This window comes from Phalangium opilio, unplaced genomic scaffold (assembly GCF_054372755.1).
Source record: "Phalangium opilio isolate 3A_F unplaced genomic scaffold, DU_Popi_V2 ptg000038l_1, whole genome shotgun sequence".
Taxonomy (NCBI): Eukaryota; Metazoa; Arthropoda; class Arachnida; order Opiliones; family Phalangiidae; genus Phalangium; species Phalangium opilio.
This window is the reverse complement of record NW_028324161.1, coordinates 3,390,187-3,462,275: the sequence shown is the minus strand read 5'-3', so window position 1 is coordinate 3,462,275 and position 72,089 is coordinate 3,390,187. Positions and strand designations below refer to the sequence as shown.

The 72,089-nt window shown below is 36.4% G+C and overlaps 3 protein-coding genes and 1 long non-coding RNA gene across 4 annotated transcripts; 3 read left to right on the top strand and 1 right to left on the bottom strand.

The window, feature by feature from the left end:
* The first annotated feature begins 15,437 nt into the window (after positions 1 to 15,437).
* On the top strand, positions 15,438 to 15,865 carry LOC149682694 (uncharacterized). Its single transcript, XR_016365513.1, has 3 exons — positions 15,438 to 15,512; positions 15,655 to 15,699; positions 15,783 to 15,865. It is a non-coding gene; the product is annotated as an uncharacterized LOC149682694 (long non-coding RNA).
* A 19,964-nt stretch (positions 15,866 to 35,829) lies between these two features.
* On the top strand, positions 35,830 to 39,044 carry LOC149682693 (uncharacterized). The gene is made up of 3 exons (XM_089834357.1): positions 35,830 to 37,886; positions 38,412 to 38,955; positions 39,003 to 39,044. Exons 1-3 carry the CDS (start codon positions 35,830 to 35,832, stop codon positions 39,042 to 39,044), a joined length of 2,643 nt encoding a protein of 880 aa, XP_089690483.1.
* Positions 39,045 to 53,399: 14,355 nt separating this feature from the next.
* LOC149682692 (uncharacterized) lies at positions 53,400 to 55,724 on the bottom strand. Its single transcript, XM_089834356.1, has one exon. The coding sequence runs from the start codon at positions 55,722 to 55,724 to the stop codon at positions 53,400 to 53,402; it is 2,325 nt and encodes a 774-aa protein (XP_089690482.1).
* A 2,644-nt stretch (positions 55,725 to 58,368) lies between these two features.
* LOC149682691 (uncharacterized) lies at positions 58,369 to 62,155 on the top strand. The gene is made up of 8 exons (XM_089834355.1): positions 58,369 to 59,335; positions 59,396 to 59,541; positions 59,800 to 59,994; positions 60,081 to 60,162; positions 60,312 to 61,121; positions 61,165 to 61,398; positions 61,566 to 61,737; positions 61,935 to 62,155. The coding sequence occupies exons 1-8, from the start codon at positions 59,159 to 59,161 to the stop codon at positions 62,153 to 62,155; spliced, it is 2,037 nt and encodes a 678-aa protein (XP_089690481.1). The 5' UTR covers positions 58,369 to 59,158.
* Positions 62,156 to 72,089: the final 9,934 nt, after the last annotated feature.

Below are 72,089 nucleotides of genomic sequence, written 5' to 3'. Positions count from 1 at the left end.
GTTAGGTTTGGTTTGGTTTGGTTTGGTCAGGTTTGGTTAGGTTAGGTTTGGTTAGGTTTGGTTAGGTTTGGTTAGGTTAGGTTTGGTTTGGTTTGGTCAGGTTTGGTCAGGTTTGGTTAGGTTTGGTTAGGTTAGGATAGGATAGGTTAGGTTAGGTTTGGTTAGGTTAGGTTAGGTTTGGTTAGGTTACTTCTATTCGAACCTTACAGGAGGGATTTCTACAATTATAGTAACTATAGTTTTATCCTTTTTCTTATTCAATTGAAACTAGTAGCCATAATTAATGTAAAGAAAGCCGCCTTTATTAGCAATTCTCTCCATTATCAATCACTCTTAAAATTAAATGTTGCATTTCAAACATCAATATATATATATATATATACAACGAAAACTGTAGGGTAAAAAAATCCTTAAAAAAAGTGAAAACGTTTGCTTTTTATATCTTGATATATATTTTCCCAAAACCGCACATTTGGGCTGTTTTCGGTTGAAGGGGAAACGCGTTCGGTCGAATGGGACACAAGGGTACCAGCCCGCGTGCACTTCACGCTACTTAAAATTTAATTCTCAATGGAAAAGGGCAGGGATGACCCGCGGGTCAGGTCACGCACCTGTCCTACCGTTCTCTTATTCTTGAAATCCTAAGAAATTCTAAAATCCCCGAATAACAATAACAACCCCTCTTTTGAAAGTGCTTTCTATTGACCAAGCCCTGACCCCAATGTAACCTGTAAAAAATACTAGTATATGATAAAAACACTTGTTGACGAGCCTCGCTCAATGATTGGAGGACCCGAAAGATTTTTAGCGATAATGATTGGTGCGCCTGAAGTCGCCATAAAGTTATAAAAGCCTGGCACTCACAAAAAGAAGGCAGAGTTGCCTACCGGACCCTACGCTGGGGGTCAGCCTGACTGACTCTCGAAACTCCTGAAGTAAAACTTCGTCCGCGCGTTTCAACCGATTTCACAAATATTTAGTACAATGGTTTCCTTAAACTTATAGACGGGCTGAATGGTATTTTGGGTTCAATTTGTTGCCATCTTTTTAAATGGCGGCCAAAAACTTAAAAACCCTTCTTTACGGAATAATGTCCGCGTGAAAAGTAATAAAAATATCCCGACAGGCTGACGGACTGTGCCGAGTGCCTTCGCTCCTAGGGGGCTACAGAAATATTAGTCATCAGTAAAATCTGCACGCCGCGGGTAACGGCTAGTCTATATAAATACAAATTTTGGCCTATTCTTTATCTCACGTTGTTACATAAGAAAACTTTTTAGACTACTTTTTTATGTACACAACAGTATATTTATCAATATTGGTTAAGCTTAAGATTATTCATAGTCCTCTTCTTGAGGTTGAGCCTCAAAATCTCTATGTTCATTTGAACAAGATACTCCCTTGCAGTGCCTACAAACAGACTGGACCAGTTTTACGGCATTCACATTTCAAGTCACAGACTTCCTTGCATTTATCTGCAGAAGCTCATCTGGAGCAGGTTGTAGAGTGGTAACGATTGGTTTGAGTTCAGATCCTACCTGCCTCCAACCCCATTCTCTAGCATTTAGGCTGCTTCCAAGCCACGTTTCAACTTGGTGATAAACTCTATTTGAGTGCTGCTTTGCTGCCGCACTTGTTGGTGGAAGAAAAACTAATTCAAAAGCTCAATTCCATAATCTTCATTTAAAGTATACACATGGTTATGTCAACTTTGTTTCACACGCTTTAACTCAACCTTAGCCGTATTGACAAGTGTGGGCGAGCAATGGTATATATTACAACATTAAGTTTTATGATGGTACAAAGGTTGTTTTACTCTCTCTCGTACTATACATTAGAGCTCCGGTCAGAAAAGAAACAAAATTTGTCAATAATAGGAACTATATACTTAATTTTGGAAATGTATTCTGAAAATAGAAACCATAAATGCTTTAAACCCCCATTTTTATATGAGACTAATCTTCAGGGTCAGATTCTGAACTTCCGGTTAGTTGTAGGGCACATTATCTTACGAGATGAATTATGTGTTTGAAGCTAATCTACAATTGAAGCCTAATTACGTATTAATCAGTTTAGTAGAACCAGAGTTATTAAACGTTTTCTGGATTTTGTCCGCCATTTTCCAATATGGCAGAAATTCCACCAATGGGAGAGTGTGGGAGACCACTTCATGTTAAAGAGCGCCCAAAATTGTATAAGACCTTAATATTTCAGCTTTGTTTCAATTTGTTGCGGGTTAAAACCTATTTTACTTGTACTATTTAACAAATTATGAAATCTATTGCCTTAAACATCCAATCGGTCACATAATTTCTAGTAAATAACTGAAGTTATATGCTTTTGCATTATAAACATGATATAAAATTATATTTAACTCAAAGTGTGTCAAACATTTCAGTTGTAAAATTTCCCCGCTAGATGGTTGGTCTACGTTGCGATTGGTAAAATTTTGCCAAAAGCCTGACTAAAACCAACGGGAGAGCATTCGGAACGTTCGCCCTAGAAAATTTCCGTAGAAAGTTTATCTCGCTTTAGAGACGTCATAGTGTTCCACTATTTCGGGGAGAAGAACCTGAGAAGAGACTTATACTATTTTTAAACTCGTCTGTATATATATATATATATATTTAACCAAAGTATGTAATTTAACTAAAATATATAATAATGAAAACAATAATTATAGTGAACACTATTTTACACTCAAATCTTAATATAAAATATATATAAATATAAATATATAATCAGGATTAATAAAATATTAACATAAATATTAATAATGTTAATATTTATATTCATCCGGATAAAATATTCCTATATTTATATATAAATACATGTATTATGATTTAAGTGTGAAATAGTTCACTATAATTATTGTTTGCGTTATTATATATTTTATTTAAATTATATACTTTGGTTAAACTAGATATAATTTAAATATTGTAGTGATATATATTTCAGTAGAGGTATTATTAGGAATCAAGGTATTGTCAGAATTCTAGGAGAGCGGTAGCTCTCTTAGATAAGACTTCATACTGACTTTAATGTATGGAATGATGGTATTATAATACTACTATTATGTATAACATGCGTAATTTTCTAAATATAAATTATGATTTTTCTGAAAATAGAAGAAACGTTATTTTGAGATCTGTAAATTTTAATTTTTAAAAAACTTTTTGGTTTACAATTTTTAGATTATAACTTTCTACATCTGAGATTTTAATTAAGTTTTCAAAAGTTTTTCGTTTACAAATTTTTAAGTTACAATTTTTTTCATCTTTTTCTCTTTCTTTCTGTCCTGAGACTGGATTTTTTCCTTTCATTTATGAAATTCATTCTTATAATTGTTCTCATTTTAATAAAGGCAAAGACAAGTTCTTTTGAGTAGTTGAATTTTTGTGGTAAAATTAAATTTGTCACAGCATTAACAATTCCCTCTTCTTTTCGAAGCCTCATTATACCCATTTCATTCGATTCGTGGTATTTTAAAAATTCAGATTCAAAAAATCGAACATCGTTTAAAAAACTATTTGATGGTTTGGTAATTCCACCATAGCTTAATTGCGCCACCCATGTTGGTTTGGCATAGCAGTGTTCTAGTTCTAAATTATTTTTGCATGTCAGATCTAAGTTTAGGAATGCCTTATCAAATTTATTGGCCACCCAACCTGCCAATATTCTAGTCCATTTTCTTCACATTCTGTGAGGGTTTTGTTTGTGTCTATGTTTAAAGTTGCCTGCGTTTTTATCACCCTCTTGTTATAATCTTTCTTTGAGGAACTGTAGGTTGTTTTCCGTATCATCATTTCTGGCCTAAACTCAATAGCACTGTCATCATTTATTTCAAAAACGTTGTCTATAAATTCACTAATTTCTATGTCATCAGGAGTAATTTCTGACTTTCTAAAAATGTTTGTTACAAAATATTCATCTTGCGAATTGTCTATTGTATTTGTATTTGTCTGAATTATGCCAGGGTTTTTACCTAAAATTATCATTCGAATTCTATAGAGAGCATTAAGAGGTGTTGGATGATCATCCAAGCCACCTCGTGTACGTAGCTGTGAAAAGAAATTCTCAAGACAGTCCTGATTTAGGCGATGCGTCAATATGTATTTAATGCCGTATTTTTCGTTTAGCTGATGATATAGATTTATGACTGAATTAATACTAATTATGATGGCTTTCTAAAAAACTTGCATTGTGGTTTTCTTTAAAGGTAACGCCTGCTTGAAAATTTCAGACATCTTTATTAAAGCTTGAGTTTGTTCATCTAAGTGCGTTCCAAATCCGCTTTTTGAAATTATGTCATCATCTTTCACGTAGCTGTTCATGATGTCGAACCACTGATTGACAGTTTCTATAAAGTCGGCCGTATTTTCTCCTAAATCACCCAATTTCATTCTTTTTATTGCCGAGGCCACAGTATGCGACATCAGTTCCGCAGCCATTCTCACATTTTGGCGTTGAGTTCCTTGACATTCCTAGTGGAGTTTCGTTATTTTGTGGCACCTCCTTAATTCACTTTGATCTTGCTTAAAAAATGACAACACAGGTTCTTTGGTAATCAGCTTTCCATTGTAGTTAAATCCGTTGTCGAGAAACCAGTTTCGAATTAATTTCAATAGGTGTGGGGCATCAGCTAAACAAAAAATCTCCTCTAGAAGGTTTACAGGATTTGGAAATGAGTTTTGGTTAACAGAAATACCCAGCTCTCTCCACAGTCCTTGATTTCCCGCACCCATGTCATTTACGCAGGACACCACAGTGAATCCAGCAGAATTTAGTTCCGTGATCGCCTGGTATAAAAGTGACGCAGTCATTTTTTCATCGAATCCAAGATAAATTGGCTGTTTCCAACTTGCAAATAATCCTCAGGCCATTATCACTTGTAGCTGACTATGTTCGCCCATGATCTGGTCATGTTTTACGTCGTATTCCAATAGTGATCTAACTTTTACTTCATCAAATGTCAATACTACTAATTTCTCTATGATTGGCATGTGCGTTCCATTTGCTTTCATTATTTTTAGAACATCATTTAGTAATCCTGGCCTGAAATCTAGCTCAGAAGCAAAGTGCCTAAGTGTTGCTATATGAGGCAAAGGAATATTGCGTTGCTCACGAAGGTATATGTAGGCTCGTTTGCTGAGGTACCGTAATGCAAAGGCCCTTGCAATATCTTCATCATCCCACTTCACTTTTTTGGAGCCTTTTAACATTTTAATATGGCTTTTAGTAAAAACATTTTGTAAAATTTCTTCCTGTTTGAAGTTGTTTTCCGAGAGCAACTTATTCTCTTTTTTCAGCCTTTTTAAGTCTTTCCTCAATAAACGTAATTCAATACCTTGAATTGAGTTATTGCACCATAATGAGCGTATTTTTTGGTCCTTCTTGGTTATCTGTTCATCAGCATCTTAGTTTTCGCGATACTTGCTTTTCGCGCTAAGAGAAGTTTCTTATTTTTGGCCAAAACCTCCTTAAAATTGCACTGACATGGACTCCTTGTAGAATTTCGGGTAGGATTGCACTTTATCTAACTAACTCAACTAACAGCGGTTACTGATTAATTAGACCACGGGGAGTTCGGAAAAAATAGTGAAAAAATTCTAAACCCGCCGCAAGTTGGTCAAAAAATTTTTGGAAAATTTTAAAATTGCATGTACTTACCGCTATAGACTAAAAGGATTATGCACTCAATCTTTGATAATATGCCGGGGGGCGGAGGGCAACTATAATACCTTCAAGGACTCGCGACGGAAGTATAGCTATGGAATTTTTAAGACCTACTGAATTTATCAAAACCGTTCATTTTGTTACTGGGATCGAAAAGTAATCTGAGAAACTTCCAAAATATTGCGAAATGAAAAATTTGGAAATGCCAAAAATAAGGAAAAGGAGAATATAGGCGAGAAATGGCGAAAATTACATTAGCGATATTTTAGTTTCTAAAACAAGCATTAACTTTTGGAAAGTATTTAAAAGTAAATCAATATTTTGGGAAAAAGGCACTAATTGGTTTTAAGTAACTAGGCCTATTCGCAAACAGAAATTTTGGAAAAGGTGGTAAATTAGCTAATAAGTAACCAAACCGAACCCTAACTAATAATATTTGAAAAGGTGGATATTAATTGAGAAAAAAATTAGGAATAGGGCGCATTATATTTGAGTTATAAATGTAGTAATCATCAAAGCTTTGGAAAAGGCGGATTTTGTTGAGAAATATCTCAGAAAAGGTTGCATTCTATTTGGGTTGTAAAAGAAGTAATCATCAAGTTTTTGGAACAGGCTTAAAATAATTTGGGAAGCAAATGAACGCAAAGTCAAAATTATGGAAAATTACGCGAATTATTTGGAAATAAATGGTAATATTTGTAAAAGGCGTCATATTTTACAGCAATATTTTGGAAAAGGCGTCATATTTTACAGCAATATTTTGGAAAGGCGTCATATTTTACAGCAGTATTTTGGAAAAGGCGTCATATTTTACAGCAATATTTTGGAAAAGGCGTCAAATTTTACAGCAATATTTTGGAAAAGGCGTCAAATTATACAGCAATATTTTGGAAAAGGCGTCATATTTTACAGCAATATTTTGGGAAAGGCGTCAAATTTTACAGCAATATTTTGGAAAAGGCGTCAAATTTTACAGCAATATCATAAAAAAACTCTCCATGAGAAATGAAGTGTGGCCTCCTCCAAGTGGTGTTTCTCGGGTAATACATTACGGCATAGCCATACATATACTTGGAATTTCTAATTGTATTTAGTTCTTCTCTGGTAATCTGAAACCCTTTACAAAATATCGCTGTTTTTGTTTAGATATTTCAAAAAGAATAAGACGCCTTTTGCAAAATTTTGCTGTAAAATATGACTCCTTTTCCAAATTTTTGCTGTAAAATATGACTCCTTTTCCAAATTTTTTCTATAAATATGACTCCTTTTCCAAAATTTTGCTGTAAAATATGACGCCTTTTCCAAAATTTTGCTGTAAAGTAGAACTCCTTTTCCACAATATTGCTGTAAAGTAGAACTCCTTTTCCAAATATTGCTGTAAAATTTGACGCCTTTTCCAAAATATTGCTGTAAAATATGACGCCTTTTCCAAAATATTGCTATAAAATCTGACGCCTTTTCCCATATATTGCTCTAAAATCGGGCACTTTTTCCAAAATATTATTGATGTAAAATATGACGCCTTTTCCAAAATATTATTGATGTAAAATATGACGCCTTTTCCAAAATATTATTGATGTAAAATATGACGCCTTTTCCAAAATATTATTGATGTAAAATATGACGCCTTTTCCAAAGTATTGCTGTAAAATATGACGCCTTTTAGAGACCTGCACGGGCCGAGTTTTTCAGGCCCGACCCGGCCCGGCCCGTTAATTTCCAAAATTTTAAAAGCCCAACCCAGCCCGGCCCGTTAATTTCCAAAATTTTAAAAGCCCAACCCGGCCCGGCCCGTTAATTTCCAAAATTTTAAAAGCCCGACCCGGCCCGGCCCGTTAATTTCCAAAATTTTAAAAGCCCGACCCGGCCCGGCCCGATACAGTTTTCAAAAGTGGAAAGCCCGGCTCGGCCCGTGCAGGACTCTGACGCCTTTTCCAAAATATTGCTGTAAAATATGACTCCTTTTCGAAATATTACCATTTATTTCCAAATAATTCGCGTAGTTTTCCATAATTTTGCCTTTACATTCATTTGCTTCCCAAATTATTTGAAGCCTGTTCCAAAATTTTGATGCTTACTTCATTTACAACTCAAATAAAATTAGACCTATTCCTAATTTTTTTCTCAATTAAAATCCACCTTTTCAAATATTATTAGCATAAATCTCACAATTTTTGTAGATTTTGCTTTTCTTAGTAAGATCTAGAATACGCGATAACACTATTTTCGTCGCGAGTCCATTTGGTAAGATCGAGCTCGGCTGCAGACGACGGAGTTAGGTTTTTCTCGACTTCTCGGGCCTCGGGGGTTACGGTAAGTACATGCAATTTTAAAATTTTCAAAAATTTTTTTGACCAACTTGCGGCGGGTTTAGAATTTTTTTCACTATTTTTTCCGAACTCTCCGTGGTCTAATTAGTCAGTAACCGCTGTTAGTTGAGTTAGTTAGATAAAGTGCAATCCTACCCGATTGGAGAATGCCAAGTTGGCCAGAATTGTAAAGAAAACGAATCGATATAAACTGTTCAAGGGTGCAGCCATTCGACAAATGAGCAGGGCCGGAAATAAGCACAGGACACGGGACATTGTCCAATAAAATTTAAAAATGTCCCATAAATTTTTTTAAAAACGAAGGGGGTCACTGGGCATTTTGACCAATAAATTTTCCGAAGTTATGATAGCTTGACTATGAAGATGCGACACCTTTTTTGCACATGCCAGTGGACAATGTCCAATAAATTTTCTAGTCAAATAGGGGGTCACTGGACACATGTCCTATAAGAATTTTTTCTTATTTCCGGCCCTGCAAATGAGACCTGTGGAGCTACTGTTGTTCAAAGAAGGAAAAGAGATTGTTTGTCAATAACCGAACAGTGCATTTGCAATCCAGGTTACTGCCGTTACAATAGAAACTGTATCCTCGACAGCGACTTTAAAAATTAAAAAATAAACTAAATATGTAATTATAGTTTATTTTTAAAATAAATGTTTAGCGGGTGAAAAATATAATTATTCATTTGGTGTTTCCCATTTTTGAAGGGGTTTTCTTCTGACGTCGGCAAGCTAAAATATTCTCTAAATTTTTAACTCTCCAATTAGTGACGATGACTTAACTGAGAGGTATTACACTGGAGGTGTCTGTGTGTGCCTTTCACCGCGTTCGGAAGTGTCAAATTGGCTTCTAACAAGAACACCATTTTTTCTTTCTTCTATTCCACTTAGACACCAATTTACAACAATGTCATCTACCGCATTATCATCGTACGCGGCGATCGGCTAGAGTTTCAAGAAACGTCTACCTCCACCCTGGTCGCGACTCGGAAAGGTAATAGCTTGGTTTCGCAAATTGTTCACCATGCACAAAGTGGAACATCTGCAAACTTCTCACACTACGTACACTACGTTTATAGCTATTATATATCGATTAGAGAATAGCACGTAAAACTGAATTCTAAAGAAAAACGAATACTTGGTTAGGAACGCAATATGTATTCAGTAGAGGCTTCTTGTTTTTATTTTACACCTTGGTTCAGTCAGGTCGGGCGCTTACGTTTTAGTCTCAAGAATGAAGGGTGTGTTTCTTGTATGGCCAATATAGTTTAAACCTAGGTCAAGGTTTTGAGAATTAGATATTCGCCCACATTTGGCTCGGTTTGAAATATTTGCGGTTTTTCTACAATAGATGAATTTTTAAATATTTAAGGACTGTACTTGTGCGTGGGAATGTTTCATTTTGCAAGAATTGTTTATAGCTAAGAAAATTCAAAATCGATACAACGTGAGAAAACTGTTCATAAGGCCTGAAAAATATCGTTTCAATTCAGTGACGCTATTCACCCAGAGTGCATAACATGCTTTCTTTAGATGAAGCATTTTTGTATAAGTCGGTCGCGTTTTAAACTCATAGTTTATCTCATTTGCACTGCATTTTGTTTACATCAACTTATTAGTTATTGTGTTGTGTATTTTGGGTTTCCCACGACTGTTGATGCGGAAGTCTTGGTAAAAAAGCCAAATAGTCTTCCCGGCATTACGCTCTGCTTCAATAAAGAGTACGTATTGAATATACATTAAATACAAACGCGCAATATAGTACTTTGCATCGTTTCAATTCATAATTGTATCAAGAAAACGTATACTGTATACGGGATCTAGTCTAGTGCATCAAAATCACAAAATACTAAACCGTGAAACTAGTTAATCTTCTCCGGATTTTACCCTTTCCCAAAAACAGGGAAAATGGACCCTATTCTATAAAAATCTCCATGATTAAGACGAAGATCCAAATCTAAAATTTAGGTTCCATTTGCAGAGGGCGCTTCAAACCTCATAATCTAGCCCCATTCTGAATCGACATTTGAATCTCCCGTCAAACCATTACTCACCTATAGCTCGTTATTTTCTATTCATTATCTACAAATTAGTGGATTATAATTCTAGTTCTTGTTTATGGGCTATTCTTTTGCGGCGGGTTACATACAAGTAAAATGTTTTTATGCGTTGAATTTTTGCAAAGCTAGGTTGCAATAGTTGTTAATTTGAAAAAACTCTTGCTTTCGTAGTCTTAGATTTTTAATTAAACATAATTAGGAAATGAAGCAGACAGTTTACAGGGAAGTTATGCAAACCAATATTTCACCAAGGCAATATATAAATTTTCTGCGATAACCTAATTAGTCAATATATATTTAATATTAGAATTTAACCCTTTTTCAAAACTAATATTATCCGAAAGATTTTGAACGGTTTTATTGAAATTTCATTAAAATAATTAGTTATGGACGATTGGCCAAAATCGTAAATTAACGCTCGTGTCCCATTGGACAGAATGCCTGAGGATAGAAATCCCATCCAAACGAAATAAAAAACAAATATTTCCCAATGAACAGTAACTTAATTCCATTGAACAGAAGTACAATTATCCAAATCTATAAACATTTACTGCTTGTGAAAGTTTTGACAAGCAAAGCAAATGAAATTGCATTGTATTATAACCATTAATTTATTGAAATATTTTGTTCATCCGAACCATACATTTTACGAATATTATTTCATTAATTTTGACTTTACTCAGCTGTTTAGTTAACCTTTTTTCAGACTTTTAGACACACTTCTATGTAGACGAAATATTTCTCATGGTTTTTGTCATAAAAAGGTAAACCTTGTTACTTTTTTTGCTAAATTAATTACTGCTACTTAAATACAGTAACGCTCTAATTTGGAAACCAATAACTAAGGATATAGCTCGAAGCGAAGACGCCTTGGCTTTCATGAGTCGACCAGAGAATCGCATGAACGTAGTGGAAAAATGCTCGTTCCGCCACAATAACTTTGCTATTGATAACGACACAGTGTTATCTAATGAAGAGTGTATAAGGTAAGGGAATCGCAATCACTTAACTTCTCCAATTTCTGACCATAAAAGAGAAACCCGTAAGCGTCCTTTAAATTCCCTCTGAAAATCAGTTCAATAGTTCAAATGCTTCAAAAATATGAAATATTTTATTACAGATTCTTAAAATGCTCCTTGTTAAATGTATTTCATGAGTTTATGAGACCAAAGAATATACCCTTTTCTAAAGAGGGCAGTAGTATCATCTGCAATTCTGCATGATGTAGGGTTAAAATGGAACAACTGGTATGTAGATCCATAGACGTTACATTAAGCTTCATTGTTACCAGTCCACCAAATAACTATTTTTAAAGCCATATCTAATGTCTCTGGATTCCTATACCGGATGTTTTATCATAACTTACGAGGTGGTCAAACATCATACTAATTTACTCCTGACTTTAGAAAAGGCCTATTGTCGAAGATGGAAGATATATTTGAAATGGTAAAAACACAGTTAAGCTCGTTCCCAGAAATGTTCTAGTGTATACCTTCGGAACGTCTAAATGAAACCTGAAATTTCAGTAAACTTTTAAGGATAAGTTATTTCTACTTCCAATCAGTCGTATATACACCCTTATTTAATTTACTAGATTTTTTTTTGAATTCCCTATAAGATTTTATTAATACAATAGTTAAAAAATGGATATCATTTACGATATGGAACGTTCTTCAGTTTCATTCCAAGTCGGTTTACATTTTCATACCGCGCAAACGTAAAGAGAAATGAAGTGTAAATATTAAGAGAAGAGAATAATATTAAGAGTGGCACTTGCTATATCCGTAATTCTTTACGTCAGTAAAGATATTCTTACCGGTTCACGGGTAGTTGAGCTGTTTTCAAAAGAGCGTTTTGGAGTAAAGCGGTGCCCAAAACAGCGGTTTGCAAAACCGCGTGGAAGCAAAACCGCGGTTGCTGTTTCCGCGTTTCTCAATACAGCGCTATTTCCCAAAAAAAACAGCGGTTGCTGTTTCCGCGTTTCTCAATACAGCGCTATTTCCCAAAACAGCGGTTGCTGTTTCCGCGTTTCTCAATATAGCGCTATTTTCCCAACCAGCGGTTTAGCACTACAGCGTTTCATAACCGTTTGTGATCCTCAGGTTATGGACTGGTTTGCGGAATATATTTTGGAAAAAGTGGCAGAAAATTAATAAGAGTATATTTTGGAAAAGGTGGCAGCTAATTAATAGGAAATTATTTTGGAAAAGGTGGCAGCTAACTAATTGGAGAATATTTTGGAAAAGGTAGCAGCCAATTAATAGGAGAATATTTTGGAAAAGGTTGCATCTAATTATTAGGAGGATATTTTGGAAAAGGTGGCAGCTAATTAATAGGAAAATATTTTGGAAAAGGTGGTAGGTAATTAATAGGAGAATATTTTGGAAAAGGTGGCAGCTAATTAATAGGAGAATATTTTGGAAAAGGTGGCAGCTAATTAATGGGAGAATATTTTGGAAAAGGTGGCAGCTAATTAATAGGAGAATATTTTGGAAAAGGTGGCAGCTAATTAATAGGAGGATATTTTGGATAAGGTGGAAGGTAATTTAAAGGAGTTCAAATAACCCATCCCAACCAAACATTAAAACGCATTAACACACTAGACCACGAAACTGTTTGTTTGACAACCATTAAAATTCAAACCTAAAGCTGAAATCAATACTAATTAGAGCTCGGCATTATCCATCCGTAATCCGTGAAATAGTGAATAATCGATTATTTATAGATAAATGTTGTGGACATAATTCGATTTAATATACAACTTCTGTTGATAATTCTGGATTATGGATAAAATAACGTGGATAATGGATAGATAATGCCGAGCTCTAATACTTATACCTTCAACAATACGAAACAACGCTCAAGATATAAACGCTGTAATCAAAATGCGCTGAAACGAGAAATGGCTATAATGGCAAACGCGTTTATGAAAAAGCCGTTTTGGACAATGCTGTTATGATAACACGCCCAATCGATAACATACCATTCTGACCAACCTCAAATTACCTCTCCTTCCCTGATTGGCTTACGAGCTTCTGCCATCGTCGTGACATTAAATGACGATACTCAGCGCCTGAGAATGAAATAATAGATAAGAGTCTAATCAGCATTCTTAAAACGAATAGCTATTGACGCTGTTGCAGATAGAGTTAGGAAAAAGTTAAGAGTGGCGTAATCTGGGTACTACTATTCATATAATTTGGTTTTACGCTGTGTATTTCCGTGAATTTTCAGGTTACCTTTGAGCTTAGTCGGCTTCACGTAACCTTCCTGAACCAATATGGCTCAATTATCCTATTATTCCCTTCTGATATAATATAATTTCTAGTCTAATTTCTTCTGTTATTTCTGCAGCATGTGGATATCCACTGGTTACGAGCCTTGCGTTGTTTTAAACGTTGCTTGGGGTCATACTTTTCACTTTAAACCAGAACATGCTGAGTTCATGATATCGTCTGATTCGGTTTATGAAAGACACGGCCGCTCTACCTTTGGAATCGATGTCTTTTTGCACAACTCATACGTCATACCAAATCGAAACATAAGATCATATTTAGTCTCATTCGGCAGCATCTTTAAAATCAGTTTTCAAAAGGTACCTTCTGACACATTACTCGATCCTTTTTCGGGCGCACTTCATTTTAAACATGTAGCTGTAAATAATTGACTGATAGCCGTCAATTGAAAACGAAAGAAAAGACACGCGGCCATCTTTCTTATTTGCATAGGCTCGTCTTACTTTCGAAAGAGGGTCGAATTTCAAATCCCATTTTTTTATGGACAAACAAGATCTAATCTTTTCTTAAAAGAGGAGAAAGCAGGAGTCTCAACTCCTTCGGTCCTTCTAAAATACAGCTCCATGATCTAAGGCTTATTTGGTACGGGGCCGAACATCGGTTGTGTATTGTTAAGGAACTTATTTCTAAGGCAATGTAACAAAATAAAGACCACTTGTTTTCAATATGATTGTAATAGTAACCTAACTTTACGATAACCAAATTAAGGTTAAAATTCATTTCAATACCTTTCTATAATAAAAATACTTAAGTGATTTGACTTCATAACTAGTTATACTATAAAGTAAAAGAAATATAATAAATATAATCTAATCGTGTTTAAGTTAAAGTAGAAAAGACAGCAATTGTGGCATTTTCTATGAACATATAATGAAAATATCCTTAAGACGTTCTAGATCGCAGCTCAGCCTCTCTATTCTCTACCCATTTTTTAAATGTTTGAAACAACTCAAACTTTGCTCCATGGTGGTATGTTAATATTAGGCCCTGGAAAACGCAATCAGAAATGACTTTCAAAACTAAGGCAATAACTTGCATCAGCGCTGTATGTTCTGCAGTTTAAATTCTTCGTTTATCAAGAACATTTTTTTTTCAATGTAGCTGGTTGTTTACGAACTTGAACCGCCATATCGTACAAACTGTTTGGATTACAGAAAACTCTACAAGAAAGAAAAGTATTTCTGGAACCTTAGCAAAGAGGTTTTAGCCTTAAGCCTTTTGAAGAAAATTTCTTTTATTTTTATTTGTATCTTTACTCTAATTAATAGACGTGTTACTATAATTGCTTATGGATGAAACTGAACTATGAATGCGGTTGTATACCTTCACCCATTGCCTTCATAGACGGATATTATGCTTGTAACGAAACGGAGAAAGGCAAGTATTGTAAGAATCAAATGTGTCGTACAAACTAAGACGATCATCAGGACCTACAAATAAACCCACCTCTACGGATTAGCTTCTATGGAGTAGCTCACGTTTGCTCCTATTTCATGACTATGTATATTTTTGAAAATTATCCGAAGTTTAATGCTTTTTTAAGAATGGAATATTGCGAAATTTAAACATTTGATCAATATTTTAGTATAATCAAAAATGAATAAAAAATAACAAAAAGTTTATGACTAAATGGGATCAAAGTCTTCCTACGGGCTCGGCATGAAGTTTATGGAGTGAGGTTAGGATTTCTTCCTCTCGTTCTTGCTTTACCCCGGGCATGAATTTTTTAAGCCAAGGCAACGTCAATCATACTTCGCCTATGTTTTCTGTAGTGCCTCACTTTTTGTTATACCTATTTATTTTTGATAAAATGGAAGATTGAGTTTATAAAATAAAGATCAACTTTATGGTTTTACAAATACTTAAATATCATTAGTTCATAACGTTCTCTAATTACATTATGGGAAGGTGTAGGTTGTTATCAAATACCACTAGCACTTAAATTGCTTGTAAATAATGGGTTCTACAGTATCTAATTGCAAGATTTTTACGCGGATTTACTGTACTAAATAACTAAACCATTCAAAATCTGGCCAATGCAGACTTAAGGTTTACGAATCAGTACTTACATTTTCAGGAAAATGTAGTAGTCGAATCAGTTTGGATCAAGAAATGGCTAAATGCAAGCAGAAATGTCCGAATGCGTGCAGGTAAGTAAAAAGCTTCTTTGCCTACGAAACATATTAAGTAATTTTTTATTAAATTAAGATGTTACGTGTAGTTTTGCATGTTTTAAACCTCGTTGACTTTTTAATCTGTATGAATTAATTGAAAATACATCTATCATTTCAGAGTGGAATACTACGATTATGTGGTACTACACGCATCCACGAACAGGTGTGTTATTATTAATAATAATAATTTACTATTGCTACGAGATATTTATAATCACAGGAAATATTTCAATTTTCTTTTTTTAGAGAATTGGGAACGAGACTCGAAATATACGAAGAGCTTCGAAGTCATACCATGATAGTTTTCAACCACAAACCACAAATGAAGGCTAGTTATTTTTATCAAAATCGTGGTGTTTCTTTATACAACTTAGCTAGTGAATTAGGAGAACCATTATCATAGCATGAAAGCTGCATCTCTAAAGGGACCGAAAAATGGCCGACTTCCTCTGCACAAACCGACTCTTCTCTATCACAGCATCAGGGGAAAAGATGGGAGCTGTGAATAGACAAATATAAATATTCGCTTTCTAGTTGCTTTTACCGCAATACACACCGATCCGAGAGGCTCAAAATTGTGGTCCATCATGATTGGTCAGAATTTCGGGCAGCCTAGAGCATATTATGCTAATAACTCTATGTGTAGTTGACCGTCAAAAACGTGCTGCCAGATGTTCTACAATGTTTTCTCAACTCAAGGGTCTGAGTGTTATTCTGGATAAAGCAGACTGGCCACGACTCTATTCGTAGTATTATATTATACTCGTAAGTCTTGTAGAGCTGTAGGCCGGTGTGTCCGAATCTTAGCCTTTTTTGTGTTTTCAAATATTAATATGGATTCACAAAAGAAGCTTAATTTAACTTTTATACTAGTCATATGTAAAATCTTGGAAACTTATAATTAACAGCTTAAATAACAATGTAAAAGGCGCTAAGCCTTAACTGCGTTGTCGTCTGATTAGAGTCGTTGTTGTTACAAGGACTCTAATCAGACGACAACTAAAAATTAAAAATAAAAATCTTACAAGTAGAGTCGAGAATAATGTGAATTGCACCGAACTGACTTCAAACTACAAAAACCAGTAATACTGAGGGAAAAACCTCTAACAGGCGAATTTTTCTATTGCTCTATTCGGGTATAGTCAAGGTCATTATGTCTTTCGTGATTCGTCAAGAACAAACTACCTTGGTCCTCGGTTTTTTGTTTATTATTTTTTTTATGAAGAAAACGTGCTATAGATAGGGATGTACAGACTGTTAAAGAAGTCTTTGCGCGTTGCGTTTTTCGCACATATTTTACCATATCTCAAAAACTATTTGAGCTAGCGCTCTGCAATAAAGTGCGTTAAAAAGTTTTGCATTCCTCTTTCATATTTTACCCGTTCCACAGTTGTCCTTTGCATACTTATACCGGAAACCAGAAATGTCAAAATTATCAACTTTGAAAATATTGGATTCTCGAGGATATAATTGCGATTTTCGGATTCCTTGGGTTCGATTCATATTTGAAAAGTTTTCAGCAAATTCAATTCAGATGAATAGGTCACCAGTAATCAGCCTTTATTCAAAATCTGGCAAACTAGGTTAGAGTGGCGATAATTCATAATCGAGTATCGAATGTTTGTCGTAATAATGCTTGTTAGATGTTTTGGCATCTTATGCGTATTATATTTGATTGGTCTTGTGGCGCAATACTTTGAAACAAATCAGACGTTCATTAAAGGGTGGTGAAGTAGAAAATAAAGTATTTTTTTTATTGATTTTTCCATAAGACAGTGAAACATCCAAGAAATAACACCGAACGATTTTTAAACTACGATTAGTTTGAAATTTCATGAATAATTTTAAATAAGGACCTCCGACCAATCGCGTAGCGCCCTGCCTTTTTATCAACAATTTTCTCTTGGCACGCTCCGTGTTGAATAAATTTATCGCGAGTCTTGAAAAAATTTGCGCGATGTGACAATTGTGGCGCGAGACATGGAGCGTGCCACGAGAATTTTGTTAACAAAAAGGCACGGCGTTAAGCGATGGGTCGGAGTCCCTTTTTTGAAACTATTCTTAAAATCTTAGCCTAATTTGAATATTAAAATCAATGGGAGGTATTTCCTGAATTGTTCATTATGCATACTGGTCTCATGATTAGTAGAAGAATCAATAAAAAATCACTTTAATTTCCACTTCCCCCTCCCTTTAAGAGAAAACCCGCGTCTTTTGAAGGAGAGAAGCGGTTTGTAAATATTGTTATTTGGGCCATGATATCATAATATTTAGAACTCACATTAAATACGTTTGGGTCTTCAGACCGACTCATTGCAGCCCAGTGAAAATCTCTTTCATGATGGCATATGCGCTTCACGAGATCCCTTCAAATAGACATATTCGACTATTCCATATAAGAAACAACTTCAGAGGAGATGGCTTCTATGCTAGGAATGTTCGCTACGCGATTGAGCTTCTCTAAACGGAGCCTGAGGTTGGGCTATAGCCTCCCGCGTTTACTGCAAATGTGAGACCAGGGATAGATTTAATTTTAGAAGTGGGAAATAGAGAATAGAGTAATCTAGGAGCGCGTCAAAATTCCACGGAAAGTAAGGGTATGAAAGAAGAGGCGTGCCAAAGCAACAAAGGTAAAAAGGAATAACGTATTTTTCGCCGATCCCGTCAGCAACGTCAGCAAAACGTAGTTTAAGTGAGCAATCAGAAAATTTAAACTTTTCATCACTCGCTAGAGGGAGGGCTCTATACTGGGTCAAGAAGTTATATCAGTATCTCAGAGAGAAGATATAAATTCGCCAGATTTCCAGCTTTATCTCCAGTCCTAACGTAGGTCCGCAGTCAATCCCCGTCTCTAAATTACAACCAGCATCTCATTGGTTCTTGAAAACTCACGTCAGCGCGACGACGCGAGTGAGGAAAATTTCCGACTGACGAGAGCGAAATAGCCCGGCGCCTCCTTTTACGTCCCCCCTTGTATTTTGAAAGGGGACTGGGAATAAAAAGGCATCTTATATCTTCTCTCTGAGATACTGATATAACTTCTTGACTGGGCTATGTGTCGGACTGAATTAAACACTAACCGTTCTCCAATCCTACTTCTAAAATTAAATCTATCTCTATTGAGGCTTAATAATAAAGCCGACCGCAACCAAAGCATGGGCAAAAGCGTATTTCACAACTGACGTTCAAAGCTGCCGATGGAAAAGCCTAACAATTAAATGAAAAAAAAAAAAGATTAATGCCGGTAACAATGATCACAACTGAAAATAACAGCTAACAGCTAAAACGAACCCGAACGGTAAACACTTGAAGTTGGTCTCTGTGCGCTGCTGCTCTGCTACTCCTTTCGTTTATTTTCTATGCCAAAAATACTGACTTTGGGAGGTATTGGGATATTAGGCCACTTTGTGTTTTAGGACTTTTATTGTGTAGGAAAGAAAACGATCCTTTTTAAAGAAATTTTGGATAACTATTCATATCATCACAAGGTGAATAATCTAACACCAAGGACCTAGCTTTCCAGCTTAGGAATGAGGGTATTGTGTGTCCGGTTCTCTCTAACGAACGTCTCATCTCGAGTGTTCCTAAAACTTGATATCGCAAGGCTAGGCCGAGTGCATCTACTGTAGAGTAAATGGTAGTTGAACACCCAAAGTTTTCTCTCCTAACATTTTTTCTCGGCGCTAACCAACATCAGCCGCGGAAAGCTGGCTCTCACTAAAAAAATTCCACCCCCCTTAAAAAGGTACGAAACTTCAATTTTTGGATTGGAGGTTGGGTACGATTGCGATGAGCTTCTCGGCCAATAGAGAGACGGAGATCTTTTTAGACGATCGGAGTTAGCTTAACGTCAGAACTTTCAGACACAGAGGCTACGGAAAAAAATCTTACATAGGAACTTGGTGTAAAAGTATTCTACTTGTGATATCATTATTGATAACTAGTTAAAAGTTGAAAAATATTTATAAAATTTGGAGGAAAATTTTCAAATAACAAGACTTCCTTCGAGTTTCAAATTGAAGAATGCTCGTGTGCTTTATTGAACTATTTTATACAAACAAGACAGTCACTTTCAGCTTGAATTGTTGCTTCATATTTTATTGGACATACCCTAGCCCTTAAAGGGAGGATAAAGAGGAAAATAAAGTGATTTTTTATCGATTCTTCTTCTAATTAAAAGACCATTTTGCATAGTGAAACATCCAGGAAATACCGTCTGCGTTCATGAACAATTTATTACAAACAAGACTGTCAGTTTCATTTGTATTGTACTTTACTTAACCTCCCTTAGCCCTTAAACACATTTTTAATCTTTTATTAAATGACAGACATAAACACTAAATCGGGTTCAAGTCGGGCGAGAGAGCGGGTCAATCCAAAGCTTCAATTCCTTCGTTTTCCAGAAATCTTGCAACGAGTCGGGACGTATGGGCTGGGCAATTGTCCTGCTGAGCCTGAAACCATACACTAAAACAATGTTTTAATTTAGTAAAGAATAATTATCAGGTTATTAAAATTAATAATTGTTACTAATTATAAGACCATTCTGCATAGTGAAACATCCGAATAATTTTGAAATTCCAATTAGGTTCAGATTTTATGGATAATTTGAAATAATGACCTCTGACCCATCGCGTAACGCCCTGCCTTCCTATTGACAAAATTCTCGTGGCACGCTCCATGCCGAATGAAATTTATCGCGAGATTTAATAAAAGTTGCTCGCGATGAGACTATCGTGGCTCGAGATATAGAGCGTGCAACGGAAATTTTGTTAACAGAAAGGCAGGGCGTTAAGCTATTAGTCAGTGGTGCTTATTTCAAATTATCTTTAAAATCTGAACCTAATTTGAATTTTAAAATCATTCGGAGACTGTATTTCCTGAATGTTTCACTGTGCAATTAATGGTCTAATATTAAGAAAAATCGATCAAAAAACAGGGTTCGTACAAAAATTTTGGAATGAAATTCCCTGACTTTTCCAGGTTTTCACTGACTAAATTCCGTAAATTTCCCTGACCATATGCAATAACTTACAAGGCGTAAATATATGAAAACCAATCTAAAATTCACTCGAATCATTTTTGCACGAGTTGTCATTGTTATAAAAATAAGCCAACTATTTCATTGAAATTTAACCATAAGTAAATCATAAATAACCGGAGCGAGCGAAGCGAGCTCCGCGAATTTGGGGTTCTGCTCAAGTCTCAGTCTCTCAGACAACACTTTTTTGGTCACCCTTATACTGTTATCCAGACTATCAATTTCCCACCAATATATTTTTCCCTGACATTTCCCTGACTTTTTAGGCCCATTTTCAATTTCCCTGACTTTTCCCTGACCTTTTAGGCCCATTTTCAATTTCCCTGACTTTTCCAGGTTTTCCAGGTCGTGTACGAACCCTGAAAAATCTCTTCATCCTTCCTTTAACGGCTAGGGGATGTCCAATAAAGTATCAAGCAACAATTGAAACTGTAAAAAATAGTTCAATAAAGCACACGAACATTCTTCAATTTGAAACTCAAAGGAAGTCTTGTTATTTAACAATTTTCGTCCAAATTTTATAAATAAATTTCAACTTATAACTTAATATTAAAAATTATCCAAAGTTTCGTTAAACAGGGTCGTTTTCTTTCCTACACAATAAAAGTCTTAAAACACAAAATGGCCTAATATCCCAATACCTCCCATAGCTAGTAATTTTGCCATAGAAAATAATAGAAGAAAGGAGTTGCAGACCAGCAGCGCAGAGAGACCAACTTCAAGTGTTTACCGTTCGGGTTCGTTTTAGCTGTTAGCTGTTATTTTCAGTTGTGATCATTGTTACCGGCATTATTTTTTTTTTCATTTAATTGTTAGGCTTTTCCATTTGAACGTCAGTTGTGAAATATGCCTTTGCCCATGCTTTTGGTTGCGGTCGGCTTTATTATTAAGCCTCAAAAGAGATAGATTTAATTTTAGAGGTAGGAATAGAGAACGGTTAGCGTTTAATTCAGTCCGACTCATAGCCCAGTATAGAGCCCCTCCTTCCAACACGTAATAAATAGTTTAAAATTTCAGATTGGCTCATTTAAACTAGGTTTTTATGACGTTGCTTACTGGGACGGCGAAAAATAAGTAATTCCTTTTTACCTTTCTCGCTATGACCAGCCTCTTCTTTCACATCCCACAGTCCCGAGGAAGGGGGTCCGGGACTTTGAGGCGCACCCAGATTACTCTGTTCTCTATTTCTGCTTCTAAAATAAAAATCTTTCAATGGCGTCACATTTGAGCTAAACGCGGGAGGCTATGGGCAACCCCAGGCTCCGTTTAGCGAAGCTCAATCGCGTAGCGAACATTCCTAGCATAGAAGCCATCTCCTCTGAAGTTGTTTCTTATATGGAATAGTCGAATATGTCTATTTGAAGGGATCTCGTGAAGCGCATATGCCATCATGAATGAGATTTTCACTAGGCTGCAATGAGTCGGTCTGAAGACCCAAACGTAATTAATGTGAGTTCTAAATATTATGATATCATGGCCCAAATAACAATATTTACAAACCGCTTCTCTCCTTCAAAAGACGCGGGTTTTCTCTTAAAGGGAGGGGGAAGTGGAAATTAAAGTGATTTTTTATTGATTCTTCTACTAATCATGAGACCAGTATGCATAATGAAAAATTCAGGAAATAGCTCCCATTGATTTTAATATTCAAATTAGGCTAAGATTTTAAGAATATTTTCAGAAAAGGAACTCCTACCAATCGCTTAACGCCGTGCCTTTTTGTTAACAAAATTCTCGTGGCACGCTCCATGTCTCGCGCCATAATTGTCACATCGGGCAAGTTTTTTCAAGACTCGCGATAAATTTATTCAACACGGAGCGTGCCAAGAGAAAATTGTTGATAAAAAGGCAGGGCGCTACGCGATTGGTCGGAGGTCCTTATTTAAAACTATTCATGAAATTTCAAACTAATCGTAGTTTAAAAATCGTTCGGTGTTATTTCTTGGATGTTTCACTGTCTTATGGAAAAATCAATAAAAAAATACTTTATTTTCTACTTCGCCATCCCTTTAATGAACGTCTGATTTGTTTCAAAGTATTGCGCCACAAGACCAATCAATTATATACGCATAAGATGCCAAAACATCTAACAAGCATTATTACGACAAACATTCGATACTCGATTATGAATTATCGCCACTCTAACCAAGTTTGCCAGATTTTGAATAAAGGCTGATTACTCGTGACCTATTCATCCGAATTGAATTTGGTGAAAACTTTTCAAATATGAATCGACCCCAAGGAATCCGAAAATCGCAATTATATCCTCGAGAATCCAATATTTTCAAAGTTGATAATTTTGACATTTCCGGATTCCGGTATAAGTATGCAAAGGACAACTGTGGAACGGGTAAAATATGAAAGAGGAATGCAAAAGTTTTATAACGCACTTTATTCCAGAGCGCTAGCTCTAATAGCTTTTGAAATATAGTGCGAAAAAGGCAACGCGCAAAGACTTCTTTAACAGTCTTTAGAGATCCAACATTCATGCTCATATGTTCCATAGACCGGTTACTATGGTCAGTCGACTATACTCAACATTAATGACTCCATATTTTCCGCTAAGTCAGGGCTACCACAACAATTTAAGAAAAAAAAAATAGTGAAAAAAGAGGCGGTAAAAATAGGGTAAAATAACGACCAAATCATTTTAAATAGGAACCATATAGAGTCCTGTTCAAAAAGAAAATGAGCTCTTTATTTGTACTGAAGTGTTACCAAAAGTATTTAAGCTTTATTTATCACACTAAATATAGTATTAATAAAGGTTATATGGCTTTATTATCTAACACATTTCACTTTTTGAAAAACATAAGTCTGACACAATAAGTGCTCTTGTTTCGATTTTCTACAAAAGAAGGATTGATGTCGGATTTGGCATTAGCCGACTTCTACTTCTCTACATGGACTGATCAAAAATAACCAACGATCTAATACTATAGCCCCTTCCTAAATGAAGCCCGTAATAGATTCCACAATCAACCTTCCCAATATTCTCTTGTATTATGGTAGTAGTATATTTTATTTATGAAAGTATGTTTTTATGTTTTTACAGGACTTGGAATTTTTTAGCGCTGTTGGAGGCATCATAGGTATATGGCTGGGGCTGTCCGTGCGTAAACTACCAGACTTAATTTCCGACGTCATGGTCTTTGCTATCTTTAGATTTAAATTTTACAATTCCTCGTATATAAAGAAAAAAAATAGATTCAATGCTACACGACTACGTTTAAAGAAATAGGTGAAATACATATTACATAAGAATGTTAAAACGTTTGATTTTATCAGTGAAAAAACGTCTGGACAACTGTAAATATTCTAAATTTGTGTATGCTTGGATCAAAAGCCAATTGGAATATAAAGAAAGAAGGAATTTCAAAAAACGATTTCAGTTGCTTCATTACCGTAAGAACATAACCAAGGAATAACGCTGATTCCGGTGTTTTAAAATTTAAGTCGGTTTGAAGCAAACTGAATTTTAAATTCAATGAACGTATCCTGTCTCCAAGGTCTGAGTTATGACGCTCGTTTGGTCGAAGTGCTTTGAGATTCTCAAAGACTCCTCTTGGTTATAGGCCTATCATAAGTATGAAACTACCTATACTTCGTAATGCTAGAGACCTGCTGAGAGCTAGAGTTCCAGAACTACGCGAGGCTAGACTACACATGATTTTGCAATCCATCTTCGGATTTAGTCTGTACAAAGCCTTCGACAGCGCTCACCAGGCGTCGCTTTACGAGAATCTATGATCTTTCACCTACCTCAATTCATAACAAACTCTCAGTGACAAACTTAGGGAACATATCTTAAGAATTTATGGTCATGTTATTTAAAATAACCCGACTAGTTTCGGTATCGTTAGCATACATCTTCAGGGGTGTGACCAGTCTACAACAGGAGCCACTAAGTATAATTTCAGATCCTGCTTCAATTTCACAAAATTGTTAAAATATAGAGCCCTTAACATATGTTTCAGTGAAACTATCTTACAATCTAGATTTTTCTTAGGAATGGAGAACAGAGTAGTCTGGGCGTGCGTCAAAGTCCCGGACCCCCTTCTAAGGGGGGGGGGTATGAAAGAACAGGCCGGTCATAGCCACAGAGGTAGAAACGAATTACGTATTTTTCGCTGTCGCCGTCAAATCGTAGTTTAAGTGAGCCAATAATATAATTTAAACTTTTCGTTATGTGTTGGAAGGAGGGGCTCTATACTGGGCTATTAGTCGGACTAAAGTAAATACAAACCGTTCTACATTCATACTTCTAAAATTAAATCTATCCCTGATAGAAATAAAAACAAAAAGTACACTTAGTTAACAGTTCCCTGTCTGTGGCCGTAGACGACTTATAAACTGAGAAGAAAACTACCATCCTCTCAACCCCCTACACGAACTATCCAATCAGGGAAGAGCTTCTTGATGTCACAGGTTTATAGAAAGTAGTACATGATGCTGGCGTTAATTTTTGGTACTAGAGCTAGCACCTGCTACTTTATGAGCCTATTCACGGCTTGTTCCCTGTGCCACGGTCGGGAAGGTAATCATACGCAGAGGGGGTCGACACTATCCTGGGGTAAAATAGGGCTTCTCATATTACACGGTGCGAGAAAGTTTAATCAAAGCGCACTTTTTGTTTTTATATATATATACTTTTGATACTAAGCAACTAAACAACCAATGTTAAGCCCCAAACGTTGATTGCTCCATATGCTCCCCCCTACAATCCATTTTGTTACTATCTGCCACTAGAAGGCGAATTAACAAGTATTTTTCAACCATCTCCCTCTCCCATTGGTCCTTCAGTATTGCTTTGTCCATGATTATACAGTTTCTGAGACTCTAGAAACTAGAGCTCGGCATTTTCTATCCATTATCCACAAATTGGTGGATAACCGATTGTTTATAAACAAAGTTGTGGATATAATACGATTTAACATGCAAGTTCTTTAGATAATTTTCGAGTATGGATAAAGACATGAGTGAATCATATACTAGCTCCCTATAAGTTACTCAGCCACACTGGCCTAATGTATTCAGCGTTTTCTTCCCGCCAAAAAAGTGTTACCTATATGAGACTTACAGTGAGAGAAAATAACACTTCTCCCGGCGCTTACGTATTTCCGGTAAAAAACCGGAAAAGGAGATCAACCAATGAAACTTTGAACTGAAAGGTAGTTAGTATAAGCATACGACGTTTTAGAAATGTTGTGATTGTTTGCGGACGGTTCAGAGTCGTATTTTATCTTTGAAATTATTTTAATGGGTTAGGGTTGGCGCAATGGGAAGTTTATTTTTTTCGCATTAAAATGGCAGAATTTTGGATATTTTTTGACACAGCCCAAATGATAGAAACTCATTTAAATTCAGACTTCAGAGCGTTGCCTACGGAATAAAAAATTTTATTCCGTAGGCAACATTCAGAGGCAGGAACTATTTATGGTGAGAGAACCAAACTTTATCAAAAAATAAGAGCTAAACAACAACTTAATAGTCATCTCGAAAACCTTACTAAACTTTTTAATAATGCGCCTAAAGAACTAATAGAAAAACTTAAAGAAAGGCCCAACTCATTTTTAACGAAGCCTGTTGTGAAACCAAAATTATTTTTCAATAAGCAAAAGAATGAATGTGACGCAAAGAAGTCAAACCTCCAAAACCGTTAATACCATTTGGAACTATCGTCACTTTCAAGTTCTCGATAAATTAATTTCAAAGCCCTAAGAGAGGGCGCCGTCTACTATCACTTTCAACCGCCTCCCCTCCTCTCGACTAATATTCGGAAGAAAATGCTGGATACATTAGGCCAGTGTGACTGAGTAACTTATAGGGAGCTAGTATATGATTCACTCATGATAAAGATAAAATAACGTGGATAATGGATAGATAATGCCGAGCTCTAGAAACCCAAGCATTATGTTTCCATGACCTCAGAATTTTCTAAACTCCACCCGCGTGGTGTCTATACTTTGGAAGTTCTTTGACAAAGATAAATGTAGCGAAATCATTTAGGCCTAGACAGCCACTGGTATGGTTTTTTGCTGGTTTAAACCGGATTTCATTGGATTTATCTGGCTTTTTTTAAACTACTCTCTAGTGCTTAATTATAGCACTTCTTTATTACATTTAGTGCGCTAGATGTCTTCTGCTAGGCCGAATCATTTATATTGTACTTATAAGTTGATAAAACTATAGACATTTCCCTTAGAGATGAGTAGGGACCTTGATTTAATCGGGATTTTTCAGTCCAACCTGACCCCTATCGGGTCGGAAAATCCTAGATCGGGTTGGGTGAGAAAATTAGTTAAAATGTAATATCATACAGTCTACCCGGGTAGACATTTTTATTATCTTCAATAGGGCAGGGTTGGGCCCGGGTAGGCTTTTTTGTGATCTTCAATAGGGCAGGGTCGGGCCCGTGTAGGCTTTTTTGTGATCTTCAATAGGGCAGGGTCGGGCCCGGGTAGGCTTTTTTGTGATCTTCAATAGGGCAGGGTCTGATAAAGATTTATCTAAACGCGCGGTCCGACCCAACAATTTAGCGTTGCGAAAAATTCAACTCAGTCTCACGAGTTTCGGGTGGGGCAGTGGGAGGAGGGCGCGTCAAACTAACCCACAATGTATGGGAATCGACCATTTCGATGAAATAAAGAGGTAAAGACATGTGGGTCAAACGTTTCCTTCCATCTCACTTTATGGTGCCTGCGCCGTCCTCTATTAATATATTTTTTGAAAAATCCACTGGATTTTTCATCGTGGTTTAAACCGGTTTAATCCAGGTGGATAAAACCGGACTGGATACCAGCGTGCCAACCCTGGGCCTAGTAGAATTAAATGACTATTATGAAAAATTCAAGAAATAACTCAAATTTTCACAATAATGTTAACTTTTCAATAACACAGTAGTTTTATATATATAGCCTCAATCTGGAAGTTTCCCTACTTGGAAGCTATAACTGGGCTAGTTACTAGTTTCTCATGTGATGATTAAGATAAAAGGAGTACGTATTAAAAACGTCAGTAATGGCGTCACGAGAGATTATATGTTACACAGTTTATTGTCTCTTCTACAATATTAACTGTACTACTGCAGGCAGTGAGATAAATGTTTTGCTCCGTCGGGAAAGAGTAGTGTTGAGTGTCTTTTGGTCAACGACTTTGAGAGTGCATCTGATAGGTAAAGTTGCTCAAGTACAAAAAAACATATTTAAGCTAATTATTGGAAAACGTAACAGAAGAAAGATAGAAACTAAAATTTTTGTGGCCAATAATTTGCTTGAGAATGAAACTTTTCATTTAAAAAGTAGCCTGAAAAGAAGCTTTGGCATAAATTATTAAAAAAAATTTGTAAATTAAACTGAAGCCTCGCATGCAGTTAAAGTCAATAGCCTTTAACAAGAGACATTATAAGAGAGTATAATACTAGATTTAACTTTAGCCCTGCTATCTACCTCGCTTGAGGGTCGTCCTGATTTTTACCCCACCCCCTAAAACTTCAAGTAGCCAATCAGAGGTTAGATATTGGGTTTTTGGAAAGTAGCCCCGCTCAAAGGATCCTGGGAGAGAGAGAGCTACTTCTCGCCCGCCTCTAAGCCTGAAGTCTGTTTTGCGGGAACTATTTTTCTCTCTCTTAAAGCTGTGAGGAGGCTATCCTGGGAGGGAAGGTCTCGATGCTAGAGGGGTAGAAATCTAATCCCTCAATGAGCCGCAGCACTCGGAGGCAGAATTATTATGCTCCCTTGTATTTTCTTTTGCCTTTAGATTGTGAGTTCGAGCGACTGTTAAATTAATTGTAGTTTTTGAAATCGAAAAATTCATTAGAGACATCCATTTCAGAAGCAAATCCGTTGTCATGGTATTAACAGTAGGTGCAATATTATTGGAAGCTACTGTAGGACATTTTAAAACCCAATCAGATGACTGAGAAATTATTATTATGTCGCGACATCTCGCATAGATAGAGATTAGGCTCGAGAATAGGTGCTTATCCTCTTTTCACCACAAATCGCAGCATAGGCATATGTTTCTGCCTATTAAAAGAAGTGGATGTATTCCTGCCTCATATGTATAATAAATTCTATATTAGATCCAATATGGCGTTTATTTAAACTTGGACCCATATCCTTTTAGTAAAGTGAAAACATATTTTCGTTGATATGCTTACTAAAGTGAAGACAATTTTGCTTCTAATTTATTTTCTTTTGAACCAAAAATATCCGTCGAAGGCACGTACAGAGCGTGTAGACAAAACTCTAGACTGCAGCAGCATTTATGAATGTAAAATCTTATCATGACCCTTAACCTTTTACCTGAGGACAGCCGCTTGGTTCCAGAAGTCAAATTTTTTAGGTTATTAATTCCGTTCATCTAGTATTGGCATTTATTTTCTCTTTCGTTTATATAACAAATCTATATTTTTTGTTTGTTCTAGGTTTTCTTTTTGTATTAACAACACATTTTATTACAATTGAACTTTACGCTTCTAAGGACTGACGACTCGTTAGCATTCATGACCAAGCAAGAAAACCACCTGGACGTTATCTACAAATGTCTCTTTCGTGACTTCTATGTCACAAATTACACCCTCGTTCCTACCAAGCAGTGCAGAAGGTTTTCAAATCTGATCTTTCCTATAGTGTTGTACAGGGTATTTTTGAAAAGCACAATAAAGGGAGCAAAACCACCCTGTGAACCATTGCCCGAAAGCGCAATGGCAATAATAGCAATCACAATATGTTCCCGAAAATAAGGGTATACTCCCACTGTGTCACTGAACAAATTTTTATGATTTTACGATCATTTACGTATGCCACCCATGGAACGAGTTCTAGAAAAAGGCTGAATCTCTTACCTTTATGGTATTACAACATCGTTAAGGACGTAGTCAAAAATCATTGAGTACTAAGAACAAACAACAGATGTCTCTGATTTTCATTGCATGTGTCTTATTATTTATGAGAGTAAGATCATCCTTCTATCCCTTCAAACCTCCTATATTCACTAACGGTAGCCCATAAACTATTATCCTCCGGTGTGGGGGGGGGGTACTCTGAAAACCTTAACCCTCAGATCAGGGAGGAAAGAGGTAAGATGAAGTAGACATGATGATGGGCAACGGGCGGCAATGATTCTCCCAGTGTACCTTGCGCACGCCCATATCCTATTGTGATGATCATTTTAAAAAGCATACCGAATATTCACAAAACGTGACGAGGAGATGATATGAAATTTATGTTTTCCAGTGCTTATGTATCTACAGGATACGAACCTTGCATCACAGTAGGTGTAGCATGGAGTCATCAACTTAATGTTTCTAGGGAATATGCAGGCAAGATTAAATTAATTCCACCAAGTACTAAAGTAGTAAATGAACTTTGATATTTCAGTTCAGAATTGCCGTTAGGGCTTGTAATAAACCAATATTCATTAACTTCTTACTCTTCTTATATAAAACTAAACTGTATGTTTTAACAGAGTTTGTGTTTGGAGTTGATTCTGTGTATTCAAGCGATGGCTCCTACAATGTTTTGGGATATGGATTGGACATTTTTGTACACAGTGCATTTGCTATAGGAACTCGTAATGTACGCTCTTTCTTCGTGACATTTGGTAAAGAATACAAGATTATTTTCCAAAAGGTTCGTTTTTGTGATTTAACGCATACAAATATAGTCCTCGTAAGGATATAAAATGATAATATTTCATTTGTAGTAGTAACAATCAAAGATATCCCTTTAAACTGGCACTTTCCTTGCCTATTAAATATTGAACCGACCCATTCAAGTATGGTAGACTTATTTTAAAATGAATAAGGAACAGATGTCAAATAGCGTTGTGTTTTTCTACTTCTAATATTGTGTTTGTGAATAGAACACCCTGGATAAATTAGTCCCTTCACGGATTAATAATTAGCTCAGTTTTTAGCGCTATAGCTTCTCGGTTTTTCATTGGAAAGGCTTTTTGCCTCTAAGAACAATACACTTTTAGTAGTAAACAACGAGGCAGAAAATATTAATACTCGGATTCAGATAACCAACACACTTTTCGTAGTACACAATCACTAAACTATAATTCCCATAACCAATACACTTTTAGTAGTACACAATCGTTATACTACGATTCTGATAGCCTTCTGAAAAATAAAAACATTTTCACATTTTAAAATGTTATAAATGGTTTTTATTTTTCATTTTCCTATGTTATATTTAAGATCAAAATCAATCAACGTGATTTTTAGTTATCACAATAGGAAAAGCATTCAATGCGAATGATCACACTGAAAATCTAAACTTATACATTTTTGAGAATAGTTTGTATGTTTGTTTTTTATGCGTGGTTAATATCATTAACACTATTGGAAGGTTTTCGAGGTGGTTCGGTTGAGTTCCTCAATGTTGGATCACCACAAGAACCCTACTTATATGTTTAACCATGAGTTAATAATATGTTAGCTCCCTATAAGTTACTCAGGCTCCATAGGCGTAATGTCTCCAGCGATTTCTTCTCATTTCGCCCGCGCGGAAAAAATTCCGAATGTTGGGCTCTCTCTTGTCGAAACAAAAAAAAAATCCCGCTCGTACGGCTCCTTGACCTGGAGTCGTCGGCTGCTTTTTCACTAAGGGAGTGTTTTAGTCGTGAATGTTTATGTTTTAACAATTTAACATTAAATCATGGCGTTTGTATCAGTACTGAGACAAAAAATGCAGGAACTCAATGCAATTTGCCGATATTGATAAAGAATGCTAAAGATATGAGTTGTTATTGTGACTTGAAACCAGAAAATTATACCACTGAGCTAAATATCCAATCCACTGATATCTTAACTGTTTTCTTAACCGAGGCTTCTGAGCGAAATATTCGGCTGCTTAAAAATAGCTCCTATATCATTGGCTAGCTTCCACTACACGCGCTTCCGGGGAAAAACCGGAAAGAAGAGTAAATAAGATTTTCGTTCACGTGGCGGCCGCAGACGTCGCATATAATTGGGAAGCCGGCGGCGCGGGAGAAAACGCTGGAGTATAAAAATGAATTGTCTGAGTAACTTATAGGGAGCTAACATATTATTAACTCATGGTTTAACCCCGTATGAGCACCTTTTTTTACGTTAAAAACTGTATAACACTCGAGCAACAAGTCTGAACAGGATAATTATTTTCTGTAAAACAAAGAAGAGGGAAAAAAAGCGATGTCTAAAAATGGTCATTAAATTTTTAGACAGTTGTTCAAGCACTAAAACCTCCCTATGCAACTAAATGCTTTAAGTACCAAGAATTGCATAAGATGAATGGGGACTTTAGCGCCATTAGTTCAGAGGTACAAATACAAATATTTTAGACCTGAATATTTCATGAAGAGTTTTAACATTGATTTAACTCAGACTTGTTACTATGATTACTTATGGACAAACTTCAACCAAACTTGCGGGTGCATACCTTCTCCTCTACCATTAATTGCCAATTATACGACCTGCAACAAAACTCAAAAAGGTTTGTGTAAGATGCAAAAAAAGAGCTTACGATAGCGTTTCTTCACACCGTAACATTTGCGTTCTAGAATATTGTTTCATAAAGAACAATATCAACTCTTTTAAAAATGAGTGTCACAGTCGCTGTCCCGTGTCATGCAGGTATTTGAAATATTTAATTCCTTTTATAAAGTGCTTTTCTAAAAACAAAAAATATCACTTTCCAGAGGAGAATATATTGACTACATCATTGTTGAAACGAATGGATTTCGCAAGTAAGGAATATTTTTTTTAAACTTCAATATATGTGGGTGCTGCCTTTGAATCGAGTGGGTAGTGACTAGCATATTAAAGATACACCATACCAAAGAGAAAATAGATGAAGAGTGCAAGCTCCCCCTTTCATAAGCGTAAATCACTTTATTGCCCCTAAATAAAACTAGTGGATGGCGTAAAGGTTTAGTCCGACTACTTGTTTACGGCTGGGCGCGCCTTTTTCCCCCATTTCCCCCTTTTTTTCCCCGTGCGGAATTCGGAAATTTTTAAAAAGTACTCAGTATCATATTTAGGTGGCTCTGTACCGTGGAAGTGGAAGAATTTTAATTATTTATGAAATTATTTTCCTCCTCGACCGGTTTCGATCCCACACCATCGCACAGAACTTTCACTCCACGGATCGAAGACTTTACGCTCTCAACCGTCTAGCCATATTGACGAGCTCGAGTTATGTTGCTTAAACCTAGCATCTCTCTCACGTCGGCGGCCGGCGCGTTCCTCTCACGTGTTGCTTAGTTGGGGCAGGGAGTAGAGAAATTTGCTCGAGGCGGCGAGTCTCGCGTTTCCATGGTAACGCGCCTATACAACTATACATGCCCAGAATTGAAATCTTTTGGCGGGAAATTCGCGAATGGTAGATAGATAGGCAGTTTAAAACGGGTAGCGCTACAATTATAAAATACGTCGTGTTTTTTGCATTAGGTTTACAAAATTATTTTAGGAATTGTACTCGTCGGAAAGTCTGAAATATAATAACAACTAAACACATTTTTAAAGTAAGAGATATTTGACTTGTAAACCTGTAAAAAAGTGTATATTTAAGTGTATATTTACGCGCTTAATTTTCTGTTTACTTCATTTAATATACTTCTAAATTTTTCCACACCTTTGTAATATGAAAATAGAAAGTACAAATTTTACCAAAACCCATTTCAAAGGTGTTTCACCCTGTTTTCAAGTAAATCTCTACCTCTTTGTATCCCTTCAACGGGTTTTTTATCTTAAACATCTCTTCAAATTCTAAAATGTATAGTATTAAGCCTACACCGGGGAAACCTCGGGACAATTCTCTCGGTCCCCGGTAAAGATTCTTGACGCCGATGGAAAATCTTTTGACGTCATCGGGAAAGGTTCACGGTCGAGATCATGACCTGGTCAGGGTAGCCAGAGAGCACTGCCAAAGGTAACAACGAAGCCGGCTCTCTGGCGACACTGGCCAAGGTGAATCCCCTATAAGTACAAGGATTCATCCTTTTGTAAATCAGAACTTCACCCAACTAGCTCCGAGAACCTCGCCCTTTTTAATCCTGCGTATCTAAACCAAAGGGACGTAAAAATCTATATAAATAGTTAGATATTGTTACTTTTTGTACATCTTAGTAACTTGGAATACCAATCCAAGAGTGTAAATAAAGTTTTCGTTATTAATTTGTTTAAAATGAGGTTTCTCCTGAAGTTTTCATTTCATACACGGAAGTTTTATTACAGTCCTAGACTTGTTTCAGTCCGAGTCTAAAGACTTAATCGCTCTCCCCAAAGAACCATAGAGGAAGACTAAAATTAAATCAGCAGCTTAGTAATCGCAAATTCGGAATACGGGCAGCTCTTTCTTCATGGTGCCGAAACCCGGGAATAACCGCTATAGATAAGTAAATTAAAGTTTAAACTTTCGTGTACTTAATTACATAAATAAATACAATGCCTAACGAGAGTGCATCAAATAACGTGTCGGCGTCCAACACCAATAACGCAAAGGTGCCGGTAACGCAAACGAGTGCGCTTACCGGGGGAGCAACGATTACCCAGACGACCGCGCATAATAAAAACGCGTTGAAACTAGCTAAAGCAAACAGAAAAAGTGCTAGAAATGCCGCGACGCGAAAACAAACCCAAATTAAAACTTTAATTAGCGATCCCAACACTAGTGTGGATGATTTAGGGGACGCCCTGTCCAGTTTAGCCGAAAAAGAAGAAGATCTCGTCAAAATTGACGCGCGCGTCGAAGCGCTGATTGAGGATGACATAGAGATGGAAAAAGAAATTGACGAGGCGATATTAAGAAGGGAGGAAATATCCGAACTGAGAAGAAAAACACAGAGGATAATCTAGAGGATACAAAAGGCCGCCCAAGGCACCACGACGTCCAACTGTTCGTCGTCAACAATTTACAACGTTTCGACCGTAAACCCTCTCACTCCCGCGCCGGTCACGCCATCACCTTTAACCGCAGGGCTACCCTCGACGCAAAACGCGGCGCCAAATCAGCCGCTAACCTCGACGCATAACGCGGCGTCCAACAACCAACTCCCATCCGCTGGAGCCGTAATCCAGACATCAAATCCGACGCATAACTCGGCGTCCAACAATCAACAATCACCTTCAGGAACTTTAATAAATCACCAAGTTCCGGGCAACCTGCCCAGTCACCAAATCATGGCACCGCAACCGCAACAAATCACCGCGGGAAGCTTATCAAGCTACAACGGCAGCGAGGTGAAACTACCAACGTACACGGTCCCAATATTTCGAGGGGATCACGCAAAATGGAACGTCTTCTGGTCCAGATTCAAGTCAACAGTAGACAATAACCAACGACTTAGTAAGGTCGAAAAACTTATATATTTAAATTCATTTTTGGAAGGGGAAGCCTTTGAGGCTATTGATGGTTTAATAGAATGCGATGAGTCGTATGACGAAGCTGTCAAATTGTTAAAACGTAGATTTGATAAGAGTATAGAATTGCCATTCATACATACATGAATAACCTAAAGAGTATTCAGCCGGTAACCAGCTCGAGCGACATAGATGGTCTTCGTTCAATGTTGAATACTTGCGAAGTAAATCTACGTTGTCTCAAGGCCCTTAATGCTAATATAGTAGCACACACATCTTTTCTATGCCCCACACTATTAGAATGCATGCCAGATGATATTAGGACTGCTTTTTGCGTAAAAAAAGGCTATAGTGGAAATAGCGATTGTTTAGACGCGGACGAGCTAATCGCATTCCTTACGGAACAAACCGAGAGTAGGGAAATGGCACGTTTGCTTAGTAATAAGAAAAATGCCACGGGAAAACCCGATCATGCTAAAAGGATGAAAAATCAAAAGAGAATGGAAAACCATTCTCAAGATAGGAAATGGGGTGGGGGGAGATCTCTAACGAGGCATCAACCCTCAGCTTCGGCGCTTGTAGTAACCAAAAGAAGTAACTATGACAAACAAGTAGCTAACATTTATTGCATATTTTGCAAGACCGATAACCATAAGACACCCAATTGCACAAATCACACCCTAGAGGAAAAGAAGCTCATAATTAGAGATAGTGGTCGCTGCTTTGTATGCCATAGATTAAGTCACACTTCAAAAGATTGCATGTCACCAATCAGGACATGCAAGGCTTGCGGGGGAAAACACAATTACGCCGTTTGCGACAAAAATCCTGCAAATATCGAAGATAAATCGGAGGCGAATCAAAGTTAACCAGTGGTCACCACTACCGTCCCCATAGAAACAATGGGAAGGGCGGTATTTCTTCAGACAGCGTTAGCCTTAGTCAGGGATCCCCAAAATCCGCAAAATCAGGAAGTGGCTAAATGTTTACTAGATGGGGGAAGCCAGGTAACGTTTGTTAAGGAAGAATTTTCTAGAAGGATGAACTTGCCAGTAGTAGGTTATCAAGATATAGATGTGTATCATTTTGGGGATAAAGAGCCTATACAAAAGAAAGCTAGGAGAGTAGTTGTAACCTTGCAAAACAGGGAATTTCCCGAGCGAAGCCAACAAATAGTCGCTTTAGAGACACCCTTTGTTTGTTACGCTAGCAAAGACTCTGATAACAACAATAATAACCAAATTAGAGGTTTAATGAGATCTCAAAATCTACAACTAGCAGATGATGTAAAATTTGAAGGCCCAAAGTCAAGAGCGATAAAAAATGACATTGACTTTTTAGTTGGAGCAGATTATTATTGGGAACTCGTAACGGGAGACACTGTAAGGTTAGGGCCCGCGTTAGTAGCCACCGAAACAAAATTGGGTTGGTGTATTCAAGGGCGCGAAGGAGAAAACAATAACGAAAATGTGGCGTACAACTCGAGCACCACAATGTTAGTATCCATAGGTTTAAAACGATTGGACGAAACTCTCAGTAAATTTTGGAGTTTAGAAAGCCTAGGATTAAATAAGGGGGAAATTAAAGAAAACAGTAAAGATAGAACAGTCACAGAGTTCATGAATAATGTCACTCACAATGGAGAAAGATATTGCGTAAAATTGCCCTGGGAAACTAGCAAGGAAGTACTCCCCGATAATAAGGCAGCCGCTGAGAAAAGAATGCGCTCCTTAGTTAAAAGATTTCATAAAGATAAACAGTTTTATGAACAATACAAAAGGGTTATAACCGATCAGTTAGAAAAGGGAATCGCTGAAATTGTCCCATCAGATCAATTAGAACTTAGGCCACCTGGTACCTATTATATGCCACACCAAGGAGTATATAGGGAGAAGGCAGTAACCACTAAATTACGTGTGGTGTTTGACGCATCGTCACACGCTTATGGGGTGCCGTCATTAAACAATTGCCTATCAACAGGTCCTAATCTTAATCCAGACCTTCTACAATTACTCCTTAAATTCAGAAACAACAAAATCGCGATAGTCGCGGATATAGAGGGAGCATTCTTACAAATAGCACTAGATGAACCCGACAAGGACTCAGTTAGGTTTCTGTGGGTTAAAGAGAAGGACGGTGAAATAGTACCAGATGAGTTTGAAACCTTAAGAATGACCCGATTACCATTTGGATCAGGTTCTAGCCCATTTCTCATGACATGTACCGCAAAACACCACGCGCAAGAGGCAAAAAACGTGGAAGAAAATGTCAGGGAGAAAATAAAAAGGGATGTTTACGTAGATGACATGACAACAGGAGAGGACAGTGTTGAGGAAGCCCTAGCCACATCCATTGGATGTTTAAAATTAATGAAAGGCGCGGGAATGCGGTTTCGCAAATGGGGAACCAATGTTCCAGAACTCAGGGAAGAGTGGGTAAAACAACTAGGGGAAGGTGGGGAGCCAATGTTTGAACAAGTAGACAAACAGATGCTCACAGTGTTAGGACAAAAATGGGACACTCAGGATGACACCTTTGCCATAGATATTTCAAGCCTACTAAACATGCAAGAGAATTCAAAATTTACAAAAAGACAAATTTTGAGTTATGTTTCCCAACTATTCGACCCAATGGGTTTTTTAGCACCATTCATTATCCGTGCAAAAATGCTCTTTCAAAGTTTATGGGAAAGTAAAATGGGCTGGGATAACGAGTTACCCGTGGAGTTGAAAGAACCGTTTCAAGCTTGGTTCCAGGAATTAGCAGACTTGCAAAACCTCAAAATTAATAGGCATTATTTCAACACGGAGTCGCAAGATGATGTAACGAAAAAAGAGTTGCATATATTTTGCGATGCTAGTAAAAACGTAGGAGTATCCTTTGTGGCCGCTAAAACGAGAGTCACACCCATCAAAGAAGAAACATTGACAATTCCCAGACTGGAATTGATGGCCTGCCTGTGAGGAGCGCGCTTGGGAAGTTACGTTAAAGGTTCCTTTAATAGCACACCAATTGAAACTTACTATTGGACCGACTCGAGCATAGCTATAGGTTGGATAAACAGTAACCCTAACAATTGGAAACAATTCGTTAGCAATAGAACAACAGAAATTAGGGATCTAACTGAAACAAAAAAACTGGTCTCATTGTCCAGGGGTTGACAATCCCGCCGACCTGCTTTCTAGAGGCATCTCTGCTGTAAATTTGATAAATAGCGAAATTTATTGGAAGAGAGCCCCTTGGTTAAAATTAGCAAGGGAAAACTGGCCACAAGGGGAATTAAATCAGGTCCCATATGAATCGGCAGAAAGGGAAAGACGCCAATTAACACTAACAGTGACAGCTGCAGAAAGCTAAAGCCTACATAGCTTAATAGATCTAAACAAATTCTATTGTTTAAAAAAGGCATTCAGAGTAACAGCTTATGTATTGAGATACATCGACATCAAAATAAAGGGTGCAAAGGGGCGGTTGGGTCCTTTAGAGCCGAAGAAATTGAACAGGCGGAATTGTTGTGGGTGAAAGCTTCCCAAGCCTTAGATTTCCAACCAGAGTTAAGGTCCCTAAAAAAGGGGGAAACGGTCAATAAGGGTTCAAACCTTGCAACCTTAAAACCAATTTTAAACGATTCTGGTGTGATTTGTGTTGGAGGTCGAATGGAAGAATCGAACCTAACTTATCGAGAAATGCATCCGATAATCTTGTCTAAATCTTCAACATTATCAAAATTACTAGTAATAAAAAGCCATATAGAAGTAGGGCATGGAGGAATCAGCGATACTTTCACGCAACTTAGAGAAAGGTATTGGATTCCCAGTGGGAGGCAAATTGCGCGAACTGTAGTAAAAAATTGCCCCACGTGTAAAAAAATAAACGCAAAGCTAGGTGATGCCCCGATAGCTCCCCTACCTAAAGATAGAATGGAGGAATCTCCACCCTTTTCTATTATAGGTCTAGATTTCGCTGGACCTATCTTAGTTAAGGAATTAGATGCAGCAAAAAAGGCAGATAAATCAAAAAAGGTTTACGTAATGAGGAAAACCTATATTTGTCTCGCAACATGTGCCGTAACAAGGACAGTCCATCTCGAGCATGTTCCCTCACTCTCAACGGATGAGTTTCTAATGGTATTTAGACGAATAATAGCTAGAAGAGGGTTACCAACAATTGTTTATTCCGACAATGCAAAAACCTTTACAAAGGCAAACACAGACTTAAAACTCATCTGGCAAAATTTAAACACAAAAAAATTTGAGGAATTCTTCACTAACCGTGGAATAAAATGGAAATTCATTGTGGAAAGGGCGGCGTGGTACGGAGGGTGGTGGGAACGTTTGGTTCGATCAGTTAAAATTTCATTAAAAAAGACCCTTGGCCACGCCTCTCTCACCTACACAGAATTAGAAACCACACTGCTCGAAACTGAGGCAGTAATTAACTCGCGACCCCTAACCTATGTTTATAACGATAACAATGAGCCCCATCCCTTGTCACCGGCTGAATTCTTAATTGGTCGGAGAATAACGGCATTGCCGCCAATGAGCTTCAAAAGGGTATCAATACCAGTGTCGCGAGAAGAATTAGTAAAACGTCAAAAATACAGAGAAACAATCATACAAAAACTATGGACTCGATGGCGCGCTGAATACTTAAAAGAACTGCGGTCTGCTCATCACTCAAAAAACGTCACAAGTGCGAAAGAAATAAAATTAAACGACGTAGTGTTAATACATGACGACAAGCTTCCTCGGCATATGTGGAGCTTGGGCGTCATCGAAGAAGTAATAAAAGGACGTGACAAACTAATAAGATCATGCAGAGTTAGAACAAAAAATGGAAATAAAATAAGACGTTCCGTGCAACATCTCTGCAATTTTGAGATCAGTGATTAACCGCGTAAACCATGGTGATACTCATAAGTATCACGTGGGGAGTGTAAAAAAGTGTATTTAAGTGTATATTTACGCGTATAATTTTCTGTTTACTTCATTTAATATACTTCTAAATTTTTCCACACCTTTGTAATATGAAAATAGAAAGTACAAATTTTACCAAAACCCATTTCAAAGGTGTTTCACCCTGTTTTCAAGTAAATCTCTACCTCTTTGTATCCCTTCAACGGGTTTTTTATCTTAAACATCTCTTCAAATTCTAAAATGTGTAGTATTAAGCCTACACCGGGGAAACCTCGGGACAATTCTCTCGGTCCCCGGTAAAGATTCTTGACGCCGATGGAAAATCTTTTGACGTCATCGGGAAAGGTTCACGGTCGAGATCATGACCTGGTCAGGGTAGCCAGGGAGCACGGCCAAAGGTAACAACGAAGCCGGCTCTCTGGCGACACTGGCCAAGGTGAATCCCCTATAAGTACAAGGATTCATCCTTTTGTAAATCAGAACTTCACCCAACTAGCTCCGAGAACCTCGCCCTTTTTAATCCTGCGTACCCAAACCAAAGGGACGTAAAAATCTATATAAATAGTTAGATATTGTTACTTTTTGTACATCTTAGTAACTTGGAATACCAATCCAAGAGTGTAAATAAAGTTTTCGTTATTAATTTGTTTAAAATGAGGTTTCTCCTGAAGTTTTCATTTCATACACGGAAGTTTTATTACAGTCCTAGACTTGTTTCAGTCCGAGTCTAAAGACTTAATCGCTCTCCCCAAAGAACCATAGAGGAAGACTTAAATTAAATCAGCAGCTTAGTAATCGCAAATTCGGAATACGGGCAGCTCTTTCTTCAAAACCAAAAGAAATTAATACCGTAGTCTCTGGAGAGTGTATCAGGGAAACCTCTGTAACTAAGCAAGTTTATGATATTACCATCTCTGTAAGTGTTCGAATTAAATAAATATATATTTATATTGCAAGTGCTTCTAGACATGCACATTTTTGAGATTAACTATACCTGTACATTTAATTTGGGAATTTAGGTTTTGGGATAAGATGAAGTCTAAAAACTTATTTTTTCTCTTTAAGCGTGTTACAATTTTGGACAAACAAAAGTGATAATTTGATGTTTAATTTTAAGTATTGGCATTCGCAATAAAATCTTTCTATTAACGTTTGATTACTCAAATAATCCTAATAATAATAAATTTTACGAAGCACAAGCACTTTCTAAGGTTCTTTGCACTTTTCATTAACAAATTTTGACAATGAAAAATTATCATTTCAAGTTTAAATTTGCCTAGAAACGATAATGATAATTTATTTAATTAACTCTTAATTGGGTTCTTTTCAGTTATATGTTTGTCAAAGACAAAATATCGTTTCAAGTTTAAATTTACCTATAAACGTTGATGATAATTTATTTAATAAACTCTTAATTTTAACTAATAAGAGTAATGAATTACTAATCATCACTTATGATCACTAACTTTAAGAAAAAAGAGTTCAATATTATTTTTATAAACGTAATCAAAATAAGCATTGTTAACATGATAATTCAAAACCTAATACTACAACTCCACATTAAGTAATGAGTTTAGAAATAAATGTACTTGTTTCTCTCACCAGAAGGAAAACCATTATCTAGACATCAAGAAACAATATCAATATCATCATCCCATTCGTAAACGCAACAGTTATGAACTAAATTTCAAAATTTGCAAAAAATTATCTTCGAACTCACTTCCTTGCAGATTGCAGACGCTTTTCTATGCCTAGCAGCCTACCGGCGTTTCTCTATTGTAGCGTCATCTACGTACAGACTGTTAAAAAAGTCTTTGCACGTTGCGTTTTTCGCACATATTTTACTATATTTCAAAAACTATTCAAGCTAGCGCTCTGGAATAAAGTGCGTTATAAAAGTCTTGCATTCCTCTTTCATATTTTACCCGTTCCACAGTTGTCCTTTGCATACTTAAGCCGGAAACCGGAAATGTCAAAATTATCAACTTTGAAAATTTTGGATTCTCGAGGATATAAATGCGATTTTCGGATTCCTTGGGGTCAATTCATATTTGAAAAGTGTTTAACAAATTCAATTCGGATGAATAGGTCACGAGTAATCACCCCTGCAACAAAAATCAACTGCGGGGACAGTACGAATTTTAACTAGCTGGACGGTTTTTTGGATCGCCTGATTTGTGACTTTAGACCCTACCCTATAGTGCGAAATGTCCGCCCAGATAAGTGTCTTGCTATCCCAACGTTTACTACGGTTGATTGCAAAATGCACTTAATGGATACAAAATCGGTAAGCGAATAGACAAGAAATATGCAATCAAACGGTCAGAAAATAGCCGGCGAATGAACTCAAAATTGGTAGTCTAGTGGACACGAATTTGGTAGTCTAGAGGACACGGAATTTGCAAGCAAACTGTCAGAAAATCGGCAAGCGGATGGACACGAAATCAACTGGTAAACGGTTATGAAATCGCAATAACGGCTGGCTAAGGGACACGATATCGGCTGGCGAATGGACACGATATCGGCTGGGGAATGGACACGAAATCGGCTGGCGAATGGACACGATATCGGCTGGTGAAATGGACACGATATCGGCTGGCGAATGGACACGAAATGGGCTGGCGAATGGACACGAAATGGGCTGGCGAATGGACACGATATCGGCAGGGGAATGGACACGATATCGGCTGGGGAATGGACACGATATCGGCTGGGGATTGTACACGATATCGGCTGGGGAATGGAGACGATATCGGCTTGCGAATGGACACGATATAGGCTGGGGAAATGGACTCGATATCGGCTGGGGAAATGGACTCGATATTGGCTGGGGAAATGGACACGATATCGCCTGGGGAAATGGACACGATATCGGCTGGTAGATGGACGGTTCCAAACCATTCGATCGAAAAATTAATTCGGAGGCCCCACTCGACCGAACTCCCGCACTTTTGCCAACTTTCGAAAAGTGGTAAATAGCTTCAAATGACTGCACTCAACGAAAGTGTGCATTGCTATTTTATCTCCGATAATACAGAGTAGCAAAGAGTTATATTTTCAAACGATTTGAAAGCTTATCTAAATATAAGGGAAAGATGAAATTAGCCATAATCCGTAACATTTTCTTTGATATTATTGTAAAATCATGCTTATAAAGATAGATTTATATTGAAATCTGGGTAAATTAACATGTTACAGTTAGTTCTTGAGATATAATGGATTTTTAAAGAAAGTTTTGCTTGTAGTTCAAATTTACATCAGCAGAATCGTGGAACTTTAGTGGAGAATAAGTTTCGTTATTATTTGGATTTTCTAAACCTTTATTTCAACCTAATCCTACACTTTGGGCCGTTCACGAAGAGTGTGGGAGTCGTGATCACTTGACGAGCATGCCGCTATCCATTGGCATTAAAGGAAACCACACATTTCAATAAACGTTTATCATTTAAATAGAATAACAGAAGTTTAGAGTGAAAAACGGAACAAATTGAAGAAGTCAAACGTTGACATGATATACTTACAATTCAGATAAATTCCAACAAGCTCGACGACGTTGGAAACTCAAAAATAGAGCAGCCGGCAGATTGTTCCATTACAAGTCTAAATTTAGCACGCGCGAAGCTTAATATATCGTAACTATTGGACTGTCTGATTAGATTTCTGAAATAAGGAAGTCATAGACTTATTATGGGAGAGCCAGGGGAATGTCTCATTACAAGATAAAACCAAGGAAGTCAGGGACTGAAATAAGGGCGGACTGTCTCATGACAATCGTCATGAGACAGTCCGCCGGCTTCTCTATATTAAGTATCGCATTTTCAGTTTCAGTCTGGTTATGAGACAGTCCGCCGGCTTCTCTATTTTAAGTCTCGCATTTTCAGTTTCAGTCTGGTTATGAGACAGTCCGCCGGCTTCTCTATTTTAAGTCTCGCATTTTCAGTTTGTCCGGTTATGAGACAGTCCGCCGGCTTCTCTATATCAAGTCTCGAACTTTCAGTTTTAGTCTGGTTATGTGACAGTCCGCCGGCTACTTTGTATTAAGTGTGGCGCGTTCAAGTTATACTCTTGCTTAGTTAAACGTGCGAGACTTAGAGAAACCGACGGACTGTCTCATAACAAGACTAATACTTGAATAAGCGAGACTTAATATAGAAAAGCTGGCGCACTGTCCCAAAACATGAGTACACTGTAAAAAATTGGGGTTTAAAATGGGTTTTAAAAGGGTTTAATGAACCATTAATGGGTTTAATTTAAGCCACTGCTGGTTTTAAACCGGTGGTGGGTTTTTAATTTTAAACCATTTTTTCAAAAAATGATTTAAAAGTAAACCATTATAATAATGGTTTTTATGAATACTATTGGTAGTGTTCTAGGTAAAAGCCATTAACAAGTTATTTTACTCGCTCTGATTCGAAACCATTAATAGCTTTATATCATAACAGTACAATTCCTTCCTTTTTCACGATGGTCTATTTGAACACCATTTCTTATGTCCCAAAGTATGGTCTGTTTGCAAGCCATTGTTTCAAGTGTTTTGTTATAGTCTACTTTAAAACCATTATCAGCATAATGAATTCAAATGGCATAATTCTAGTTTCTTGCCATATTTAATCTTTTTTTTTTTTGATATGTACTTATTTAAAATCTCCCCATTTTTTGTCATTGTGCAAATAATATGTATAGTAATGTGTAGTAACATATTTTCAAGCTTTAAAGTGCCTTAAATAACAATATATGCGTTATATAAAGTAAGCATATCTACCCGTACAAAAATTTACGGCTGCATTTTGCTGTTAATTAGATTTTTTTAAAACTGAAATATATTGTAAATAAACTGGAATATTCTGGAATAATACTGGAATAAACCTGAAAAAGGTTCAACTTCAGACAAAATTAAGATGCATTCCAGAGAGCAATGCAGAACATTTTAGACGTTTTGCAGAAAAAATATCTTCCGTTGGAAAACTCGTACAGCAGTATACAAAATGTACTCTAAGAGTCATAAAATAACTACCTTACAGCTAGGGGAAATAGTAACTCCCGTAAGAAATCAGGATGTTTTCAGGCTCATTACAGGTACCTTCCAGATATTTTGTATGCATGTTACAGTCAGAAATTGCTAAGTTTGTAGGATAATTGCAGGCGCGTTTCATATACTTTTCAGGATCATTGGAGGCGCGTTTCCGATACTTTGAAGTAAAATTGCAGGCGCGCTTCATATACTTTTCAGGATCATTGCAGGCGCGTTTCCGATACTTTGAAGGAAAATTGCAGGCGCATTTCAGTTACTGTGTAGGATAATTGCAGGCGCGTTTCATATACTTTGTAGGAAAATTGCAGGCGCGTTTCTGAAACTTTTTTGGATCATAACAGGCGCGTTTCAGACATTTTTCAGGATAATTGCAGGTGCGTTTCAGATACTTTTCAGGATCATTGCAGGCGCGTTTCATATACTTTGTACAATAATTACAGGCGCGTTTCAGAAACTTTGTAGGATAATTGCAGGTAATTTTCAGATAATTTTTAGGATAGTTGCAGGCGCATGTCAGATAATTTTTAGGATAGTTGCAGGCCCATGGCAGATACTTAGCAGGATAAATGCAGGCGCTTTTCATATACTTTGTAGGAAAATTGAAGGCGCGTTTCAGGTACTTTTCAGGATCATTGCAGGTGCGTTTCAGATACTTTTCAGGATAATTGCAGGCGCGTTTCATATACTTTAGGAAAATTGCAGGCGCGTTTCTGAAACTTTTTTGGATCATAGCAGGCGCGTTTCAGATACTTTTCAGGATAATTGCAGGTGCGCTTCAGATACTTTTCAGGATCATAGCAGGCGCGTTTCAGATACTTTTCAGGATCATTGCAGGTGCGCTTCAGATACTTTTCAGGATAATTGCAGGCGCGTATCAGATACATTTTAGGATAATTGCAGGCTCTTTTCTAGAGATGGGCCGATACCAGTTTAAACCGATACCGATATGATCCGATACTTGGGAAACCGATACGTACCGATACCGATATTTTACCCGATCCTTCGATTAAACCGATATCAAACCGATACCGATATGGTATCGGTATCGGCCTATCTCTATAGATGATTCTCGATCCAATTTCGGTACTTGAAACTATAAAACTGGCTTATCTTACGAAAAACCCATTTCAGACACTAGTTACGTTATCCAAAAATAGATGATAAACTGTGCTGTCTCAGAGTTTAGGTCTTATGGCGTCATCTACTCTCAACATAAGTATTTATTTTCTTCAAAAAATATCGGGTAGAAATATCGGTTCATTTTTAACCGATGCCGATATATCGGTTAAGGCCAAATATCGGTACCGATACCGATATGGCATCGGTATCGGCACATCTCTACTCTTTTCATATACTTAGTAGGATAATTGCAGGCGCTTTTCATATACTTTGTAGGATAATTACATGCGCGTTTCAGATACTTTGTAGGATAATTGCAGGTGCTTTTCAGATAATGTTTAGGATAATTGCAGGTGATTTTCAGATAACTTTTAGGATAATTGCAGGCGCGTTTCATATACTTTTCAGGATCATTACAGGTGCTTTTCAGATACCTTTTAGGATAATTGCAGGCGCGTTTCAGATACGTTTTTGGATCATTGCAGGTGCTTTTCAGATACTTTTTAGGATAATTGCAGGCTCTTTTCATATACTTTGTAGGATAATTGCAGGCGCTTTTCATTTACTTTGTAGGATAATTACAGGCGCGTTTCAGATACTTTGTAGGATAATTACAGGCGCGTTTCAGATACTTTGTAGGATAATTGCAGGTGCTTTTCAGATAATTTTTAGGATAATTGCAGGCGCGTTTCAGATACTTTTCAGGATCATTACAGGCGCGTTACAGATTCTTTGGAGCATCATTGCAGGTGCTTTTCAGATACCTTTTAGGATAATTGCAGGCGCGTTTCAGATACCTTTTTGGATCATTGCAGGTGCTTTTCAGATACTTTTTAGGATAATTGCAGGCTCTTTTCATATACTTTGTAGGATAATTGCAGGCGCTTTTCATATACTTTGTAGGATAATTACAGGCACGTTTCAGATGCTTTGTAGGATAATTACAGGCGCGTTTCAGATACTTTGTAGGATAATTACAGGCGCGTTTCAGATACTTTGTAGGATAATTGCAGGTGCTTTTCAGATAATTTTTAGGATAATTGCAGGCGCGTTTCAGATACTTTTCAGGATCATTACAGGCGCGTTACAGATTCTTTGGAGCATCATTGCAGGTGCTTTTCAGATACTTTTTAGGATAATTGCAGGCTCTTTTCATATACTTTGTAGGATAATTGCAGGCTCTTTTCATATACTTTGTAGGATAATTGCAGGCGCGTTTCAGATACTTTTCAGGATAATTGCAGGCGCTTTTCATATACTTTGAAGGATCATTGCAGGCGCGTTTCAGATACTTTATAGGATAATTGCAGATGCGTTTCAGATACTTCACAGGATCATTGCGGGTGCATTTCAGATACTTGTAGGATAATTGCAGGTGCGTTTCAGATACTTTGCAGGATCATTGCAGGCACGTTTCGGATACATTGCAGTGTCATTGCGGGTTTTCCTATCAATTATTGTGAATCATTCGCCTTATATACCCTAAATTTCCAAAAAATGTAAAAGAGGCTAACGCTTGAGCTCAAACGTCAACAATAGCATAAGTTAATTAAGCCTTAGGCTTAATTAACTTATGACAATAGCTATGTTTAAAATGATTTTAGGAATAAAGTTTCTTGAAACGATTTAACTAGAATTAAGGTAAATTAATGACGATTAAATTAATAAATATCATTTATATTTATATAAATATTTGAAAATAGCCTCAAAATTGCGTCTCGACTTAGAGGGGTTTATTTTGGATTCCCAACTTAAACTCATGTTTAATATCTACAAAATTCCAAAGCAGTTGAATTAGAGGCTACCCTTACAAAAATTTTAAGCTTTAATTTATCTGCAAACACGCTTTTTTAACGCTACCACGCTGTAATAGGTAAACGTTAAGGCCATGGGCGTGCCAACCTTATTGCTGGAGCGGGGTCAAAATCCCACACTGGTGGGGAAGTTGTGTAAAAACTTTGGCCCTTGTGTAAACAACTTTGAGTCACCTTAACCTCTTTCCAAACTCATACATGAGCAAAACGTATTTTGCAGTACTACAATGTTGTTCAGCACTCATCAATGATCTAAGGCATCTCGCATGCACTATAAAGTTACGAAGAGGTCCGCATGATCGTGAGAATTAATGCCTGACCAATTCAATACTCGTGGGATACAGTGGCCACGATTCTATAAGGTGCCATTTCCAGTTAACCATACATTTTTCTGTTTTCGAAAATCGTAGAAAATAGTAAAAACGCAAAGAAAATATGTCTTTTGCCTACCTAGTCTTTCCCAAAGTTGATAGCTACAGTAATTTGAAGCGCTATCGGCTACAACCTTTCTTTCTTGAAGATGGCAGTTAATCAGCTCTATGATTAGCCACGGTTATATGCAAAAGAATTGCAACAGTCTATAGTGTATAGTAAACCGTGGTTGCTATAACTATTATGTCTATACATGTATGTGTAAACAAAAACTTGTGGAAGTCAGGATCGATATATTCTCGAGAACATCAGACACTGCGAAATTCTTCATTACCAGGACTAATTTGAAAATGATTCCACATTTCTACAAACTCTTAAGATACGTTCACAATTCTTTTCACAACCTAAGCATTATACCAGAAGGGAATAAGAGAGAAGGGAGACATTTGAGCCTGCTATGGTAACGAGAGTCCGACCAACCTCAAGAAAACCGCGAAAACTTTGCGCAAGTACACAGCTTTTAACCAATTTACTGCAAATATAGTTCTTTAAGTTCTCCGCGGTATCAGCCTCAGGCGGCCTATTTGTCTGCTAGATTTTCATTCTCCAAAGGCTTAGGGCTGTCGATGTTTCGTTCTTGTGTAATTATAACCTCAAGTATGTATTTTATTGAAAATAATTGTTATTTTTTAATATTAATTCAGAATAATTAGTTTCCATCTATTTATTACCTTCAAATTATCTGATTTTGGTATGTTCTCAATTCCCGTGCATCTAAATTAATTGCACACCTTGATTTCGTTTATCAACATGTTTATCTCCTTCAATGTAAAGTTGTAAACAAAACTACATTTTATACGTCAACCGAGACGTCACCTACTTATCTGACGTCACAGCTACGACAGAAGTTAGATAGCCAATCAGTGAAGGGTAGTTGACTTGAGGTTGGTAAGACTGTTGTTACGAGTATAAAGCATTGTGGAGATATAAAGTGTGTCCCTTCTCTCTTATTCCCTTCTGATTATACTGAACTTCAAAATCGTCCTCGATGGACCATTTTTCAACTATCAACGCTGTCACTTTTACCAATCCCCTTTACGACTGCAATATTTATGGAATCACGTGCATTGTCTATTCGCACACTCTAAGAAAATGGGGTGTGCTTTAACACCTTTAAAAGTAGTTTATATGGGTCCAAATTTGACACCGTTACAGGTGTTCTTTTACACCCCTGAAAGGGTGTAATAACACTTATTTGAGCAATTGGTGTCATAGATAAGAATAAAATGGTGCAATAGAGGTGTTGTTAAACACCTTTTAAACTCTTATATCGAACTAAAAGTTTATTTTTTACTCTCATATGAGTGTTGTGCAATTCCTTAAAAGGTGTAGAATAGCACCTTTCCGAGTTTAAATAACGTTTTTAAGAGTGTGGCATAACACGTTTCTGAGTGACGCATAACACCTTTCAGAGTGTCGCATAACACCTTTCAGAGTGTCGCATAACACCTTTCAGAGTGTCGTATAACACCTTTCAGAGTGTCGCATAACACTTTTAAGAGTGTCACCTAACACGTTTAGCAGTTCTTTATGAAGGTACAATACCGTCGGATTACCAATTTCCTTGTTAATTTTACTTAAAGGATAAAAATATATTCTTACATGAATATCATCTTTAAAAAACGTTTAAAAATGAAGGTTTTCAATAATTTTTTACTGTTCGGATTGACTTTAATATTAAAACATTAATGAAAATGAAAGGCCTTTTTTAAGAAACCCGCAGTATACTATAATTTTACATGTTTAATTTCAAAACGGTGTTTTAATAGTGTTATTTTACACCGAATTTACACTTTAAATTGGCCCCTAAAAACTCAAGGTAATAAAACTCTCTTTAGGGTGTTTTTACGGTGTTTACACCATTTTAACACTTTTTTAACACTTCCATTTCTTAGAGTGTACACTGGGTAATGAAAATTTCACTTTCATTGACATTTTTTACTATTTAGACTCAGTCACCAGAGCGGGGGCCTTTACCCCCGCTGCCCCCGTGGTTGACACGCCCCTGATTAAGGCTACATTTTCTGCACTTCAAAAAAAGTGGAAAATTTCACAGCAATTCTAGAGATGCCTTTTCTACATTTTCTGTTTGTGAAATGTTAACTGTCTATGCTGGCAGAAATATAGAGGGCGATTCTGTAAACGCGAAGCAAAACTGAAATACCAGCTGCTAGTTTAAAACTGCAATTTGACCACATTTAAAGACATGTAACAGGTCTGCAAAAGTGATGGAAAAGTAGATATCCAGCTGCCAATTTAAAACTGCAATTTGACCACATTTATAGACATGTAACAGGTCTGAAAAAGTGATGGAAAAGTAGAAATCCAGCTGCCAATTTAAAACTAAAATTTGACCACATTTATAGACATGTTACAGGTCTGCAAAAGTGATGGAAAAGTAGAAATCCAGCTGCCAATTTTAAACTGCAATTTGACCACATTTATAGACATATAACAGGTCTGCAAAAGTTATGGAAAGTTGAAATCTAGCTGCCAATTTAAAACTGTAACTATTCCACATTTATAGACATATTTCAGGTATTCAAAAGTCGAATTTCCAACTTTTGAATACCTGCAATATGTCTATAAGTGTGGTCAAACTACAATTTTAAATTGGTAGCTGGATTTCTACTGTTCCATCACTTTTGCAGACCTGTAACATGTCTATAAATGTGGTCAAATTGCAGCTTTAAATTAACAGCAGGATTTCAACTTTTCTATCACTTTTGCAGACCTGTAACATGTCTAAAAAACTGGTCAAATTACAGTAATAAATTGGCAGCTACATTTCTACTTTTCCATCACTTTTGCAGATCTGTAACATGTCTATAAATGTGGTAAAATTGCAGTTTTAAATTAGCAGCTGGATTTCTTCTTTTCTATCACTTTTGCAGACCTGTAAAAGGGACCGTCCATAAACTACGTCACACTCTTATGGGGGGAGGGGGTTTCTAAATTTGTGACGGTCTGTGACAAGGGGGAGGGAGGGGTTCTTCGATGCGTGACGTCACATTTAGCATTGATTTTGTTACGAAGTCAGTAAGAGGCCGATTGGCTCTCTTATGTTATAGAAGAAGAAAGACAACATTCCATAGTCCACTGTTACAATAATTTATCAAAATTGTTATTCCATCATCGCTTAAATAGTAGAAAATTTAAGCAATTATCTACTATTTACACCTTAATATAGCCAATTTAAATAGCGCATTTAAAATAAACAGCGTAAACTCTCTTATGTCTCTGTTTATTCGCCCCTATTATTTGTGAGGATGAATCAAATCCCGCTGCCGATTGAAAAGTTTCGATTCTTTGGCAAATTTTCTAAATCTCAAGCTCGATTAGTCTGTTTTCGGTGACAGTGTCGAAACCTAAAATTGTGCCCCTTTAACTAAGCCTTATGGAACTTTTTTGAAGCTTATAAAAAGCACATCCAGACATTAAAATTCTAAAGGTCAAGCAGAGGAAAAAGGCTTAAAACGGAAGAGAACTTGAATTTTCAGCCGAGCAAAATATTTCTGAGAGGGCGGCATATTACTCAAGAAATTAATCAAATTAAATTTGTAAATTAAGAGAAATCATAGTGCGGAGGGGGGGGTTAAAGAAATGTGACGTGGGTTTTAGGGGAGGGGTCTGAGAAAAGCGTGACGAAGCGTGATCTGGGGGGACGGGGGGGTCAGAAAATGCTTTTTATCGCGTGACGTAGTTTATGGACGGTCCCAAATGTCTATAAAAACGGTCAAATTACAGTTTTAAACTAGCAGCTGGTAGGTCTACTTTTGCATAGCGAATGCAGAATCGCGCTGCATATTTCTGCCAGTATAGACAATGAACAGTTAACAAACAGAAAATGTAGAAACGGCAGACAGTTTACAGTTCTGGAATTGCTGTGAAATTTTCACGTTTTTCGAGCTGCAGAAAATGTAGCCTTAATGTATACCTATTACAGCATGGTAGCGATAAAAAAGCGCGTATGCAGATGAATTACAGCTTAAATTTTTTTGTACGGGTATGGTTTGGTAATTAAGTGTTTGAATTGCGTATTTGGTGCTGTTTTTCCCTTTCCTAGCTATTAGCGATATATTGTATTTTTAACCTAGGCGAAAAGATCCAAACACAGTCAAAAATAAGACGAAAAAGACCGTTGGAAAAGGTTTATACCATAGGGGTTATTTTTAAAGCTATTCTACCGCCTTGCCTCCTGTAATTGTACGAACCAATAAACGTCACGCTCAATTCTTTATTGTTGACCCCGCAGAAGTGACACAGCTAGCGACTATTTTGCCGAGGCCTGTCAATAGACCTTGCATCGGCTCCGAGAGGTTGCACACGCTAAATTACACATAGATAAAGAGTTTAAAATCATGCCTGATAAAAAAATAAATGTTCGACTCCTCGATAATCCTTCTTTGACTAAAACGCGCGGGTTCCAATAAACTACAAACTAGTCTGAAATTTCAGTTTCCTTACTAAAATCAGAAGTGAGATGAGACATGAAGTATTGAGCTAACCAAATTCTTCACTCGGCGAAAGTGAATATTCTTGATAACACACCAACGGTTGGCCCTCTAGTGGCGATTTCTGAATTTTCCCTTCAAAACGGTGAGACGCTCGCGGCGGTAGACGGCCGAACTAGATTCAAGCTCCCGCGTCTGTGTTACGCGGCTTTAGGTTGAGGGGAAAGGGTAAGAAATGTTTTTGGAACTCGGCCAATTTTTTTCTCAGTAGTGTAGGCGCGTGGGAAGCGGCATAAAATCCTCAAATTTGTTCACTAGTGCCAGGATCTACTATCAATGCTAGAGCCCTTCACTTCTAGTCTCATGTCACTTCTGCTAAAATACGTACCAGATAGTAGGTATATAGACAAACGCTGGTAGGAACAAAACAACTTGGCACTATTACGGACAGCCTCTTGCGAGAATAAAACTAGGAATAACATGACTAAGTAAAAAAACATGCCACACTCCATTTTATTATTACAGCCTGAATAAAAAGCATTTATTTTTTGCACTTCATAAAATTTTGACATATTTGCAAATATTTTCAAGTACGCATTTTTAGTTAAACTTCGCTGTTAATAAATTTTGATCTTAAAGAGATGAAGCTTTTCTCTTCAATCACATAGCTATCTAATAATTCATGACACAATATGGAATCAGAGTTTAAAACAATCCAGCTTTCTGTATCTCATAAGCGAATATTTTTCGGTTGAATTTGACCACTTGAAAAACAGGACCGGCCAAACGCAAAGTCTGGTTAAGGCAAAAAATATACCTTATTTGAATGAAAGACTTTATTTCATTTCTATCAATGTCATGTTTAAGGAATGACCCTACCAAAAAGCTCATGTTATCGAACGTTGCTTTTTTAACCGAGTAAAGTTTATCAGGGTAGTCTTTTAACAATGAATGAAGAGAAATAGGCAAACTAGTTTTCTGCACAAATGATCCCATCGAATTATCCTGTATTTTTAACTGGCTATCATGTAGTGCGTTATAGCACTGATAGTACTGATGCCTAGACGCTAACGTTTTTGTAATATTTTTAAAAATTTTTGAAGCATGCGCAATTTTTTTAAAGTAACTATGTTTCGCCTCAAAACGGATGCAGGACATGGCCCTTATAGGACCGTATTTTCGGTACGAGTCGGCATAATGCAACAAATAATGATATTTTGGTGTCATAGAATCGGGCCCAAAAACACGCGAAACTAATTTTAAAAATTCTTCAATAATTGTTTCAAGCGTATCCAGAAATGTCAAATGCAAATGCGATGCAAAAATGTATTCGACGATTTCTCGTAGCTTTAAATAGACCACCCAATGTTCATCTCCGTCATGTGGTAAGTAGGGAAATAAAATGAAAGGGAGTAGCCTAAACAAACAAAACAGTTCGCTTGCCGACCCTTTGATATTGCCATTACCAGATATGGCATTATGTATTTGAGTTTGTGGAATGTTCGATTCGGTTTTGCCGAATGGAAACTTCAAAATACTGTCGTTAAATTCATCTAAAGTCACGTGCTGGTTCGCAATCATATAGTTTATTACACGTTTTAAAACACTTGGCATTACTCCTTCCAAAATATCGTGCATCGGGTCAGGGGGCAATTGTTGTGTTAAGTCAAAGTTATTAAGTCTCATTAAAGGGCTTTCACTACGTACTCCATATGACGAGGCATACGATTTGGAAATACGTATTCCTTCCAGGTGGTACTTATGGAGAGCTAGTGTGCGATGGCGAACTTGATTTTTATTGGTTTTGATGGGAATTTCCTTGTAATCAGTCATGCAAAATCTGCAAATTCTGCCGCTGTTGAAGTTACAGTTAAAGCCCCCTATTTTATGTTGCCCGAGATTATCTCCCGAGAAAATTGAAACAGTCACAGTGCAATGTATTCCTGATTTTTCCACATCAAGTCCTTCCTCCGATAAACGATTCAAATCAAAAATCAGGGGTTTCAATAACTCGCGAAAGCCAAAACTGTCAAGGTCAACAGATTTCGCCAAGAATACTAAGTTAATATCACTTAGCTGTGCCCTGTACTTTCCGTCTAGATTTAAAACGGAAAAGTAGCAACCCAAGATTTTATGTTTTCCTCTTTTTGATCCTAGCGGATTAACCAACTCTAATTCGTCCAGATAAATTTGTAAGTGGATAGTGCTTAAGGAATACCGAGGATTATCGTTGATTATCTTTTTCGCTAGTTCACTTTGCAAATAATGACCAATACAGTTAGGAGGAATTTTAGCCAGCTTGACATGCTTATTAACCATTTGATCCGACGAATAAAGTTTCTCCAATACTTTAATTATTGGCACGTAGTGATAAACTTTCTTCTTTCTATCTTCTACGGTTTCAGAGAACGTGAACTGCATTGGTTCTACTAATCCATATTCATTTTTGCACAATGCTGTTATCTTGTAGTTTGAATCCAAGCTTCCAAAAGATTCCTTTACTTCAGAAATACTTGAAAACAAATGCTTTTCATCTATATCTATATCTTTAGCTTTTAAACTTTGTACGACGTTATCCTTGGTTGAATCGAGGAGATTTTTACAAAAACCAAATAAATCGTTGACAATAGACTGAACTACCACGTGTGGCAAATGGTGAAGTTCTCTATATTTAAGAATTATCTTGAGAAGTGATTCACGGATTTTAAAAGGCTTTAAATTTTCCTCATCTGAAACATCTTCGTCACCAATTTCAACATCGAGCGCAACATCAGCAGCTTCATCTGGTCTATTTAAATCAATATTTTCTTCACTTACGTTAATTTCAGTTCCAGTATTTATAAGGACATTTTTGTTCTCATAGACGTCAGGGTGTTTATTTCTAACATGACGTCTAAATGTATCCACTTTTTTGAAACATCTTCCGCACCCATTTACCCCACAAACAACGTTAAAATTAGGATCGTTTCCATGCGCATTTTTTAAGTGCGTGAATAAGTAGCTGAAGGTTTTTGAAAAATATGTGCACATAACACAGCTGTAAAACTGGGTGCTCATAGTGCATTATATAAATAAATTCAAACTTTCCGAAAGACTATATTTAGTCTTATAACTACACACTCAACAGTTCAAAAAAGTGTTCTTTAAAGCTTAAACTCTCCAGAGCCACGTGCATATTTTGCCATAGCATATAAAAGGCTTAATTAAGTACACAACACCGGGCGTGACTCGTATCGAAAGTATTAACAGTGGCTATTCTACCTTGGAGGCCAAAATGTACGTTTCCAGTTTCCACCTTTCGAAGAGAGAGAGAAGCTCATCTCGCAAAGGGAGATTGAAGATCGAGAAAGATTTAGTTGCAATTTGTTTGGCTAAAATGCAATGAATTTCATCCGTAAATATTGAGAAAACATATAGTTAAGTCAACTAAGAACATGACCCGGGAGAACGACATAAGCATTTTTCTAGAATATGATGGTAGTATTAAAAAAATGCAGGGAAGTTAAAGCGGATTAAGTTCCTATTTGGGAGGGCGGTGCTGGTTTTTAGTGAACACGAAACCGACTGAAAAATCTCGTGTTGTTTTTTTGATTTTTTGTTTTCGTTATTTTCTTAAAGTTTTAAGTTTAAGAATCCTCAGCTAATTCTGAGGTTACGTTTTAATTTGTTATTGTTCTTTTTGGGGAAGGTCGAGCAAGGTAGAAAAAGGTTGATTTTATTAAGATAAGCTTGAATTTTTTCTTGCTCGGCCTTTGACCCGTTTTCTTTACAAATTTATTTTTTAGGGGTTTTTTAAGGGTTTGGTAATTTCTTATTTTTATTTTTTAAATTGTTTGTTCGAATTTTTCTACAGAAGTTACGCTGCTCACTCTCTTATTAATCCTAGTAGTTCTAAGGTAACGTTTGTAGTTGTTTTTTTTAATGAACTACTGGTTTTAAATTTTATGAATTAGACTTAATTTAGATAAAGTGAACCGATAATAGTAACTAATTTTCAGGCTTATTCACCCTTTAATACGCGTGACCGTTCCGACGCCCGCTGACCTTGTCAAAGTAAGAAACCTTTAGCGAGGGTGATGTTAGGGAGGGAAAAAATTCAGTTGAATACTTGAATTCTCGAAAATCAAATTTGTTTCTTGTGCGGTCGGTACTTGGTCGGTACGCGGTTAGGTATTGGAAATTGTTAGGGGTGTTTGATAGGAGATGTTCCCAGCATAAATTAGGTTCGGCAAGCCACCTAGATCATTTTCGGGAAAAAATTGCGTTTGAAATTTCGGGAAAAATGGCTACAGAAGAAATTTTGTTATTAATAAGCCACGGCGCGAGTAACATCAAGACAAAATTGAAGAACCCGTCGAATAAAACCTTTCGAGAGAAACTACTAACTGATGAGTCGTTAAGGGAATTTTCAGGAAGTAGTTTCATTTACCAGGTAAGAACTTTTTGATGAATTTTTAATTAAGCACAACTAAATTCATATATTTGAGGGGTAGCTAAATGTTTGAAAATAATGGATTTACGAAATCAAATTTGGCTTATTACATTAGATTATGTACAAGATCCGTTTCATAATCTTATTATGGGTGTAATCAGACAAAACACGACAACCTTTGTTGCATGAAATCAAAATTGAAATATTAAAAAATCAGTTTAAAAGAATTTAACGGTTTTACAAACGTGGGAATGGCAAGTTAATCGTGCAAAGCAAAATTTAAATAATCGTATTTATTATGATAATGATTTCATCAGTTTCATATAATTAACCAACTGGTTAATTATATGCATATAATTAACCAATTGGTTAATTATTTGAAATATAATAAACCAATCCCCATCAAATAGCATTTAAATTGGGTAATTTTTACACTTGAAAATTAATGAATCCTGAAAAATCATTAAATCTTAGAAATTCCAATCTAAAACTTAACATTGAAATAGTTTTTTTGCTTGTATGTTTAATATTTTTAAATTTGAAATAGTTTTAGATTTCAAAGTTGAAAATAAGTTTAAATAAGTATAGAAAAATATACAAATAATATAGTGAAGCGTGACAAAAGAAATAGTTTGCAGTCCTTCCCTTTTGTGCCGGATGAAAGACGAGGTGTCCTTTCCTGCCTCCGCCACATTTAGGTTCGGCAGGGAGGGTAGTGTTTTTTTTGGAACTTTCTTTTACATGACTATTCCAGAACATTTTAAAGACGAGAGAGTCTCAGAGCCATCGAAAAAAGATTGTTCTTCCACTTCTATAAGAGTAATGTCAGTTCTACGTATGCAAACGTCATAACCTTCTATCTCTTAGCTCAGTGTCATCCCCCTACCGAGCGCGTACAGTATCCCCTCTTACAAAAGTGCGCCTAGAGGGAGGAATCATACACTGTGTACTTCCCTCTCTACCGACACTACTCTATAAAAGTACGCAGAAACGAGCGAGGAAAATAAATGCTGCAGTCCATTATTTTTCTAAATTTTAAAACCAGACTTTTTCAATTTCACTACTCTTAAGTTTTTACACTGGTAATAAAAAAAGGAAATACCATTGATAAAGAATGCGCTTGAAGAAATTTGTTTTCACGCGACAGGATAGGCAACTCCCTATCTCGGACGACAGCTTATTCTGTATATACTCTGTTACAACATCAGTTACCATCACGCGCAAACCTAGGTCTCTATGTAACCTAGCTTTGCGCGAGCTGACAAGAGGTTAAAAAGCTTCAGGATATTTCAAATCCTGAATATTTATATTTCATTCGTCTCTTGTCAGCACGCGCAAATCTACGTTACATAGAGACCTAGCTTTGCGCGTACTGACAACCGAAGCGGTAACAGAGTATATACAGAATAAGCTGTCGTTCGAGATAGGGAGTTGCCTATCCTATAGCGTGAAAACATTTCCGCACGCGCATTCTTTATCCAATGGAAATAACTTTAATAATGAAATATGATAAAATGAATGAGATGGCATCATACATCTTTCCTCTACACCATCCCACCCAAAAGGCACCGTGTGTGCAATATTATGTATAGAGAAATCATTTACTGGATTTAAGTCGACTTAACAATTAATTACGATGATTTAATTTGTAAAGACCCATGGGATAATATATTTTTATAACATTTACACCATGATTAATCGGACTGTATCACTATTAAATTGATTACACACGTTTAAACTATGATGAGTACGATTTAACATAACGTTTTCTAAAAAAGGAAAATAAAGAAAACATTAATTAGTTTAAAATTAAAGGTTTGTCCAACATTTCTCAAATCAAATCTTGACTATTTTAGTTTTGACCTCTCTGATTTAAGCGTTCCTTGAGAGATGGGATCATAATTAAAAGATTCCTACCCAGTTAAAACAATGCTTCAATATTGACAAGTATGACTATAGAGTAATGACAGCCCCCTAGGTTCGACCGTGTTAAGCTCTAAGGGGAAATAACACGGGGTGCCATTAGTCTACAATGTTATTTAAAGTTTCTTGCGCAATAACTGCATCTCGGAAGGGTGTGGGTATGAAACTGATTGAAACCAGAATGATTATGTTTATTCGTCAGGTTTATGATAGTGATTTTGAAGAATTTGTGAACATGGACGAAGAAACTAAATTTGAAAATAAGATGAAGATTAAAGTGATAAAAGTTAGGAAGCTCATACCAATAGCACAAATAATTTCTTAATGTTTCAAAAAAACTTTACAGAGAAAAAGAGACAATGAAGACATTGTTTGTTCTCCTAAGAAAAAAACATTCGTGATATCTGAAATTGAAAGTGAAGAGACTGAAACGGAAAACAAAGCGTCACAAGTTGAAAATGAAGTTCTACGTGTCGAAGATGTTCCTTCATGGTAGTGCAGAAATACTTGCATTGAAGGGGTTGGTTATGGTTATGTCACAATAAAGTCTAAAATAAGGTGAAAAGGCACAAAACACTGTAATAGGGTAGAGCTTTTAAATACTAGGCCAATCCCATCATTCGTAATTACAGTCAAAAGTACATCGTGTACAGTGACTGACCACAGGCAAAAATTATAGCTTCGCTTTTACGGGGTAACTGGACCTTGGTTTATTTGTCCAGAAAATATACAATTATTATAACTATATAGGATTGTGGAACCTAAAAAGCAGGTTGTTGGTGTTGGATCTCGCACGAATTTTGCGCTGGAATACACACTCCCAGAGCTACCAGACGTGTTTAGAAAAGCAGAGCTTTACGATGCCATTCCAAAGGAGAACAAACCCAAATTGAACAGGGAACTTATAAGTGTTTTATTTCATGACATCCTTAAAAAATATTCCCTGTAAGCAAATTATTTTTACTCCCTTAACTCTTTTGCCTCTTTGATGTATTTAAAATTAATCTTCAATAAAACGATTAATTTTCAAGGTATCCACCATCACACATGCTTGTAGCCAAAAAACTTATGTTGGAGTATCCACATTTGAAACAAAACTCTTCAGAAACTTATGTAAGTCACAAATTATTTGGTTAGATTAATTACCTAACTCCAAGCCAGCGTACAGAATTCACGTGCTAAGAATTTTTAATACCATTTATTTACGGCTTGCTATTTTATGTGAGGCTGATATTAAAATACAAGAAAATATTTTCAATTAGGAACCTTGGTACAAGCAACTAAGGGCGAAATATAAGAACTTTCGATTTGGTTTAAAAGGGATTTCTGAGGTTCAAAAAGCGAAATCGAAGTATGGAAAGAACTCTTACAAAAATAGCAGCCTTTCTCCCCCCGGAGCCAAGAGTTTCAGTGTTCGAACAATTAATACAGCAAATGTTAGTTCAACAAGCACGGCTTCAGTGGAGGTGGAAACATTTTCTCGCGACCAAACAGTTGAAGGCGATTCGTGTGATTTAACTGAACTAGGCAACTCAGAAATTTCGGAAAAAAATACTGAAGAAGGTTCTGAAATATTGTTGGAAGCGGGCGAGAACGATGTTGAAACTTCATTGGATTTGGGGGAGAAAATTTTTACAGCAACCGCCTGTACAACCGCGGCAAAATCGACGGAAACTACTGCTAAAGATGGATCAGAAATGGCTACAACATCTGCAAAAGATGGATCAGAAATGGCTACATCTGCTAAAGATGGATCAGAAATGGCTACAACATCTGCAAAAGATGGATCAGAAATGGCTACATCTGCTAAAGATGGATCAGAAATGGCTACATCTGCAAAAGATGGATCAGAAATGGCTACAACATCTGCTAAAGATGGATCAGAAATGGCTACAACATCTGCTAAAACCGCGGCAAAATCGACGGATACTACTGCTAAAGATGGATCAGAAATGGCTACAACATCTGCTAAAACCGCAGCAAAGGCTTCTGCTGCAAATGCTCAAACTAAAAGAAGAGCAACCTCAACCAAAGCAAGATCAACGAAATTATTTCTTTCAGAAGTTGATATAGTAAGTCAGCCATAGAAACTTAACGATTATATCATTAGAAAAGGCACGTGCCATTACTAACGAAATTGTTTTCATGAATTTGGAGAACATGGAACACGAGGCGAGTGTGAAAGATCACATTAAATACATGCAAGGAGAAATGCAACGAACCAAAATTGATTGGCCAGTTATAGACACAAAAATGGATCAAACATACGCAGACCGGCGGAAGCTGATAGAAAACACGACTGTGGATTGCGTACTACAAACGTATCCTGCACTCTGTGATTTCAGACAAGTAATATTGTATCTTATATAATTAAGCAGTCATGTGTTAAAGTTCAGGCTACAGCTAACTCCTAGATGCCTTCAAGAAAAAAATATTTCTTGTATCATCTTCAATACTGCGGAGGATAATTGGTTCCAATTTGAAATATTCATTATTTTTTCTGCTCTTTTTCTCAGATAAACTTGGAGTTCCAAAGAATCACTGGAGTTAACGTTGAGGAAAAATTAGCTCAATCTCTCGAGTTATATTCCTCAAAAATATGGAATTTGAATCAAAAAGAGTCTGTCGAGTTGAGGGCACAATTGATGGAAGAAGTGATAAAATTACCTGACAAACAATCAAGATCAGGTAAACAGTTATTTCTTACGTAAAAAATTAGTAATCACTGTAATTTTTTCGTATGCATGACCACCCAGTTCCTTTTTTAAATAATATGGGAATGTAAAAATTATTTCCTAAACATACGAACTAAATGGAAATATTCAGTAGTACCTTTTATAAGGAACATAATTACCTTAATTAATGAACAATTTTTTATATTTTAGTTGCCAAAATGACATCTAGCATATTGCTCATACCGGGAATATTAAAGGAGAGTCACGTGTCATTCTTTTGTAAAAAGAATGAAGTATCGAAACTACTAGTTTCACAGGGTGCTGCTCTGGTTCACACTGGAACCAAGCCCTTCGCTTGTGAAGAGTGGGAACTTGATAAAAGAAGGGTGGCTTGCTCCTCGGATTTTTTTCAAGCCATATGCGCTTTTTAGCCATATCGTAGTATACGATAGGCTCTTAGTTTGACCCGAGCCGTCCGTAGTAGTAGTAGTAGTAGTAGTAGTGGCCGGGGTTGTCGCTTCGTTATCGTCAGATTTTAGCTTAAAATGAACTTTATATTACCACAACCCACCCATAGGGGTTACAGGGCTCGGTTAGAGATTTAATTTTAATTAAAATTTTTTCAGATCAGACCCGGGAATCGAACCCGGGTCGCTGGCATAGTAAACATCCACTCTACCAACGAACCATAGAGACTTGATAGAAACCCCGAGTTTTTTATTTTTATTCTTATCTCTAAAATGTCGGGGTGATGTGGGGTGGGGTACCTCTTAATCTGTGGGGTCGGAAACTTTTGAATTTTTATCTGTGGAGTCGGATACTTATGAATTTGTATGTTTGGGGTTTTTATATTTATTTTCTTTTTATGTATGTGCCAATTAAATAGATAACGGTTTTCCCCGTTTTTCGTTCTCGTTCGGTAGCTATCGTCATCTATGTTATGTTTGACTGGAACGTTTTGGCGGTTAATTCAAAAATGGGTTTAGATAGAGCTAACATAGTGTTAAATGAGCGTTATGCGTTTGATCATTTTAGCATTGCTAAAGGTAATTCGAGGGGATAATCACTAAAATGCGTAATCACTATAACTAAACTTTCTCTTTCAAAAGTTTCTGGGCATAAGTCCTTGTTAGAAACTTATAAGATGCGATAAGTGTGCATCGGCATAAGTCTATGTTGTAAACTCATCGAGGGGATTATCACTAAAAACTATCTGTTCTTCGATTCGCCGGAATATTAGAATTACAGCATAAGTAAATTTATAGGGTTATAATTTAATCGCTGTTTAGAGTAGGGAATCGAGGGCTATTAACTCTGATTTTATGCACGGTACATCATTTAAGCATTGAAAAAGATAGCGCTATTCACTCATTAGGGTAACGTATAGAGGGGTTATCTACTCATTAGGGTAGGGTATAGAGGGGCTATTCACTCGTACGATATGGCTACTATTACGAGCCCTTGGGCCGTCTTGTTTCTCCTCATTCTGGGTGTTCAATGTACATTACCCAAGTAATTTGGGAAGATCTTTGACTTTCATTGAAAATTGTTGTTTGGGTTTAAACGCCACAAAACTTTGTGCCCAAGTAAAAACATTAGCCAAGAAACTCAATCAAAAGTAAAATAAAATGAAACCAAAAGTAAACTAAGATAAAATTTCAAAAGAAAAATGAGTAGGAAAAGAAAAATAATAAAAGTTTACATTTGAATCTTTGTTTAAGTGTGGTTTTAATTGATCCTTACATTTTAATGGTGCAAGACTGGTTTAAGAAAATATTTCTAAACTAAAGTTGGAAAGTTAGCCATCTTTACGTGAACGTTTAGGCATTTTTATGTGAACCATTGGCACATTTATGATCCACTATGGCTATAAAAGCATTAGGGACATTAATATAAAACCATAAGGGACATTAATATAAAACCATAAGGGACATTAATATAAAACCATAAGGGATATTAATATAAAACCATAAGGGATATTAATATAAAACCATTAGGGATATTAATATAAAACTATTAGGGACATTAATATAAAACCATTAGGGACATTAATATAAAACCATTAGGGACATTAATATAAAACCATTAGGGACATTAATATAAAACCATTAGGGACATTAATATAAAACCATTAGGGACATTAATATAAAACCATTAGGAACGTTAATGTAAAACCGTTAGGGATATTAATATAAAACCGTTAGGGATATTAATAAAAACCGTTAGGTATATTAATAAAAACCGTTAGGTATATTAATAAAAACCGTTAGGTATATTAATATAAAACCGTTAGGGATATTAATATAAAACCGTTAGGGATATTAATATAAAACCGTTAGGGATATTAATATAAAACCGTTAGGGATATTAATATAAAACCGTTAGGGACATTAATATAAAACCGTTAGGGACATTAATATAAAACCGTTAGGGACATTAATATAAAACCGTTAGGGACATTTATATAAAACCGTTAGGGATATTAATATAAAACCGTTAGGGACATTAATATAAAACCGTTAGGGACATTAATATAAAACCGTTAGGGACATTAATATAAAACCGTTAGGGACATTAATATAAAACCGTTAGGGACATTAATATAAAACCGTTAGGGACATTAATATAAAACCGTTAGGGACATTAATATAAAACCGTTAGGGACATTAATATAAAACCGTTAGGGACATTAATATAAAACCGTTAGGGATATTAATATAAAACCGTTAGGGATATTAATATAAAACCGTTAGGGATATCAATATAAAACCGTTAGGGATATTAATATAAAACCGTTAGGGATATTAATATAAAACCGTTAGGGATATTAATATAAAACCGTTAGGGACATTAATATAAAACCGTTAGGGACATTAATATAAAACCGTTAGGGACATTTATATAAAACCGTTAGGGACATTTATATAAAACCATTATGGATATTAATATAAAACCATTAGGGATATTAATATAAAACCATTAGGGACATTAATATAAAACCGTTAGGGATATTAATATAAAACCGTTAGGGGCATTAATATAAAACCGTTAGGGGTATTAATATAAAACCGTTAGGGACATTAATATAAAACCGTTAGGAATATTAATATAAAACCGTTAGGGACATTAATATAAAACCGTTAGGGACATTAATATAAAACCGTTAGGGACATTAATATAAAACCGTTAGGGACATTAATATAAAACCGTTAGGGACATTAATATAAAACCGTTAGGGACATTAATATAAAACCGTTAGGGACATTAATATAAAACCGTTAGGGACATTAATATAAAACCGTTAGGGACATTAATATAAAACCGTTAGGGACATTAATATAAAACCGTTAGGGACATTAATATAAAACCGTTAGGGACATTAATATAAAACCGTTAGGGACATTAATATAAAACCGTTAGGGACATTTATATAAAACCGTTAGGGATATTAATATAAAACCATTATGGATATTAATATAAAACCATTAGGGACATTAATATAAAACCGTTAGGGGCATTAATATAAAACCGTTAGGGGTATTAATATAAAACCGTTAGGGACATTAATATAATAAAACCGTTAGGGATATTAATATAAAACCGTTAGGAATATTAATATAAAACCGTTAGGGACATTAATATAAAACCGTTAGGGACATTAATATAAAACCGTTAGGGACATTAATATAAAACCGTTAGGGACATTAATATAAAACCGTTAGGGACATTAATATAAAACCGTTAGGGACATTAATATAAAACCGTTAGGGATATTAATATAAAACCGTTAGGGATATTAATATAAAACCGTTAGGGCCATTAATATAAAACCGTTAGGGCCATTAATATAAAACCGTTAGGGACATTAATATAAAACCGTTAGGGACATTAATATAAAACCGTTAGGGACATTAATATAAAACCGTTAGGGACATTAATATAAAACCGTTAGGGACATTAATATAAAACCGTTAGGGACATTAATATAAAACCGTTAGGGACATTAATATAAAACCGTTAGGGACATTAATATAAAACCGTTAGGGACATTTATATAAAACCGTTAGGGATATTAATATAAAACCATTATGGATATTAATATAAAACCGTTAGGGACATTAATATAAAACCGTTAGGGATATTAATATAAAACCGTTAGGGGCATTAATATAAAACCGTTAGGGGTATTAATATAAAACCGTTAGGGACATTAATATAATAAAACCGTTAGGGATATTAATATAAAACCGTTAGGAATATTAATATAAAACCGTTAGGGACATTAATATAAAACCGTTAGGGACATTAATATAAAACCGTTAGGGACATTAATATAAAACCGTTAGGGACATTAATATAAAACCGTTAGGGACATTAATATAAAACCGTTAGTGACATTAATATAAAACCGTTAGGGACATTAATATAAAACCGTTAGGGACATTAATATAAAACCGTTAGGGATATTAATATAAAACCGTTAGGGACATTAATATAAAACCGTTAGGGACATTAATATAAAACCGTTAGGGACATTAATATAAAACCGTTAGGGACATTAATATAAAACCGTTAGGGACATTAATATAAAACCGTTAGGGACATTAATATAAAACCGTTAGGGATATTAATATAAAACCGTTAGGGACATTAATATAAAACCGTTAGGGACATTAATATAAAACCGTTAGGGACATTAATATAAAACCGTTAGGGACATTAATATAAAACCGTTAGGGACATTAATATAAAACCGTTAGGGACATTAATATAAAACCGTTAGGGACATAATATAAAACCGTTAGGGACATTAATATAAAACCGTTAGGGACATTAATATAAAACCGTTAGGGACATTAATATAAAACCGTTAGGGACATTAATATAAAACCGTTAGGGACATTAATATAAAACCGTTAGGGATATTAATATAAAACCGTTAGGGACATTAATATAAAACCGTTAGGGACATTAATATAAAACCGTTAGGGACATTAATATAAAACCGTTAGGGACATTAATATAAAACCGTTAGGGACATTAATATAAAACCGTTAGGGACATTAATATAAAACCGTTAGGGACATAATATAAAACCGTTAGGGACATTAATATAAAACCGTTAGGGACATTAATATAAAACCGTTAGGGACATTAATATAAAACCGTTAGGGTCATTAATGTAAAACCATTAGGGACATTAATGTAAAACCGTTAGGGAGGTTAATATAAAACCATTAGGCTTATTCCTATAAAACCATTAGGAATATAAATATAAACCTTTGTTTTATTCACCACCTCCCTAAGTTACTATTTTTGGAACCATAATGGTTTAGATTTATACCTGTTCAGATGACAGCATGTTACCATTAACGGTTTTAAGCTACACCGTGTTAAATTTCATGGAACAATATTGGTTTACTGTAACCAGATTTAGAGGTTATAAATTAGGCCTAGTAATGGTTTAAACAAAAACCGGATAGCAAGTATTTTGAGTGTTTGAAGTTATACAAAAGGGCTCTTAAACACACATTAATGGTTTACATTTATGCCAAATATTCACAAAGCAAATTCTACCCATATTAAAAATGGCTTTTAATAAAACCATTTATTTTTAGTGGTTTGAAAAGAAGACTTTCAGGGTTTTCATTTGGGGAAAAAAATTTGATTACATTAATGGTTTAAATTTGTTCCATTATTTTTTTGAGTGTATAACTTGAACGCACCACTCTTAATACAGAGAAGCCTGCAGGCTGTCTCATAACCAGACTAAAACCGAAAATGCGAGACTTGATATAGTAAAACCAGCGGAGTCTCATAAACAGACTAAAACTGAAAATGCAAGGCCTAATATAGAGAAGCCGGCGGAGTGTCTCATAACCAGACTAAAACTGAAAATGCGAGACTTAACATAGTCAAGCCGGCGGTTTGTCTCATAACCAAACTTAAACTGAAAAGGCGAGATTTGATACAGTAAAACCAGCGGACTGTCTCATAAACAGACTAAAACTGAAAATGCGAGGCTTAATTTAGAGAAGCCGGCGGACTGTCTCATAACAAGACTAAAACTGAAAATCCGAGGCTTAATATATTCAAGTCGGCTGACTGTCACATAGCAAGATTAAAACTTGATCGTTCCAGAGTTAAAATGGAGAAACCAGCGGACTGTCTCATAACCAGACTAAAAATGAAAATGCTACTCTTAATAATGAGAAGCCAGCGGACTGTCTCATAACTAGAATAAACCTGAAAGTGCGAGACATAATATAGTCAAGCCGGCGGACTGTCCCATATCAAGATTAAAACTTGATCTTGCCAGAGTTAAAATTGAGAAGCCAGCGGACTGTCTCATAACCAGATTAAAACTGAAAATGCGAGACTTAACATAGTCAAGCCGGCGGACTGTCTCATAACCAAACTTAAACTGAAAAGGCGAGATTTGATACAGTAAAACCAGCGGACTGTCTCATAAACAGACTAAAATTGAAAATTCGAGGCTTAACTCAGAGAAGCCGGCGGACTGTCTCATAACAAGACTAAAACTGAAAATCCGAGGCTTAACTTAGAGAAGCCGGCGGACTGTCTCATAACAAGACTAAAAATGAAAATGCTACTCTTAATACAGAGAAGCCAGCGGACTGTCTCATAACTAGAATAAACCTGAAAATGCGAGACATAATATAGTCAAGCCGGCGGACTGTCCCATATCAAGATTAAAACTTGATCTTGCCAGAGTTAAAATTGAGAAGCCAGCGGAAGGTCTCATAACCAGACTAAAACTGAAAATCCGAGACTTAACATAGTCAAGCCGGCGGACTGTCTCATAACCAAACTTAAACTGAAAAGGCGAGATTTGATACAATAAAACCAGCGGACTGTCTCATAAACAGACTAAAACTGAAAATTCGAGGCTTAACTTAGAGAAGCCGGCGGACTGTCTCATAACAAGACTAAAACTGAAAATCCGAGGCTTAATATAGTCAAGTCGGCTGACTGTCACATAACAAGATTAAAACTTGATCGTTCCAGAGTTAAAATGGAGAAACCAGCGGACTGTCTCATAACCAGACTAAAATGAAAATGCGACTCTTAATACAGAGAAGCCAGCTGACTGTCTCATAACTAGAATAAACCTGAAAATGCGAGACATAATATAGTCAAGCCGGCGGACTGTCCCATATCAACATTAAAAATTGATCTTGCCAGAGTTAAAATTGAGAAGCCAGCGGACTGTCACATAACCAGACTAAAACTGAAAATCCGAGACTTAACATAGTCAAGCCAAACTTAAACTGAAAAGGCTAGATTTGATACAGTAAAGCCAGCGGACTGTCTCATAACCAGACTAAAACTGAAAATCCGAGACTTAATATAGTCAAGTCGGCGGAATGTTTCAAAACAAGACTAAACTTGGTCGCGCCTGATTTAATATAATCTAGAGTAAGAAAAACAGGCAAAATTTAGAGCATTCGGAAGACTGTCAACCGACTTATAAAATTAGTAAAAATAATGGACTGTTTACATTATTGCTTTTCGGCTTGTGTTTACGTGTATTATCAGTCCCGAGTTTTTAGGACACCTAGCGAACACACGGACTGTTAAAAGACTGTACTGTGGAGCGCATGTGCTACTGGGGCAGCCTTTATTCACAATCTGGCAGACTTGGGTAGAGTGGCGATAATTCATAATCGAGTATCGAATCTTTGTCGTAATGATGCTTGTTAGATGTTATGGCACTTTATGCATATATATATGATTGGTCTTGTGGCGCAATACTTTGAAACAAATCAGACGTTCATTAAAGGGATGGTGAAGTGGAAAAGAAAGTAATTTTTTATTGATTCTTCTATAAGACCAATCTGCATCGTGAAACATCCAGGAAATAACACCGAACGATTTTTAAACGACAATTAGTTTGAAATTTCATGGATAATTTTAAATAGGGATCTCCGACCAATCGCGTAGCACCCCGCCTTTTTATCAACAATTTTCTCATGGCACGCTCCGTGTTGAATCAATTTATTGCGAGATTTGAAAAAAATTGTACGATGTGACAATTGTGGCGCGAGACATGGAGTATGCCACGAGAATTTTGTTAACAAAAAGGCACGGCGTTACGGGATTGGTCGGAGTTCCTTATTTAAAACTATTCTTAAAATCCTAGCCTAATTTGTATATTAAAATCAATGGGAGGTATTTCTTGAATTTTTCATTGTGCAGACTGGTCTTGAATCGATAAAAAAACACCATGATTTCCACTTCCCGCTCCCTTTAAGAGAAAACTCGCGTTTTTTGAAGAGGAGAAGCGGTTTGAAAATATTGTTATTTTGGCCATGAGCCCATGATATCATAATATTTAGAACTCATATTAATTACGTCTACGTCTTCAGCCCGATTCATTGCACCCTAGTGAAAATCTCATTCATGATGGCATATGCGCTTCACGAGATCCCTTCAAATAGACATATTCGACTATTCTATATAAGAAACAACATCAGAGGAGATGGCTTCTATGCTAGGAACGTTCGCTACGCGATTGAGCTTCGCTAAACGGAGCCTGGGGTTGCCCATAGCCTCCCGCGTTTAACGCAAATGTGAGGCCATTGAAAGATTTTTATTTTAGAAGCAGAAATAGGGAACAGAGTAATCTGGGTGCGCGTCAAAGTCCCGGACCCCCTTCCTCGGGACGGTGGGATATGAAAGAAGAGGGTGGTCTTAGCGACAAAGGTAAAAAGGAATCACGTATTTTTCGCCGTCCCAGTAAGCAACATCATAAAAACCTAGTTTAAGTGAGCCAATCTGAAATTTTAAACTTTTATTACGTGTTGGAGGGAGGGGCTCTATACTGGGCTATGAGTCGGACTGAATTAAACGCTAACCGTTCTCTATTCCTACCTCTAAAATTAAATCTATCTCTGTTGAGGCTTAATAATAAAGCCGACCGCAACCAAAGCATGGGCAAAGGCGTATTTCACAACTGACGTTCAAATGGAAAAGCCTAAAAATTTAACGAAAAAAATGAATGCCGGTAACAATGATCACAAATAACAGCTAACAGCTAAACGAACCCGAACGGTAAACACTTGAAGTTGGTCTCTCTACGCTGCTGGTCTGTTACTCCTTTCGTTTATTTTCTATGGCTAAACAACTAACTTTGGGAGGTATTGGCATATTAGGCCATTTGTGTTTTAACTTTTTAAGACTTTTATTGTAGTAGAAAAGAAAAACGACCCTGTTTAAAGAAACTTTGGATCAATTTTAATATTTAGTTAAAAGTTGAAATTTATTTATAAAATTTGGACGAAAATTTTTAAATAACAAGACTTCCTTTGAGTTTCAAATTGAAGAATGTTCGTGTGCTTTATTGAACTATTTTTTACAAAAATGACAGTCACTTTCAGTTTCAATTGCTGCTTTTATTGGACATATCCTAGTCGTTAAAGGAAGGATGAAGAGGAAAAATAAAGTGATTTTTTGATCGATTTTTCTCATTATGAGACCATTATATGCACAGTGAAACATCCAGGAAATACAGTCTCCGAATGATTTTAAAATTCAAATTAGGTTCAGATTTTAAAGATAATTTGAAATAAGCACCATTGACTAATAGCTTAACGCCCTGCCTTCCTGTTAACAAAATTTCCGTTGCACGCTCTATATCTCGCGCCACGATAGTCACATCGCAAGCAACTATTATTAAATCACGCGATAAATTTCATACGGCATGGAGCGTGCCACGAGAATTTTGTCAATAGGAAGGCAGGGCGTTACGCGATGGGTCGGAGGTCATTATTTCAAATTTTCCGTATAATCTGAACCTAATTGGAATTTCAAAATCATTCGGAGATATTTTCGGGATCGACTAATCTGCTGAATGTCTGAACGTCTGAACTGCCGAAAATAGTAGAATTCCTACTATAAAATTCTCCCATCCTACCAAACAGTAAACTGTCTGAACCTTTTTGACTATTTTGCTGAAATGCTGAATTCTGAACAGTGAACATTGAAATTAAAGTATGAGATCGTCTGAACGTTTTTGACTATTTGCTGAAATGCTGGATTCTGAACCGTGAACTTTGAAATTAATGTAAGATAGAGACCGTCTGAACTTTTTTGACTATTTTGCTGAAATGCTGAATTCTGAACCGTGAATTTTGAAAATGAAGTAGAATGGGGACCGTCTGAACTTTTTTGACTATTTTGCTGAAATGCCGAATTCTGAACCGAAATTAATGTAAGATAGAAACCGTCTGAACTTTTTTGACTATTTTGCTGAAATGCTGAATTCTGAACCGTGAATTTTGAAAATGAAGTGGAATGGGGACCGTCTGAACTTTTTTGACTATTTTGCTGAAATGCCGAATT

Coding starts and splice junctions, on each gene's coding strand:
- LOC149682693 (XM_089834357.1), top strand. CDS start 35,830: ATGGGAAGGGCGGTATTTCTTCAGACAGCGTTAGCCTTAGTCAGGGAT. Junction 37,887..38,411: donor CTGGAATTGATGGCCTGCCT/GTGAGGAGCGCG, acceptor TGGGTCCTTTAG/AGCCGAAGAAATTGAACAGG. Junction 38,956..39,002: donor ATAAATCAAAAAAGGTTTAC/GTAATGAGGAAA, acceptor TGCCGTAACAAG/GACAGTCCATCTCGAGCATG.
- LOC149682692 (XM_089834356.1), bottom strand. CDS start 55,724: ATGTGCACATATTTTTCAAAAACCTTCAGCTACTTATTCACGCACTTA.
- LOC149682691 (XM_089834355.1), top strand. CDS start 59,159: ATGTTATTTAAAGTTTCTTGCGCAATAACTGCATCTCGGAAGGGTGTG. Junction 59,542..59,799: donor GTCGAAGATGTTCCTTCATG/GTAGTGCAGAAA, acceptor ATAACTATATAG/GATTGTGGAACCTAAAAAGC. Junction 61,122..61,164: donor TTCTTTCAGAAGTTGATATA/GTAAGTCAGCCA, acceptor TCATTAGAAAAG/GCACGTGCCATTACTAACGA.